Source organism: Gossypium hirsutum, chromosome D09 (assembly GCF_007990345.1).
Source record: "Gossypium hirsutum isolate 1008001.06 chromosome D09, Gossypium_hirsutum_v2.1, whole genome shotgun sequence".
Taxonomy (NCBI): domain Eukaryota; kingdom Viridiplantae; phylum Streptophyta; class Magnoliopsida; order Malvales; family Malvaceae; genus Gossypium; species Gossypium hirsutum.
Genome location: NC_053445.1, coordinates 14308379 through 14380467, shown reverse-complemented (window position 1 = coordinate 14380467; position 72089 = coordinate 14308379). Strand labels below are relative to the sequence as shown.

Sequence of the window (72089 nt, the reverse complement as noted above, 5' to 3'; positions counted from 1 at the left end):
CCACTAGTTGAACCACCAGTACTAACCACAATATTACTTTATTGCATAAAGTGGCTTGGTCGAGACCCACGTCTCGTAGCCGTACCAAAACTCTGATTATCACGCCCTCTCTTAGGCGGTCGACCAGATGCACTACCAAAATTCCTCTTACTAGAATCAGTAACCATATAGCAAGGTGGCTCAGCCAAAGTCTCGTCAACTGCTTTAGCTCTCTCAACTAACTCATCAAACATCTCCATGTTTTGAGCCTTCAAGTAAACACGAATATCACAATTAAGCCCAAATCAGAACCTCTTACAACAGTCCCTCTCAGAAAGAACCATCTCAAAAGCATATTTAATAAGTTGCAAAAACTCTGCCTCATAATCAACCATTAACAAATCACCTTGAACCCAATCTAGGAATTCACATTTACGAGCCTCCATGTCAAACGATCAGCAGTAGTACGTTTCTTAATCATATCCCACCAACGATGAGCCTCACCGTCGAGTAGGAAAAGAGTGCAAACCAACTTACCCTCTTTAGAACAGGACTTTACTCAAGGATCCTTTCAACTCCTTCCAACCAGTACCCAACTATCGTTGGATCAGTCCTTTCACACCAGAAAACTCTTTACCACCTAACGCTTGCAGATGTTCAAGCGGCAACCTTCGATTAACAGGCGTAGGATTGGCAGGTGCAGGAGCAGGGTTAGCACCAGCAATCTGCTGAAATGCTCCAATCATCACTTTCATCAGAGGTCTAACATCCTCATCAGGTATGTTCACTCTACATGGCGGCATAGGAGGTGTAGAGGATGTACCATCCTCTTGAGCACTAGCTTTCACATTAATACGCCTAGGAGGCATATTGAATATAACCTAATACATAAAAACAAACAAACGTGTGAGTGGCAGGGAAATGATCCAAGTTACATTCCTGCAAGAAAACTTTCCTGCAAGCAAAGTTTAGGATTAAGGCAATGTGTTCCCGTTCCTACCCCAAATACAAGTTAATCAGAGATATTTTCAACAATTTCAAGCAGTCAAAATAATTAAAACACTTGGGTTTCTGGATTCATGAGTTGCGAAACCCCAATCAACACATCAACAATCACCTAGGTTCGAGTGTTAGTGAACCTAGGCTTTGATACCACCGAATGTAACACCCCAAAGCCAGCCTAGTCACCGATCCCAAGTAACAGGATGCCACACCACCGTTACACATTATGTAAATTCAAATGGTTTCATTTTTAAACAAACATCATCCATCTTACCCTTTTGTAGCAATTATAGTCATACATATTCCAATCATCATTAAAACATGATAAACATTCATCAAGCGAACTCATAACAAGAATTAAACATACATTAGAACCACTTAGCAAAATTTCAAAAACAATCACGTAGGTATCGATACTAAAACTGAGGTATCGATAATTTTCTTACATGGTATCGATACTGCTTGAAAAATCGATACCAAATCAGTATTTTGTTTCTCGCCTAAAATCAAACCACAAGAAAATATCAATACATTTCAAAAAGTATCGATTATTTTACCCCTAGTATCGATACTCGTGATATGGTATCGAGACCAAATTACAATACTAACTTCCTACACATCAAAATATGATGGAGGTATCATTTTTAAAACATGAATATCAATACCTCTACTACAAACAAGAAAAATACAACATAACAAAGCAATTAGATCAACCTAACTTAATCCCATCCAACATGCAACTTTTACCATGTCAAATAAACGTCAAAATAACTATAATAACAATTTCAAATATTGAAAAGAAGTTCAAGCAATAATCAACATATCATGATTGAAACCCTTAAATACTAAGAACAAATAAGCTATGAAAACATTCAAAATGTAACAGCAATATTTATTCAACAATTCTACCGCGTTGCATTTATTTCCCCAAAACATAAATGAATAAATAACACCTACGAATTAATGCTAAGTTTTGCTTGGATCACTTTCTTAAAACCACACCGCTCACACTGGAACACAACTAAGCTACAACAGTTTAAAAAGGAGTGGGTGAGCCTTACAATCACAGTGAATGATCAGAATAACTACCACACAAACATGACATCATGCTTTATCGAATCAACCATGTAGCACAATTACAACATTTCAACCATAGTGTTATGTTACTTATTCATGCATTATCTATTGATTTCTTTACATAATAACCACATATCATTTAAGCATATATCACAATATTCATAAATATATTTATAGATAATTTGACACTTGAGCTATGACACATAAAAGTGGGCTCTATCACCACTCATCGTATACACAGATCTCCAACACACCAAATGACCTGTACAGTCGAACATAGCCCAAAAAGTGTAGCATCTAGCTAGCAGTCTCCAACACACCAAACATGTCTCGATGAATGAAGCTTAGCTCACATTCCGTTATCTCTCCAATCTGTCCCAGGCCTTAACACCCCCAAAACGCAACATATATGGGTGAGCACTCACAATCCTATGGCATGCCAACTATATATCCAATAGTCTCAAAGATCACAATGCCAAAATATCCAATTATTAAACACACATATTACTTACCGTCTTCTGCACTTTTTCACTACAAATTCACATTATAGGCACAACATAATTTCTTTCATTTGACATGCATAACATGTTCACATTTCCACTTTCACAATAAACATCACAAGCATATAACACATGTAATAGTATCACATCTTAGTTCTCATTTCCACATCACATAAGCACATATTTCACAATTTAAACATATGTATGAGAAAGCTTACACTTAGAATTTAGAGTAGGGGTTTAAGCTACTTCTAAATTCGCAATTAATGCAATAAATCGTGTCCAAAAGCAGCGATTCTAAACACTCACCAATTACTCTTTCGTCGAGACGCCAAAAGCTCAAAGTAGCCTTTCCTAACTAGTTAAAGGTCCTAACGAATTTGAAGCTTCAACATAATAAATCACACAACAATAAAATCAATAATCAGCTAAGAACTCACCTTAAGCACTCCAAAATATGAGTCTAAGCTAAGTTCTCAAGTAACCCAAACCTTTGACATAGCAAACTTAAATTCTAAATATCTTAGTTTATACTTAACCTTTTTTGCCTCAAATTGATTCTGTTAGTCTAATTATTCACCTATGACAGATTCTCAACCTTTAAACTATACAAAACTACTCAATTCAAGGTATAAAAATTTTCAACATGTTTATGGAAATTTTCAAAAAATTCATTAAGTCTTTAGATATCAGTGAAAAAAATTCAATGTAAGTTTAGAAACCTTCTAGTTACATCAAAACTAATTGAAAAACACTTTGAAATCACATTTTTACCCAAAATCCTAAAATCCATGATTAACGACCAAATTTTTGGGTTTTATTTAAAACAAGTGATTTAACGGCTAAAAATTAGTTTAAAAGATCAAATAACATTTAAAACTAGTTAGGAATCAAATCGTGACCCTAAGACAAAAATCGATCGTTTGATCAAAAACCCAAAAACCCAAAAATTCAACAATGGAGAAATCTATGGTGTTTTGGGATGTTTTTCTGGAAATATTATGAAGATTTATGGCTTGGGGAATGATAGAAATCAAAAGAATTAAGGTTTGTAAAACAAAATTAAATAGGGGAAGCTTGGGAGAGCAAGGGACAATAACAACAATAAAAGGGGAAGGGGTTTATGTGAGTTTTTTGTATGAGAAGATAAAATAGGTTGATTTTTAAAATATGGTTTTAACTGTTTCATAGACATATAGAATTTTCCCCATTTTACAAATCAATCCCCATTTGAAAATTGAAAGTCTTTTCAGTATTATATTCAAAAATTGATTTGATTTTCTAAAAGTCATAGTCAAAAACATTTTCGATTTACCAAGTTACAAAATTCCCGAGCACACTTGATGTGGAAACCCGGATCTAGACACAAGAGAAACACAAGTTAGAAATAAAACGAGAATAAATAAAATTAGTTAAATAAGAATAAAAAAAGAATAAAAAAGGATAGATTTTCCCTATGGAACCCTTGGTTAACTTGTAACCAAAAACACCAATGATTGAGCGGCTCCCTACGAAACCCCTAGAAGATGAACATCTAGAAACACTGATGAACGGGAAAGAAATTTGAATATTTGTAACTCCGAAATACCCTCGAAAGTAATAAAATCCAAACTAAATAGCAAGAGAAGAATCACTCTACTCTCAAAAATTTGCCTCACACAAATTTGGAAGAAAACAAATACTCTCTTTTTATTCGACCCTCCTCAATGTGTAGAAAGCAAGCCTATTTATAGGCAAAATACAAGAGTAATTGAACCCTAATAAAACTCTTTAAAATTATCTAAGAAAATAAATAAACAATAACCTAACCAATAAAATTACTTAAAACTCATAAGTGATGTGTCCCAACCAATTAGAATTAAGTAAATAATAATAAGATACATAAAAGATTAATCCACCAATTTATGGGCTTTCACTATTCCAAGATTGGTCCAGTGAATTGCATTCCCGTATTTGTCAACGTCACGAACAGGATGAACTAAATTTGTAGCAACAAAGTCTTGGACAAAAGCATTCATCTTTGATTTTAATTGTCGTGCCTTGCTTCGAGTGATTAGACCACTAGGAAAAATAACCCCTTGAGTTTCACCTCCTTGGCTCGTATCATTCTCCCCCTCTTCAAGAAGATTCGTCCTCAAATCTGAACCTACATCAAATTCAAAAGGAGAAAGATCAGAAACATTGAAAGTAGCACTAACACCTTACTCACCAGGAAGATCAATGCGATAAGCATTGTCATTTATTTTCTCGAGTACTTGGAATGGTCCATCTCCTCATGCATCAAGTTTATTCTTTCTCTTAGAAGAAAATCGTTCCTTCCTCATATGCACCCATACCCAATCTCCAGGTTCAAACAAGACTTGCTTTTGCCCTTTATTAGCTCGATGTGCATTGGACTCATTCTTTTTCTCAATGGCTTTACGAGCCTTCTCATGGATTTCTTTCACTAAATCAGCTTTCCTTTCACCATCTAAATTAGCAATCTCATTCAAAGGTAAAGGAACCAAATCTAAAATAGTAAGTGGATTAAAGCCATATACAATCTCAAAAGGAGTAAAACCTGTGGAAGGATGAACAGAACGATTATAAGCAAACTCAACATAGGGTATCCATTCTTCCCAAGATTTAACATTCTTACCTATTATGGCTCTAAGCAAAGATCCCAAAACTCGATTTACCACCTCGGTTTGACCATCAGTTTGAGGATGGCATGTAGTAGAGTAAAGTAGTTTAGTACCTAACTTACCCCATAAAAGATTAATCCACCAATTTATGGGCTTTCACTATTCCAAGATTGGTCCAGTGAATTGCATTCCCGTATTTGTCAATGTCACGAACATGATGAACTAAATTTGTAGCAACAAAGTCTTGGACAAAAGCATTCATCTTTGATTTTAATTGTCGTGCCTTTCTTCGAGTGATTAGACCACTAGGAAAAACAACCCCTTGAGTGTCACCTCCTTGGCTCGTATCAACACTAGAGCTAAAATCCCCACATTACCCTCAAAACTTCTAGGTCCTATTTTGGGATGTGACACAAGTTCATAAACTCAGCCTAATGTTTTAATGGGACTACATGCATTCATTGAAAACAAATGTGTTATTTTGGGAAAAACAAGCCATAGGGAATCTTGAAAATGATATTCTACAAAGAAAAATAGGTTCCAAACTTAGATGTTGGTTGCCATAGAAAAGCTATTGTTAAATTATAGGTAAACACTAGAGCTTTATTACTCTAGACATAGAACCAAAATATCATTGAAACTGTAATATAGGAAACTGAGAACTGACTAAAGGTAGCTAGTAACTATTTTTCTAAAATTTTAGATCAAACATAAGATCATAGGATACATGATGAGGAACCGTAGGACTGTAACAACCCGTTTTTTAGTTGTGATGAAACAATGGTTTTGAAACCAAAAATTTTTGTCGTGTCGGCCTATAAATATTATTTATAGAATATGTATAGAGTCATTAGAGTCGTATTAAAATTTGATTAAGAAAATTTAACGTTTAGATAACTAAATAAAGAAAAAGAACTAAATTGTAAAAGGTGCAAAACTTGTTAATTATTGCATTTAGATGATCAAATAGCTTAATTATTAAATGACATGAAGCAATTATACCTTGTTAAGAGTAGTGGACGGTAATAGAAACAAAAATAGTTAAGTTTAGCTTATAATTTATTGCAATTTTGTAAATTTTACAAAATCAAAGCAAATTAATTTGAAAAAATAAACACTTTCTTCTCCATTTCATCAACCCATTGTCGAAACACCATTGAAGGAAAGCTCCTAGATTTGGTTTTCATTTGTTGGGTGCATGTGATCTCAATTCTCACCTATTTCTTGTAATTTTTCTATTTTTTAGATCGATACAACTAGGTCCAGCTATCCCGTACCTTCATTTTTTAATCTGTTAAAAATTTTAAAAGTTTCCATTGATGAATCTTGGTTATTTTTTATCATAATTATTTGTTTGAAGCTTTGATTGTGGTATTTGGTTGTTTTATGAAGTAATTTTTATTAGTTTTTTATTATAGGATTAAATTGTTAAAATGTCAAAATTTTATGGTTTGATGGTTAATAAGAGGTATAATTAGGGTTTTTTAGAGGCCTTGAGTAATTGAGTAAAACTTTAATTTTAAAGAATGCTCAATTTGTTGATTTATGAGTTAGGGGACTAAATTGTATAAATTGTAAAAGTTAAGGGCAATTGTGTAATTTTTGAAAAAATAAAAGGTAAAATTTTCATAATCAATTAGCATTTAAAAAATGAGCTAAGAAAATGAAATTTTACATTTTAAGATTAAGACCCTGTTGATTTACGTGGAAAAGGGAAAATTATAGAATAGCCCCTAAACTTCTACAACTACTACAATTCAGTCCTAGTAAGTTTGTTCAGCTTGTAATTTAACATCTATATGAATTATATAATGATATGATATTGAAATGTGGATGTTAAACGTTATTTTCATAATGTAAAATTGTTCAGGAATTTTTATTAAATTACGATGTTTGGGCCGGATGAACGTATAATCGAGTACAGCTAAATGATAGAGTGTTATATAGGGTTGGAGAGGAGATTTATGTAGTGTGATTTATACATATTTCCCAATTATACCAAGGTTCAGCATTTGTTGTGAACCATTGCGTATTACTCCTTGATTTTAAAGCGTTATCGGAGGTGGATGTAAAGCCTTCGAGCTGGCACTTACTGTCGAGGTGTGTTTTAGAGGGATGTTGGCCTGCGAGCTAGGCACTTAGTGTCGGGATGTGTTATTGGTTGGATTAGCTCTTATGAGTGCTTGGTGTGTTTTGGTTGGACTACTTGTGTACTTATATCTGTAAGTCGTTCATCAGGTCGTAATTATTAGATTGATTACTTATTTAAAGACTTTGAACGACATATTTTTTACTTGATATCTTGAACTGATTTCATTGTGGGCTTGTATGCTTTCTGAAAATTGATATTTGAGAATTTAATTCAGCTATTTAATTCACTAGTTTGAAATTATAGATGACAGGAAACATTAGTTGTGGAATTCTATTTGATTAAATTGCTATGTTTATTTTGGTAAGATTCATTGTTTTTGTCCATCAAACTTAATAAGCTTCAATAAGCTTACTTGTGTGATTTGCATTTTCTTGTAGATATCTTTTCATGGGATAGAAGACCAAATCAGCACTCAAGTCACACTATCAATCTGATTTCGATAGATTTTCAATGTTTATTTGGGATTATATGGCATGTAATAGGTTTTATGTTAATGACCTCATTTGATATGTAAATATGTGAAGTATGTACCTAGTTAATCTTTGATTGATATTTATTGTAATGTGATGATAATTACATGGTTACTAGGTATGGTGATAAATGTAAGTGCAATTTGAGAAGTTGTGGTTATGTTTTTGGGTAATCTATTTAAGAACAACTTATGGTGCATGTTGTTCTCAATTTGGCTAGTACAAGGTTAGGTAATTAGCTTAAACTGACATGATTGTATGTTTGAATGGTTGATGATTTATTTCATTGTACATGTATGTATAATTATGGTACCAATTAGGGCACATTTGTTAGGCAGTTAAAATGATTGATTTCGCATGATTTGAGTAGGTTTAATGTTAATTTGAATAGTTATAATAACTAGTTAATGTGTTGCTTGGTGTCCAAGAAAGCTTGAAATGGTAAACTTTATGTTTAAGGCTCATTTTCATGCACACGACCTGGGACACGGGCTGCTACACGATCGTGTGCCATACATGGTCTCATTACACGAGCATGTTAAATTATAAATTTAAGTGCAGTACTCATATGGGCTGACACACGACCTGTGACACGACCATGTGACCCAAGTTAGTGAGTTACACTGCCCATATACACGGGCGTGTGAGATGATACATGAACATAGGGAATGACCACACAACTATATCTAGAGCCACACAGTTTGGGGTCTGTCACATGGCCCAGACACACGGGCGTGTGACCCCTACTTTGAAAATTTTTAATTTTCCCTAAACTTTCTAATTTGTTTCAACTTAGTCCCTAAGGGTTTTAAGATTGTTTCTATACTACCTAAAGCTCGATTTAAACATAGAAAAATGTATGTAACTACTGTATTTCAATTACTTTCTTTTATTTGAGGAATTATATTGAAATGATTATGATTTTACCTGTTCATTTTGGTTCACTTGCTGTAGCATTCCTGTAACCCTATTCTAGTGATGGATACGGGTTAAGGGTGTTACAGGGGTTCGGCATCGAGCTGCTCAGGTTGAGTCATTTGTTTCTTAGGGAATTGTGCCTAACCTTGAGGAAAATGACACCGTGATTGTGCCTACTTCTGAAGGTAGAAACTAAGAGGTTGGGGATGATGCAATGTTCCAAGCGATGTTGGGAGTCTTAGGAAAGGTTTTTGAGATTATGGTTGCGAGGATAAGATAGAGAAAGAGAGTAAAATGCTTGGAGTGCAAGGGAGAGGAAAAGAATAAAATTCAAAATAAGAGAGAGTCTGGTTACATTGATCCAAATCTGTGACCTTTAAAGTGGGCCAGAAAGGCCAGACCTCAATAGAATGTTGTAATAGTTATTACTGAAGGAACTGTTGGATCAACCAGTATTTTCATTTGTAGATAGAGTGATAAGTGCCATCTAGGTGAATGTTGGAAAAGGTTGAGTGCTGTCTGGGTTGTGGTTGGATGGAACACATGGTTAAGGATTGTCCTCACCAAGTAAATTAAATGCAAGCTTCGACACAGACTCAGGGGCAGGTCAAGGTATATAATTAGAGGGTTAATCAGTTTCCTCCGAGAGGTTCGATTAGAATTTAGGTTAAACAAATAGAACTATTTTATGCAATTGGACATCACAATGACCAATACATGACATCAATGTAGGAACATTTCTTAAATTTTACTTTGTATTGATTAATTCTGGCTTCACTTGTCTGTTCAGTGTTAGTGGAGTTCTATTATAATTGGAATTGGGGTGAGGAATCCGATAGTAAAATTTTTGCAATTAGATCCTTAAGAGATATCTGTTAGGATTGAAGAAAAGAATGTATGGAATTGTATTGGAAATCAAAGTTGCACAGGAAAAGCGTGAAGACTCAGTCTAAAGAGATGAGTATAGGATTTTATGATTAACAAAAGTTTTGAGGACGAAATTTTTTTAAGGAGGGGAAAATTGTCACATCCCAAAAACTAAGGGTTAGTAGAATCGGGTTTATGAATCGAGAGAGAGTGGTCATACCATAATTTTTTTTAGATTATCTATGTGTTTTTAAGAAATAAATGAGGTATTGGTCTCTTGGTTAAGTTTTAGTGAAACGTTCCTTGAAACCCAAGTTCAAATCCCTTCTCTCGCACCATTTTTATTATTTTGCATCAAACCCTAATATGTGACACACCTTTTTTTTAAAATAAATATTGCAAAATTATTTCAAGAATGAGAAAATAGCCTAGTGGTTAAAGAAAAATTAAGGAAGCATAGAAATTAGATTAAGGTCTCAAGTTCAATTCCCTTCCCTTGCAAAATAGTGTAATTTTTGCTAAATTTTCTCTTTCTCCTTATATTGTGTCGCCCAAGCCTTGAACCCTAGTTATAAATAAAACTTTCTCTTTTATTTTTCAGCATTTAAGTCAATTTTCCCTACCCTAGTCGTTCAACCTCTTCCTCTCCTCTTTTCTCTTCAATTTTCTTTATTTCTTCCATTGGGTGTTGCCGCCCAAACCACCATGATTCACCATCAATTTATCTTTTTTTGCAACGGGTTCTTACACCATTCTTTTCATCTTCTTGATTTCATTTTATCATAAAATTTCTATCCTTAAATATGATATTTTTAAATCAAAACTCCAATGATGCCCCAAAAGAACTCCATTGCTGCCCCTATCTTATTGCTTGAGTAGGTGCCATTTTCTTTCATTTTTCTTGATGGATCTTTCAATAAAATACCAAATTTTCAAGATCTATAATTTTTGTGATTTTTAAAGATTTAATGAGTATTTTTCCAGCCTTTCAAGCGATTTTCAATGTGGTTTTCAATCAACCCCAAATTCGCCACCGTTGGTGGTGGTGTGTGTGCCTAAAGGCTAGAAAGAGGGTTGTTGTTTCTTTAATTTGTTATAATCTATTTCCAGAAATATTATTTTCCCAATAACCCTTTCTAATCAGCCTTTAGTCATTTGTGCCTTAGGGAAATTCAATATTGACCATTCAACGATTCAGATATGACAATTCAGGAAGTATAAGTGTGGTAGTTTGTTAGCTACTGCATAGTTTCGACTTAATTGTTGGGGAAATTGATAATTGATTAGATTAAAGAAATTTATGATTGTATAGCTACTGGTTTTTAGTATTTAATTGTGTTAGGTGCCAACGTAAACTCCCCAAGTTGACAGTGAAGCCGTTTGATGTTCGCGCATACTTTTGCATCAAAATAGTGTAAGAAACCTAGTTAATTTGGATTTGAATATGCTGTTTGATTTAAACCCATAAGAGGGTGTTTTAGGGCTTATTAAAAGGGGTATTAATTTAATAAAATATTTATTTTAATTTCGTCTCGATTTAATAAAGTTTGTTACAATAGTGCAAAAATTAAGGCGTGGGTTCTAACGCGTTAACTTGAATGTTTTACTATTATTTTTAAATGATATAATTGATGACTAAGCTTGTTGGTTGGGCTTGGCTAAATGGAAAAATAATTAAATTGTAAGTGGTCAAAATTGTCTGATTGAGAATGACTGAATGATTGTCTAATTGAAATTATTGTTAATGATTAGTTGATATTATGAATGTTGGTTGTGTGTGTAGCATATTTCTAATTGAGAATGAGGCTTATTCATGATATATTTGTATGAATGATTTGTTATGAAATATGTGAAAGACTGTTATACATGCACTCGGAAAAGTATTGAAAATTTATATTGGATTGTGATATGTTGAACGACACCCTCTTACTGGTAAATTTAAAGTTGGATAAATGATCCTATTATTGAAAGTATTTGATAATATGAGGGCGTGTTGATCATGCTAAAGAAATGTGAAAGTAATAAATCCATGACTATATGTGAGATTGTATGACATCTTGCATGGGCATTGGGGTAGGATTATTATTGTGGATGACGAAGGAGTTCTGTGGAGATTCGACAGTATATTAAGTCCTTATTTATTTGTAGTCAATGCAGTGCACTAGAAATTTGAGGAGATTTGGTGATTTTATCGCATTTATTTGTTAAATGTCAGGTTTTCTGTAATTATGTTCATTCAGTGTCTTTACCACATCGAGCTTTGCTCACATTCGTTGGATTTTGGCAGACGAGTTCTGGGGAAGGTGATAGCGGATGGTTTTGTAGGAAATTTTGCATTGCATCATTTGTATCAACCCATGCTTAAACACTGTTTGACATCAATTTGATAATGGCTATGTAATGATATGAAATTCCAATGATGGTTCTGTGTTTTTCTATTAATGCTAATATCTTTCACCGTATTTGATATTTATGTTTGTTTAAATAATAGTTCAACTCACACTAAGTTTTCATAAGCTCACTCCCCCATAGTGTTTAACCTTTTAGCTAAACCTCGAAACTAAGACTGAACCTGGCATATGGAGAATCACCTTGGACCTTAGACTATTTTTAATAAGTATTATTAATAAGTCTCTATTGGTTTTGGTTTGTAATTTTTAATTATTTCTGGTCTTTGGCATGGTAACTTTTCATTTGGAAATTTCGTGCATGCATAGATTACTCAAGCTTAATAATCGAAAAATGCATGATATTTGGCTTAAGAAAAATTTGACATTGTTCCATAATTTCCATTCCATTGGAGAAAAACCATTTTTGAAAAACAAATCAATAAGGCAGCTAAATTTCCAAAATGACATGAATAATGGTCTTTTCGCTGCGTTGGTTAACCTCAAGTTTTTACAAAGTAAAGCGAAGAACAAACAATTTTTATAAAACAACATTGTCAATGATAAATGAATTTTAAGTACAGATACCAAATAAATGAATGTTTTTAAACTAACTCAAAGTACAACTACGACTTTTCTCTAAAATGAGTTTAATAAAGGTTTTCAAAAGTAACATAAGTTACCTTAGCCATTTCGGTGGCTAATGTAGCCTTCTCAATCTAGCCATAACGTCTAGGCTGGGTTAGAGAGGTTACAATTTTTTTTCCAGCCACATTGTTGGTTATTTAACCTCCTAAACCAACCCCTTTTTTGCTAAAAAAACTCACTGTAATACCCAATTTTAGTCCGGGCTCACAAAAAAAAAACCAAAGTAATATCATTTGGCCCGATCAGAATTACCCATTACTTGAAAAGGTTGAAGGTCCATCTACAAGCTTATGGAAACATAATCTTCAGGGATATGCAATCTTAGATATAATATATAATCTTAGATATGATATGCAATCTTAGATATGATATGCAATCTTAGATATAATATATAATATTAGATATGATATGCAATCTTAGATATGATATATAATCTTAGACATGATATGCAATCTTAGAAGATATGATTTTTGTAATATTAGCAGATCTTGCCTTCCTGCATTGACAGTGAAGTAGATCGAAGATGGCGGATTTTACCTCTCTGTGGTTATAGTGGAGTACATTGAAGCCAGTAATTCTACTTCCCTGGACAACTGTGGAATAGATTGAAGATTTCAGATCTTATCTCCCTAAGCAGTAGTGGAGCAGATCAAAGATGGCGGATTTTACCTCCCTGTGGTTATAGTGGAGTACATTGAAGCCAGTAATTCTACTTCCCTGGGCAACAGTGGAATAGATTGAAGATTTCAGATCTTATCTCCCTAAGCAGTAGTGGAGCAGATCGAAGATGGCGGATTTTACCTCCCTGTGGTTATAGTGGAGTACATTGAAGCCAGTAATTCTACTTCCCTGGACAACAGTGGAATAGATTGAAGATTTCTGGTCTTATCTCCCTAAGCAGTAGTGGAACAGATCGAAGATGGCGGATTTTACCTTTTTGTGGTTACAGTGGAGTACATTGAAGCCAGTAATTCTACTTCCCTGGACAACAGTGGAATAGATTGAAGATTTCAGGTCTTATCTCCCTAAGCAGTAGGGGAGCAGATCGAAGATGGCGGATTTTACCTCCCTGTGGTTACAGTGGAGTACATTGAAACCAGTAATTCTACTTCCCTGCACAACAGTGGAATAGATTGAAGATTTTAGATCTTATCTCCCTAAGCAGTAGTGGAGCAGATCGAAGATGGCGGATTTTACCTCCCTGTGGTTATAGTGGAGTACATTGAAGCCAGTAATTCTACTTCCCTGGACAACAGTGGAATAGATTGAAGATTTCAGATCTTATCTCCCTAAGCAGTAGTGGAGCAGATTGAATATGGCGGATTTTACCTCCCTGTGGTTACAGTGGAGTACATTGAAGCCAGTAATCATATCTCCCTGGTCAGCAGTGGAATAGGTTGAAGATTGTAAGTCCTATCTCCTTGATATTGTAGTGGAGTAGATTGAAGCACCAATTCTTATACATTTGAAGATGCAGTAGGATGGAATGTGGCCGCTTGAAGAAGAAGAGCACTAGGATCCAGCGTGACTGGGCAAAAATTGGCCATTTCTAAAGTCTTTGCTCCGTTCCTGTTACACGACAACGAGCAAAGAGGGGCAGCTATAATACCCAATTTTAGCCCGAGCTCACAAGAAAAAAAACCCAAAGTAATATCATTTGGCCCGGTCGGAATTGCCCATTACTTAAAAAGGTTGAAGGTCCATCTACAAGCTTATGGAAACATAATCTTCAGGGATATGCAATGTTAGATATAATATATAATCATAGATATGATATGCAATCTTAGATATGATATGCAATCTTAGATATAATATATAATCTTAGATATGATATGCAATCTTAGATATAATATATAATCTTAGATATGATATGTAATCTTAGAAGATATGATTTTGTAATATTAGAGATTTAATTTGTAGATACCCTTTAATCTCAGCCGTTGATGTAATTGATCTGTACCGTTGGATTTGGGGAGGCTCAACTATAAATAGAGGCCTCTCCTTTCATTGTAAAAAAAATAGAGGAAAAAATAGAACGATTGGCAGTTTTTTAAAGGTGGCTTACTATTTTTTTTCTTTTGATTATTTTTAACTTATTTACGAATTTAAAAAAAAAACGGAGAAGGTGATACCACTGCGAATTTTATTTATTTTATTTAGCCCCTCCGCCTTTTAATGTTTTTGTAATTAAGTTTTATTTATTTTTTTAATTTACCCTTTTATTTATTTTTATTTCAATTTGGTCAAATTTGAACGGCGTCGTTTAGAGGAGAAGGGAAAATTGCCCTTCCAGCCCCTCTATGTAATTCGAGAGTTCAATTAAGTCCTCCAGACTTTATTTATTTGCGAATTTACCCCGGATCTTTACTGGCGATCCAATTTAGTCCATTTTTATATTTTCTTTAAAAATCAATATTTTTGATAATGCAATTGTATTCTTTTAATTTTTATTTTATAATTCTCATATGCAATTATTATTATTTTTTTATATGTATATTTAAGCATGTATTTATGTTTTTTTATACTAAAATTTTCGCATAGTTATATTTTATATACACATGTTTAATTTATTTAATTAATTTTAATATTATATTAATTGTTTAAAACTTATGTATTTTTTTTATGTGTACAGGTATATTTTTTTAATCGCTTATTAATTTATGTTTGCATATTTTTATTATTATCTTGCCTATTTATTTGATATTTTGCACGACATTATTTTGTTTATTCATATTATTTCTATGAAATTTTTGTATTTATTATTGATATTTGTTTAAGGGGCATTCATTCACATATTCAACATAACATTACCCTATCTCTTATTTAATTTTAAAATAAAACCCTTCAAAATAGAGGTAATACTCGTATTTAGGATTTCTCAAGGAAATTGAGCCCTAGCGTATTGGGTTCCGATTTTTTTGAAAATCTAACAATCGAAATTGAATAGAAGGGTTATTAAATTGATTGAATCTATTCATTTAGATCAAGATAGACCTCGTATGACTTTAGATCGAGGTAAAGAGAAAGCTTCGGATTAACCGACTATTTCTACGTTTTATCATCGAGGTAAGTTCGTATGTTTAAATAGCATTCTAAATTATGTTATAAATGCTATTATTTATAATATCAAATTGTGTCTCGATGGAAAATCCAACGGCATATCGACGACCATCAAATTATGAAAAGGGATGGCTTCGGCAATCGAATTATGTAAAGGGATAACTTCGGCTATCAAATTATGATAGTGAAAAGGGATGGTGACGACCATCGATTTATGAAAATGGATGGTTTTGGCTATCGAATTATGAATAGGGATGGTGACGACCATCAACAATGAAAAGGGATGGTGACTACCATCAAAATATGAAAAGGGATAACTTCGACTACCAAACTATGAAAATGGGTGGTAACAACCATCGTGATTTTTCTTTGTGTGTGCTTCTGTAAGAGTTTTTGATACAATTTACCTTATTACTATGGAAGGTAGGAAATATGTGTTTTCATGACAATGAAAAGTATGAATTCATATGATTTAAGCTTATGAATCATTTATTCTTATGTTGGATTGATACATGTATTTTAAGATTATGCAATGCATTGACAAGCATAGATTATTTATTACGAACTTACTAAGCATAACATGCTTACCTTGTGTTCATTTTCTATGTTTTGTAGTTAATTGGAAGTTCGTTCAGATTGGAAAGTCATCGAAGAACTATCACACTATCCATCAGCTATATCGGTATATTTTGATGTTTTTAAGTCTTGGTTTTAATGGCATGTATAGGTATTTAGTTTTTGGATGAAATGGCCAAAAGATTTGGTTTGTAAATATTGTATTCTTGGTGAAAGGTTTTGTTGTTATGTTGGCAAGTATAAATGGTTTTATGATTGTTAACATTTTGGCACTTTGATACTTGGTTGGTGTGTGTTGAAATGGTCAATTGAATACATGTTATGAATAGCCTTTTTGGTATGTTTAAATATGGAAAATATAGAATGAAATGGTATGGAATTTAGGTTGTAAATATTAAGTTGATAATGACTAGATTATGCTTGTACTTGGATATGTTTAATGTCATGTAAATTGAGGTGCTTTAGGGCATATTGGTTGTATGAATTGGTATCATATTGTTTTAGCTTGATTATGCACATTTTAGGTGCATTTTGGAGGCTTGATTTTGGTCCATTTTAGTTGCATGAGTGTGCACAATTTTGGTCAAAGAAATGGTTTGAAAATGGCCTATTTCTTGTCCACGCAATCTAAGACACGGGCGTGTGTCTTAGCTCTGTGTGCCACACGGCCATGTGACACGACCGTGTGTCCTTTATAGCTTACAAAGGGTTGCAAGTCAAGCAGTTACACGGCCTAGCACACAGGCATGTGAGGCAATTTCAAAGGGTACATGGGCTGGCACACGGACGTGTGGCTTGGCTGTATGACCAAGTCAGAGAGTTAAACAGGCTAGGACACGACCCTGTGTCCCTACTTCGAATGCCCACATCACTTGAGACACGGGTGTGTGTCTCAGCCGTGTGACCCCTGCAGTATTAAATTTTTCAACTTTTTTCCCAAAAATTTTATATGTTTCTAATTCAGTCCCGATTCATTTCTAATGTGTTTTTATGACCTCGAGGGCTAGTTTAAGGGACAATATGTATGAGTTTTAGAAATATTTCTATGATTTATGATATGTTTTGAATCTTTTGAATTTTGAATGTTTTCTAATGTAAACTTCTGGTAATGTTCTGTAACCCTATTCTGGTGACAGATATAGGTTAGGGGTGTTAGAGGATTTGTCTTGTGTGTTTCAGGATTCTCCGTTGTAGTAGCAATAAACCTAGGGTAAGTGCAATCTATTCATGTAGTTGAGCATGTTTAATGTGGTGTCTGTCAGAGGTTGTAGTTGATTTCTATTTGTCTAATTCTTATTTGTGTTTTGTTAGTTGAAGCACAAGTGGCTCAAAACTCTCTTTCGGTAAGTTAACATTGTCGACGACTCTCTACTTTAGAATAAGGGACTGATTTCATTTATTTAGACCATATGCCCTAACACTTGTAGCTGAACACTCTAATTGAGTAAGGGTTGATTTCTGATTCATGTTTAATTGTTTGTGTTGAACGACTTATTTTGATGTTGTTTTTAGGTTTTGGAATTCTTGTTGTTGTGTAGGCATCACGAAACAATAAGGTGTGTAACGATATTCCTAAAAAATTAATGAATGGCGTAAAGCCAAAAACTCACTATCGACGCCACACGGTCGTGTGCCTGGCCATGTGCTAGGCCGTATGGGCCACACGAGCTAGGCTTGGTATGTTATGTGAGCCACACAAGCTTTTGGGCCCATTTTCAGGAAAATTTAGTTAGGGTCAAGTTGAAGTACATATCGAGGTTAGTTACTTTGTAGAGTATGTTATGTGTTATACATTATTCTGATATATGAAATATGGGGTACTGAAAGTGTATGTGCAACATATGTAAGCATGTTAGTAGTATAAATTCCACATCTGAACTTTAAATCTGAGAATTTTGTTATCATGTTTCTGATCTGTTAAAGCATGATTCATTTGTGTGCATCTGAGTATGTATTATGTTTCAGTACGTGCATTGGGTAAGGTAATTATGTAATAGATGAAGTGCTGGTAGTTTGATGATCTGCCCTATCTAGTGATTTAACCACATATCTGTTCTAGTGGCTTGACCACACTTATCTCATTTGGGTGAATTACTGCATTATTTCTGGCAGCCTTAACTGCACATTTCTGTACAGTGATATATGTTCACTTATCTAGTGTGTGGAGTTCGATGGATATTTTTTCCCTAATTAGTGTGAAGGGATGGACAGAGATGGTGTGTAGCAGATGGTGGTAGGATTTTTGCATCTGATATCTAAAATATGTTGCATCGCATGTTTTGCCATGCCATTTGTATCTGATCTACTTAAAATGTTGCATAGCATGAAATTGCCATGCTATCTGTGTCTGTTCAATTATCAAATCTGTGTGATTGTCTGATATATATTATATGCATGAGGGCTCAGTTACACACTGAGCTTTGCTAGCTCACCCTATATTTTTTTTATCTTCTCAAGTAATCAGGAAAATTAGGACTTGGAGGCGTGCGGGAGCTTAGATTGGATTCTCAGTTAATAAACTGAGATGGTTTATGCTTTTAAATTTAACTTTTGACTGTTTAAATATTTTGGACTTTATTGTCAGTGTTTATTGGGTTTTCTACTTGATTATGTTTTTGATAAATTACAAAATATTCATTTTCACATTTTGAAATCGCGCTTTTCAAGTTCACAACTCTGAAACTTTCATAGTGAAACTAAGTAACAAATTAACTGCTTTTTTTCTATTAAGTAAATAAGACCTGCATGTATTTTCCTGAAAAATTGCAAGAGATTTATCAAAGTTAACATTGTTTTGAAACAACACAGTTTTCTAGATCAAAATCTGGAAGTTAAAACAAGTTTATGTATTTTCTCAATATTCAGACTCAACATTTAGGCCAGGTTTGGAGTGTTACATTTGGTGGTATCAAGGTCAGGTTTAAAACTCAGACTATGGTTTGTGGGATTAAAATCTCATGAAAAACAATTTTAAAAATATACATATATTCACATGTTGACTAATTTTTATGTTTGAGTCTGTACAAAGAGAATCTGAGACTTCGGTGTCGATGCAGCAAGTTACTTCTACTTTATTTATACTAGACAAACTAGTAAAACTGTAATGTTAAGATTACTTTGTTTTAACTAAAGACTGAGATAAATTTGATAAAACTCTAGACTTAGGGTTTTTAATAACCTAAGCTAATCCATAAAATTTATGAAACTATAGATAATTAAAAATAAGTACACGAGGTGCGCGAGTTCATAGTACTCGAGGGCGTGGCGGAGGCCGTTGAGGGGCTCGAGCTGAGCCTCCTTCTCTGGGCAACATGCCCAATTTAGAGACTCATGAGAAAGTATAGACGCCTAGAACAAAGACTGATACTCAAAATATAGGGAATGAATCATTGTCTCAGGCTATGTTGAGAGTTTTGCAAAGGGTCTAGGACCCAATCTGGATCCGAGAGCTGAGGGTCGATAACTAAATGAATTCGGCCTAATAGGGCTGAGTTATTTTGGGGTGTCGCTGGGATTACCCGAAATCTGGTCGAGTATTGGTTATAGGCCACTTAAAGAATTATGGATGATCTGGACTGCACCCCAGGGTAGAAACTAAAGGGTGTAGTATCTCTGCTTCATGATAAGGCTTATTAGTGGCGACAGTCAGTGGTCCACATGTGACCTGGGCATTTTCCAGAGTGCCTTCCAAAAGAAATATGTGGAGGCGAGGTACATTAAAGCCCATAGACTAGAGTTTATTGGGCTTAACCATGGAAAGATGATTGTGGCCGAGTATGAGGCCAAGTTTTTTAGGCTGAGCCGGTACACTCAGAGTCTGGTTCCGACTGAATACGATAAGAGTGTCCATTTTGAAGATAGGCTTCGATATGATTTGAAGGTTTTGGTAGGTCTGAAGTAAGAGCGGGTCTTCGAAACATTAATGGAGAAGGCTAAGATTACTAAAGTGATTAAGCGCGTGAAGCATGAGGAAGGAGAAGGAAAAGAATCAGAATAAGGATAAGAGAGATTCAAGTCCTTCTAGTTCAGCTCCGCAGCTTAAGAAACGGGTCAGGTTTGATAGGCCTCAGTAGGTTGAGGCAATAGTTAATACTGGTGGGGTTTTTTTGTTGATTATGGTAGACACCTTCCGGGCGAGTGTTAGAGGAAGGTAAGAGCATTTCTGCAGTGTGTGTCTATGAAACACTACATTAAGCATTGTCCACATCGGATTGAGTAGATGCAAGCTCTGGTTCAGGATCTGATTCAGCCTTAGACGGTAGTTCAGCAACCTCTGAGGGATCATGGTCAGGTTAGGGGTGGTAATGATCTAGGCCGTGGACAGAGGGCACCAGGCAAAGCTACTAATCAGACTGAGGCGAGATGTCCTACTTTGGTTTATAGGGCGAGGCATCGTGAGGACAGAGATACGGATGACGTGATAGTAGGTATGCTTACTATTCATTCACATTCATACTTTGCATTAATAGATATTAGTTCCACACATTTATACAATGTTAGCTCTATTTCTAGTAATTTGAGGATTCCTGTTTAGTATACTTGTAGTAGGTTTTCAATAATTAGTCCAATGAGTCAGTCAGTTCAAGTCAGTAAGATTTATAGGAGGCGTCCGTTAGAGATTCAAGAGGTTCTGTTCTTAGCCGATCTGATAAAGTTATCGCTTAGGGAATTTGATCTGATTTTGGGCATGGACTGGCTTATGGAGCTTCAAGTGAGTTTGGATTCTGCTTCGAAGAGGGTAACTCTAAAAACTGCGCATAGTGAGGATGTTGTTATGGTAGGTGAGCGTCAAGATTATCTCTCTAATGTGATTTTTTCTATGGTAGCCAAGATATTGGTCCAAAAAGGGTGTGAGGCGTATTTGGCCTATATGCACGACACGAGTGTTTTGGGTTCTTCTGTGGAGAGAATTCACATGGTTAAAGACTTTCTAGATGTCTTTCTTTAGGAATTTCCATGGTTACCGTTGGATAGGGAAGTGGAATTCAGAATTGAGGTTCTGCCAGGGACAGCACCGATGTCCATTGCTCATTATCGTATAGTACTAAAAGAGTTGAAGGAACTAAAAGTGCAGTTTCAGAAACTTCTTGATACAGAGTTCATTAGCTTTGTCAAGAAGAAAGATGGTTCTATGAGGATGTGTGTATATGATTAGCAACTAAACAAGTTAGTGGTAAAGAATAAATATCCACTACCGAGGAGCATCTGTGTTCTCCAAGATTAATTTGCGATCTTGGTACCATCAATTGAAGGTAAAAGACTCCGATGTGTATAAGATCGCCTTTAGGACTCGTTATGGTCTTTACTAGTTCCTAGTTATGCCTGTTGGTCTGACTAATGCTTTGTTTGCATTCAAGGATCTCATGAATACGGTGTTTCAGCCATATTTGGATCATTTCATAGTAGTGTTTATCAACAATATTCTAGTATACTTTAAGATCGAGGCTGAGCATGATGAGCATCTAAGAGTGGTTCTATAGATTTCACGAGAGAAGAAGCTCTTTGCTAAGTTGAGCAAATTTGAATTCTGGTTGAGAGAAGTTAAGTTTCTAGGACATGTAGTTTCTGTCGAGGGTATCCGTGTGGACCCAAAAAAGATAGAGGCTATTCTTGAGTGGAAACAAATTAAGAGTGTCTCAAAGATTCAGAGTTTTCTTGGACTGACGGGGTATTATCTGAGATTTGTGGAAAGGTTTTCCCTAATTTCAGCTTCTTCGACTAAATTTTTGCATAAGAATGTGCATTTTGTATGGACTGATAATCAATAATTGAGCTTTGAGAAGCTTAAGTCAGTCTTGACTCAGGCACCCATTCCGATACAACCTGAATCTCGAAAAGAGTTTATTGTGTATAGTGATTCATCTCACAATGATTTGGGTTTTGTTTTGATGCAAAAGGGTAAAGTGGTGGCTTACGCTTCTAGACAGATCAAGTCGCATGAAGGCAACTATCCAACACATGACCTTGAGTTAGCTGTGGTTGTCTTCATTCTAAAAATCTGGAGGCATTATCTGTATGGTGAGAGGTGTATTATCTACACTGATCACAAAAACTCGAAGTATCTCCTCACTTAGAAGAAGATGAATCTTAGGCAACATAGATAGATTGAGTTGCTTAAGGAATACGATTGCACTATAGAGTACCATCCTGGTAAGGCTAGTGTGATGGCTAATGCTCATAGTCGAAGGTCGATGTCCTAGTTGAGGGTGATGTTTGCTCTCCTAAGTTTATTTGAGGATGGTGGGTTATTGGTCAGGTTGCAAGATAAACTGACTTGCGTTGATGAGATCCAAGATAAGAAGCTTCTGAATGAGTCTCTAGTTAGTCGAGTTCAGCAAATCGAATAGGGTAAGACTTCGGATTTTAGGTTTAACAATGAGGGTATTTTGTGCTTCTAAGGTCGGGTTTCTGTACCGAATGATGTTGATTTGAGGCATACTATTCTACGGGAAGTACATAGTAACCATTATGCTATGCATCTTGGTGGGAACAAGGTGTATCGTGATCTTTGAAAGTGGTATTGGTGGCCCAGTTTGAAAGGAGAGGTGACTAAATTTGTATCTTGATGTTTAACGTGCTAGCAGGTTAAGGCTGAGCACCAACTTTCTTCTGGTTTTCTTCCCATTAAGATTCCACAGTGCAAATGGGAATGAGTAACCACGGACTTTGTTAGTGGGTTGCCCTTAACACCCACTAAAAAGGATTCTATATGGGTTATCGTGGATCGATTAACCAAGTCTCCTCACTTCCTTCCAGTTTGGGCTGACTACTTATTGCAAAAGTTAGCTAAGTTGTACATTTCTAAGATAGTTAGACTTCATGGGGTTCCTGTATTAATTATCTCAGATTGAGACCCCCATTTCACATATCAATTTTGGGAGAAACTGTATGAGGCTTTGGGTACTCAGTTGGAATTCAGAACAACATTCCAATCGCAAGCTGATGGACAGTCCACGAGGGTAATTCAAATTCTGAAGGTTATGTTTCAGGGTTGCATGATAAAGTTCCTATTGGCATGTTGGTTCGCCCTGTGGCGCAACGGAAAAATTATTCTGGTGATCGTCAACCAATGATCCATGTACGAAAAACGAATCGAGTTGAAACAAGGGTCGAAAATATACCTTTTAAAAAACTAAAAAGCGATGAATGATGTTGTTGATGGATCCCTTTCGGAAATCTCGATACCAAGCCGCAACAACAAGGTCTCGGCCTCTACATAATCCACCCACTCAAAGAACGAACAACAAAATTCTCTTCAACTTTTTCAGAGAGAGATTTCAAGAACGGCTGCTAGACCTCTTTATTTTTTTCTTGGTAACCCTAACACATTAAGTGATTCATTTCCTTTTATTTAATTTGATATCATATCTCAAAAAATAAAAATGGGATTATTCCCTTATTATGAGTGAAACAAATGAAAAGTTAGGAAAAAGATTATATTTTTTCCAAAAGAATATCAATTTCCATGTCCGTTTATATTTTGACCAAAATTATTATAACCATTCATATTAATAATTTCGGTAAAATATAAATAATTAATATTTTATATAAATCGAACTCATATATTAATTTTATCTATGTTCTCTATTTGTGTCCAACAAGTTTGTACATATAATGTGTTTTATATTTAACTATCAAATTAAATTAATTCCATAATTAATTAATTTAATTAATTTAATTCATGTGATAGCTAAATTACAATAACAAATGTATTTGAATTCTATTCGCTTCAACTATAGGGTGTGACCCTGTAGGCTCTTGTAATGTTAGTAGTAATACTAGAACGTTTCTAACATTACAAGCAATGAGTGGCATCTAGCAATGCATCATTGCTACTCAAGTTACAAGAAGTCATGATTCGACACAAGTCATGTATTACATCCTTTTATCCTTAATATCTAGATTGGACAGAAGTCATGGAATAGTCACACTTTTATAGTCCAATCTCATATTTCTTGATGTTTCTAAGTAGACTACAATAAACAAATAAATGTGATAACTCATATCAACTTATTCAAGCATTGCCATGTATTTCTAGTCTAACTCCATATGAAGGCCTAAGATATTGTTCTTATTATGTAGGAGGGATAAATCATATCTTAATCAATCATATCTCACTACATCGATTGTGGTATATCCAACAACAATCTTTATAGTACAGCTTGCTATGGTATACGTTTGACTGTATCAACATATACAACTCACAATGTTGAGACAATGATTATCTCAGATCTGAGGATCATATATACACTTATCACTATGAGTAATATTTGTGACTATTACATAATAATCCAAGAAACATACTCATTACAAGTTAGTCCAGTATGTTGTTTTCTAACACATACTCGTATATTGATTTTTACATCCCTATGTCAATGAAAACACTTTGTCATCAACAACTACACATTAGTCTAAATGTATTATTGTTGTCTAAGCCCACAATAATACTTGACTATGGACCTTTTAAGAATAATCATATCTTTCTTAAGACTTCATTACAATTCAATTTATTCAAAAATAGAAAAAGAAACTGAAATAATAATAGCAACGCCTTATATAATAAACAAGGTAAAACATGTATGTAATTACAATCATCTCATGATTGGTCTATGGGCACACTATAACGATCTCCCACTAACACTAAGACCAATCACTCATATATCTAGTACCAAGTGACTTAATGTGATGATCATGCTTCTACTGTGTCAGAGACTTCGTCAGTGGATCAGCAATGTTATCATTTGTTAGTACTTTGCATATTTCTATATCTCCTAGATCAATGATTTCTCAAATAAGATGGAAGCGCCTAAGTATATGTTTAGATTGCTGGTGAGATCTGGGTTCTTTTTCTTTTGCAATGGCTTCGTTGTTGTCACAACGAAGTTCTATAGCATCTGATATGCTAGGTACAACCCCTAGTTTAATATGAACTTCTTGATCCAAACAGACTCATTTGCAACCTCACTAGTTGTAATGTACTCGGCCTCAGTTGTAAAATCAACTATTGTATCTTGCTTTGAACTTTTCCAGCTCACAGGGCCACCATTAAGGCAAAATACAAAACTCAATTGCGATCATGAATCATCCTTGTCAGTTTGGAAGCTAGCATCAATATAACCTTTTACACTAAACTATGTATCCTTAGTTCTTCTCAAGTGCTTAAGAATATTTTTAATTACGACCCAATAAATTTCACCGGGATCAACTTGGTACCGACTCATCATGCTTACAGCATATGTTACATTTAGGCGAGTACATAACATGACATATATGATAGATCCAATAGTCGAAGCATATGGAATCTTACTCATACGTTCTCTCTCTTATGAAGTTGAAGGACACATTTCCTTCGAGATTGAAATACCATGTCTCATACGTAGAAATCTTCTCTTAGATTCTTTCATACTGAACATTTTCAGTACTTTATCTATGTATGTATTTTGGCTTAGACCTAGGAGTCGTCTTGATCTATCTCTATAGATTTTGACTCATAATATGTATGTAGTCTCACTGAAGTCCTTCATAGAAAACAACTTCCTAACTTAACAAACTGTAGGGTAGGTATGTCATTTCCTATGATAAGTATGTTATCTACATACAGTACCAATAATACAATAGTGCTCCCACTAATTTTCTTGTAAACACAAGGCTCATCTTTGTTTTTGATAAAACCAAACTCTTTGGTTGCATCATTATAACAAAGATTTCAACTTTGATAAGCTCTATTCAATCCATAAATGGATCTTTGTAGCTTGTATATCTTTCTATCATCTTTCGAATCGACAACACCTTCAGGTTGTGTCATCTACACATCCTCTTCCAATTTCCCATTAAGGAAAGTTGTTTTGATGTCCATCAGCTAGATTTCATAATCATAAAATGCAACTATTGCAAGTAAGATCCAGATGGATTTAAACATAGCAACAGGAGAAAAGGTTTCGTCATGGCCTACACCATGAACTTGTTAGAAACCTTTAACAACTAATTTCCCTTTGTATGTTTGTACATTACCTTCCATGTTGATTTTCTTTTTGAAAACCCACTTGCACACTATGGGTTTAACCCCTTCAGGTGGATCAACCAAGATCCATACTTGGTTTTCTAACATGGAATCCATCTCATACCTCAAGGCCTTAAGTTATTTCTTAGAATCTGGGCTCGCCATTGCTTCTTGATAAATCCTAGGCTCATCTTCATCCATAAGTAGAATATCACCATGTGTTCTAATGAGAAATCCATATCTCTCAGGTAGATGGAGTTCTCCTAAAGATCTACGCAGTAGTTATGTTTCCAAAATAGTTGATTGTTCTGCAACAACTTGTGGAACCTATTATTGTTCAATCTCTGGTTCAATGATCTATTGTTGTTTTCGAATTTCTCTGAGTTCTATTATTCTACCACTTCCTTTTCTAAAGACAAACTCTCTTTCAAAGAAGACTCTTGTCTGAGCAACAAACACTTTGTCCTCAGTAGGATTAAAGAAATAATATCCTTTATTTTCCTTAGGATATCCCACAAATATGCAGTTTTGACATTTGAGTTTGAGCTTAGTAGAAGTTTGGTGTTTAACACAAGCTTCACTACCCCAAATCTTCATGAAAGACATACTAGGACACTTCCCAATCCACATCTCATATGGCGTCATTTGAACTAATTTAGAATGAACATGATTTAGTGTGACAGCCCTAAATTGACCCTAGTCGGGAAGTGGTTTCGGGACCACAAAACCGAGTTAAGAAAATAATTAATTGTTATATTCTATGCTTATTATGTGTGTACATGCATATGTGGAAATTTCATTCCCTAATTTTGCCAATTGTATGAGGAATTATTAATTAGGGATCAACATGAGACATGGTGAAATATGATAGGCTAATTTTAAAGGGCTTATTAGTGCATGTCAACACAAAGGTGGACTTGCATGTCAAATTTGCCCAATTCCCTTATAGTGGCCGGCCAAGATGGATTGATGATGGGCAATTTATTTGTTGAATTAGATTTTATAATAGGAAATTGGGGTATTGGAGACATAAGGAATAATAGAAAGAATGGGAAGAAAACAAAGTCTTAACTTTGTTCTTCTTAGCCGAACCAAGAGGGAGAGAAGGGGGAGCAAACATTCGGCCATTGAAACCTAAGGAAGGTTAGTGAATCAAGTTAGATTTTTTTTGAAATTCTAGTTTGTTTTAGGTTACTCATCATGCTACTTACTTAGCCCATGCCAAAACTTTGAATTTGGATGGTTGAATTGAACATTCGGTTATGGTAGATAAGGAAGGAATTTGATTTTTATCTTTAAGTTTTGATGAAGAAATTGTTGATGAAAGAAGTTGATCTTGTTAAAAACTATAATTTCTAATACTCATGTGTGTAATAGCCGAACCTAGACCTTGCTTAATGCCTTGAGCAAATGCCGATTTGGTGTTTTGAAATGGATGAATTAGGTGCTTGATTTCCTAAAGGTTCGGCATAGTACATGATATTTTGTTAGTATGCTTTCGAAGAATTTGAGTAGTGTTATGTATAAGTAAGATTATTACGTACGGTCTTGGAGGTATATATGTACAATTGATCAATAGGCATTAAAAGGCTAAATGTGTGAATTTAAGGTATAAGAACCTATAGGTAATTACATAGATAATGTTGGAAATTAATGTAGTGTATTCGGCCATGTAGAGTATATCCTAGAGATATTATGTTTAATTCTCTATAATCGGCTAAATGAGTGATAATGGGTTATAATGTTGAATGGAATTATATGTATAAGTGGTTAGTAAAGTGATTAAACTACCGAATTTAATTAGTAAATGTGTTCTAAGCTTGATGAATTTTGAGATGCGATTGGGAGTAAATTTGTCATGAGCATACTTTGTTAATAATAAATATGATAAATGTATATATATATAGCTGAATGTGATATGTGTGAATTATATGTTAAATCAAGGCTTGGTAAGCTAGCTATTAAGGTGAAATGCTAATGTTAGTATTTGATTTGGTAATAATCTGTTTGGGGACAGCAGCAGTAAGGTGATTTTGGAAAATCGCCATAAATTGTAGGAGTTGAATTAGAAGCTGAGTGAATTATGTCATTAAAGCTTGAAGAGTCTATTTTCTTACAAAAGAAACTATAAAAACAAAAGAGTTACCGATCTTGAGATATTTGAAGTATTGTGGGGCTGAGTCAAAATGACTGCTGGATTCCCTGTTCTGTTTTTAGAAAATCATTATAAATTGTACAAAAATGATTATAAGATAAAATTTATATGCTTAGACTCCTTAATGAGTCTAGTTTCAAATGAGATCAAATACAACACATTTGGAATTCTGTAAAGTGAGAAATTGGATTCGTAGTGAAGAGTGGTCAGAATAGTCAAACAGTGAAATAGGGGAAACTTTAAGAAAAATCTGGTATTGATTGGCCAAGCCTAAAATTCTGAAAATTTTATGGATGGAAGATATACGAGTCTATATTCAGGGAAAATTAACGGCAAGTGATTTGGAGTTTAGTAGCTCCAGTTATAAGTAATTTAGTAACTACTGCTCAGGAAAACAGCTCGTAGTGAATATGTGATTTTGTTGTAAACATTAATGAAAGTTTGCCGATGAATTATTTATTGATTAATATAAAGCTTGCTATAATCTATGTGTGTGAAAGTCGGATCAATATATATAATATTATTCTGAAAGTAATACTTGAATAGTCGATTAATGACTATTTTAAATTTTGTTGAACTTAAGCTCAAGAGTAAGGGGGAACTAGATCCGATAAAGGGAAGGAAAAAGTAATTGAATAGCCGTTGAAGTCGTTCGACGACATTTGAGGTAAGTCTTCGAGTAATGACCCTATTTGAATTATATTGAAATGAATAGTCATACTATGACGGATAGTCGAATGTGCTTAGAGACTATGTTATAAAGCCAATTGAAATTATACTCTTTGTGTGCGGCTACTGAGCCGAAATTTGAAAGGTTTAATAAATGTTTTGTGTTTGAGCCTTAGTAACGAAGAAATGAAATGGATGTGTTATGATTATTGATATATGTGTGCATGAGCATTGGAATATATCCGGGCTAAGACCCGAAGGCAATTATGCGAGTTGATATATCCGGGCTAAGACCCGAAGGCAATTATGCGAGTTAATATATCCGGGCTAAGACCCGAAGGCAATTATGCGAGTTGATATATCCGGGCTAAGACCCGAAGGCAATTATGCGAGTTAATATGTCCGGGCTATGACCCGAAGGCAATTATGCGAGATGATATATCCGGGCTAAGACCCGAAGGCAATTATGCAAGTTGATATGTCCGGGTTAAGACCCGAAGGCAAATGTGTTTGCGGTTGTATTCGGTTAAATACCGAAGAAACTTGGGTTTGAATGTGAGCGTTTTGTGCTGTAACTAATTCAATAAATATGCTCGACCAACCCGAACGATAAGGTATGTTGCATGTGCATTGGAAAAGTCGATTCGTTTTAAATAGTATTCGTGCGATCGGCTAACGAATTTTCGGCTTTTAGAAAGGTTGATACTTTGTGTATATATGTTGATGGAGTGTGAAGTAAGTATGATTATGAGAATGTGTGTTAATAAAGTGACTTAGTTAGTTATGTGAATGTAATACTGTAGTCAAAGCCGATTTCATTACTTGAGACTTACTAAGCTTAAAATGCTTACCCGGTTGCTTTGGCTCTCTGTTTTATAGATTTTGTTCGTTAGCTATCGGATTCGGGATCAGCGAAGTCGAAGTCATCTACACTATCAAGCTCTTTTGGTACTCTTTTAGTTGAACTCTGGATATGGCATGTATAGGATTACCCCCTGTTGTTTAAGTTCTTTTGTGATGTATGTGTGTAAAGCCATGCGAAAATGGCTTGTAGATGTGGAGTATGGCATTAGACCATTTGTGTTTATGTATGTATATATATATGGTTTCACGATGTGACTATGGATTGAAATGGAAGTGTTGGGCTAATGATCAGCCATTGGAATGGCTAAATATGATCACATGTGGACCTATGTATGGTAAAACCCTAGTTGGTCCATGGTAACCACAAAATAGGTAAAGTTTATCTTGAAAACAGATTTTGACAGCAACAGTGGTGTAGAATTGAAAAATCACATAAATTCGTAGGAGTGGAATTAAATAGTGAATAAATTATGTAATCGAACCTTGATGAATCTACTTTCATATGGAAGTAACGAAACAATTATAGGAACAGTACAGAAAGAGATATTCGGGTTCTTGTGGAACAGGGCCAGAACAGTTTCTGGATTCACTGATCCGCCTTTGGAAATTCACTATAAATTGACCAGAGATAATTAGGGGTCATACTATATATGTATGGATTCTTCTCTGAGTCTAGTTTCCATAGAAACAAACGGCATTAGTATTGAAGCCCTGTGCAGAGAGATATCCCAGTCGTAATGGGAAAAGGTCAGTGTAGTCGACCCCTGTAACATGAGAGACTTTGACTAATAAACTGTACTAATGGGCCCGACCAAAAATTCTAGAAAAAAATATATAGGTGGGGACATGAGTCTAGTTTCAGGGAAAAATCACAAAACTGATTTTCGAGTTGTGAAACTCAAGATATGATTTTTGAAGCGACTAGTACTCAGACTGGGCAGTGTCTGGAAAAAAAAATTTTAAAAGTCTGTCAACACCTCGTATTCGACTCCGGTGACGGTCTCGGGTTCGGGGTGTTACAATTTAGTGGTATCAGAGCCAGGTTTAGTCGATTCTAGGACTACCGTAATGTGTTGGGGTCTAGCTATACATGCCATTTTATGTGATTAATTGATAGTGTGGTGATTTCTGACATTTGCAAATGTGTTTATTTATAGTAATGGATCCCGATCCCAACCGAGCGGTAGCTGATGATCTTGAGAGTGTAGCGCCTGCTCCCGCACAAGGGACAGCGCCGGTGGACTCTCAACCTAATGCGAGTAACCCGAACGATGAAGCTAGACAAGCTTTCTATAGCATGATGAATGATTGGTTCAACCAATACATTCGAACTAATACGGCTGTTCCACAACCTCCATTCCCGACAAACACCACCCCCGCACCTACAATACCTCCGGTAACTGACCAAATAAGGTCAAATAAGCCCCCAGTTGACCGAATCCGAAAACATGGGGCTACTGAATTTAAAGCTACGGATAGCGACGATGCCGAGCAAGCTGAATTTTGGTTGGACAACACTATCCGGGTACTCGATGAGCTATCTTGTACACCCGATGAATGTCTAAAGTGTGCTATCTCCTTGCTACGTGATTCTGCCTACTATTGGTGGAGTACTCTGACTTCTGTCGTGCCCCGGGAGCAAGTAACTTGGGAGTTTTTCCAAACTGAGTTTCGGAAAAAGTATATCAGTCAGAGATTTGTTGATCAAAAACGGAAGGAATTTCTTGAGCTTAAGCAAGGTTCTATGTCAGTTACTGATTACGAGCGAAAATTTGTTAGACTTAGTAGATACGCTCGGGAATGTGTTTCGTCCGAGGCTGTTATGTGTAAACGCTTCGAAGATGGGCTGAATGAAGATATAAAAATGTTCGTTGGCATTCTTGAGATACGAGAGTTCGTAGTACTTGTCGAGTGAGCTTGTAAAGCCGAAGAGCTTAGAAAGGAAAAACAAAAAGTTGATGTGGGAACCGGGGAGTTTCGTAAAAGATTCTCGGGAAAGTCTCATCAACAGGCATCGAAGAAATTTCGAGATGATGTGGGCCGGTCTAAAAGCACTTCGGGCCTTTTTAGACGAGATCGTGATCGACCCCCTGTGGGTACACGAGGCACTTCAGTCGCCAGTGTTGGGAATGAACGTCGAGGCCGAACGGAATGTCGACATTGCGGTAAATGGCATTTGGGGAGTTGTAGATTCCATGGCCACTCCTGTTACAAGTGCGGATCAGTGGACCACTTCATTAAAGATTGCCCGAGGCTGTCCGAACAGAATGTAAATCAGAGTGGGAAACCGGGTGCTACCACTGCTCGAGGTAGACCATCTAGAAATATGGGCAATGCTAGTGGTGGTCAGAGAGGATCTAGAGATGCTACGACCAGATCCGAGGCTAGTGCACCTGCTAGAGCATATGCTATACGTGCCCGCGAGGATGCTTCTTCGCCTGATGTTATTACCGGTACTTTTACTCTCTTTGATACTAATGTAATTGCTTTGATTGACCCCGGTTCTACTCATTCGTACATATGTGAAACCTTAGCATCCAGTAAGACTTTACCTATTGAGTCTACTGAGTTTGTAATTCGGGTGTCAAATCCCTTGGGTCGTTACGTGCTTGTCGACAAAGTGTGTAAGAAATGTCCCCTAGCAATTCGAGGTTCCTGTTTTCCAGCGGACTTGATGCTTTTGCCGTTTGATGAATTTGATGTTATCCTTGGGTTGGATTGGTTGACCGTGCATGATGCGGTTGTGAATTGCAAAAGCAAGACTATTGATTTGAGGTGTGCAAATAACGAAGTAATCCGAGTTGAGTCTACGGATTTGGATGGGTTGCCCGCTGTAATATCCTCAATGTTGGCCCAGAAATATGTGAGAAAAGGGTGCGAAGCATACCTTGCGTATGTACTGGATGACCAAGAACTAGAAAAGAAACCTGAATCTGTGCCGGTGGTTTGTGAATACCCGGATGTTTTTCCTGAAGAATTGCCGGGTTTACCACCTGTTCGGGAGATAGAGTTTGGTATTGAGCTTGTACCTGGGACTACGCCGATTTCGATAGCTCCGTATCGTATGGCACCAACTGAGTTAAAAGAGTTGAAAGCTCAGCTGCAAGAATTGACGGATAGAGGTTTCGCTCGGCCAAGTTTCTCACCTTGGGGTGCACCAGTATTGTTCGTGAAAAAGAAGGACGGAACCATGAGGTTGTGCATTGACTATCGTCAACTGAATAAAGTGACGATAAAGAATAAATATCCACTACCGCGTATCGATGATTTGTTTGATCAACTAAAGGGGGCCTCAGTGTTCTCAAAAATAGATTTGAGATCGGGTTATTATCAGTTGCGGATTCGAGATTCAGACGTACCCAAAACTGCTTTCAGAATGAGGTACGGTCACTACGAATTCTTAGTGATGCCGTTTGGGCTCACTAATGCCCCGGCAGTATTTATGGATTTGATGAATCGGATCTTCAGACCATATTTGGATCGGTTCGTAGTTGTGTTCATTGATGACATCTTGGTCTATTCAAGAGATGAGACCGAACATGCTGAGCACCTGAGACTAGTGTTGCAAATTTTACGGGATAAGCAGTTATATGCTAAGTTCAGTAAGTGTGAGTTCTGGTTAAGAGAGGTTAGCTTCTTGGGTCATGTGGTATCCGCGTCGGGTATTCGAGTTGACCCGAACAAAATTTCAGCCATACTTGACTGGAAACCTCCGAGAAATGTTACTGAAGTTCGGAGCTTTTTGGGGCTCGCCGGTTATTACCGATGATTTGTGAAAGGTTTCTCGGTGATAGCCACACCAATGACGAAGCTACTTCAAAAGGATGTTAAGTTCGAGTGGACGGAGAAATGTCAGAAAAGTTTCGACCAACTGAAAACTCATTTGACTGAAGCTCCAATTTTGGTGCAACCCGAATCGGGTAAAGAGTTTGTCATCTATAGTGACGCATCCCTACTTGGGTTGGGTTGCGTATTTATGCAAGAAGGTCGAGTCGTGGCCTATGCGTCGAGACAATTGAAGCCACACGAGAGGAATTATCCGACCCATGATCTCGAACTAGCTGCCATCGTATTTGCTTTAAAAATATGGCGACATTATCTGTTTGGTGAGAAGTGCCATGTATTTTCGGACCACAAAAGTCTCAAATATTTGATGACTCAAAGAGACTTGAATCTGCGACAAAGACGTTGGCTTGAGTTGTTGAAAGATTACGAGCTTGTCATTGATTACCACCCGGGAAAGGCTAACGTGGTTGCGGACGCCTTAAGTCGGAAGTCATTGTTTGCTTTGCGAGCGATGAACGTGCATTTGTCTGTTCTACCAGACAATGTGTTAGTAGCTGAATTAAAAGCTAAACCATTATTGACTCACCAAATTCGTGAAGCTCAGAAAGTTGATGATGAATTGGTTGCAAAACGGGCTGAGTGTTTTCCGAACGAGGAATCGGAGTTTCAAATTGATGATGATGATTGTTTGAGGTACAGAAATCGTTTGTGTGTTCCAAGGAATTCGGAACTCATTTCGATGATTCTGAACGAAGCCCATTGTAGTCGAATGTCAGTTCACCCGGGGAGTACGAAAATGTACAACGATTTGAAACGTCAATTTTGGTGGCATGGTATGAAACGGGACATCTCTGACTTTGTTTCGAGATGTTTAATATGTCAACAAGTGAAAGCGGAACATCAAGTGCCTTCAGGATTACTCCAGCCGATCATGATACCCGAGTGGAAATGGGATCGAGTCACAATGGACTTTGTGTCCGGACTGCCTTTGTCAGCAAGTAAGAAGGATGCGATATGGGTTATTGTTGATAGACTGACTAAGTCGGCTCATTTCATCCCCGTACGTACGGATTTTTCATTGGAGAAACTAGCTGAATTGTACGTTTATCAAATTGTGAGATTACATGGGGTACCTGTTTCTATCGTGTCGGATAGAGATCCGAGATTCACCTCACGATTTTGGAAGAAATTGCAAGAAGCTCTGGGTACCAAGCTGCATTTTAGCACTGCTTTTCACCCCCAAACCGATGGTCAATCCGAGCGGATAATTCAGATACTTGAGGATATGTTGAGATGTTGCATCCTCGAGTTCAGTAGTTCATGGGAACGGTATTTACCTTTGATTGAATTCGCTTACAACAATAGTTTTCAATCAAGTATTAAGATGGCACCTTACGAGGCTTTGTACGGTCGTAAATGCCGTACACCATTGTTTTGGACCGAGCTCGGTGAAAGCAAAATTTTCGGAGTTGATTTGATTAGAGATGCGGAACAGAAAGTAAAGGTAATCCGTGAAACTCTGAAGATAGCCACGGATCGTCAGAAATCGTACGCAGATTTGAAACGAAAAGACATCGAGTATCAGGTGGGAGACAAAGTGTTCCTTAAGGTTTCACCTTGGAAAAAGATACTCAGGTTCGGCCGTAAGGGCAAGTTGAGCCCAAGATTCATTGGGCCGTACGAAATCTCCGAACGAGTTGGCCCGGTTGCGTATAGATTGATTTTGCCCCCGGAGCTTGAAAAGATTCATGACGTCTTTCATGTTTCGATGCTTCGACGCTATCGATCTGATCCATCGCATATAATTAGCCCATCAGAGGTTGAAATTCAAGTCGATATGAGCTATGAAGAAGAACCGATGCGTATCCTAGCTCGTGAGGTGAAAGAGTTGCGAAACAAAAGAGTTCCGCTAGTAAAGGTGTTATGGCTCAAACACGGGATCGAGGAAGCTACTTGGGAGACCGAGAGCTCGATGAAAGAACGATACCCAAACCTATTTACCGGTAAGTTTTTCGGGGACGAAAATTTCTTAAGTGGGGGAGAGTTGTGACAGCCCTAAATTGACCCTAGTCGGGAAGTGGTTTCGGGACCACAAAACCGAGTTAAGAAAATAATTAATTGTTATATTCTATGCTTATTATGTGTGTACATGCATATGTGGAAATTTCATTCCCTAATTTTGCCAATTGTATGAGGAATTATTAATTAGGGATCAACATGAGACATGGTGAAATATGATAGGCTAATTTTAAAGGGCTTATTAGTGCATGTCAACACAAAGGTGGACTTGCATGTCAAATTTGCCCAATTCCCTTATAGTGGCCGGCCAAGATGGATTGATGATGGGCAATTTATTTGTTGAATTAGATTTTATAATAGGAAATTGGGGTATTGGAGACATAAGGAATAATAGAAAGAATGGGAAGAAAACAAAGTCTTAACTTTGTTCTTCTTAGCCGAACCAAGAGGGAGAGAAGGGGGAGCAAACATTCGGCCATTGAAACCTAAGGAAGGTTAGTGAATCAAGTTAGATTTTTTTTGAAATTCTAGTTTGTTTTAGGTTACTCATCATGCTACTTACTTAGCCCATGCCAAAACTTTGAATTTGGATGGTTGAATTGAACATTCGGTTATGGTAGATAAGGAAGGAATTTGATTTTTATCTTTAAGTTTTGATGAAGAAATTGTTGATGAAAGAAGTTGATCTTGTTAAAAACTATAATTTCTAATACTCATGTGTGTAATAGCCGAACCTAGACCTTGCTTAATGCCTTGAGCAAATGCCGATTTGGTGTTTTGAAATGGATGAATTAGGTGCTTGATTTCCTAAAGGTTCGGCATAGTACATGATATTTTGTTAGTATGCTTTCGAAGAATTTGAGTAGTGTTATGTATAAGTAAGATTATTACGTACGGTCTTGGAGGTATATATGTACAATTGATCAATAGGCATTAAAAGGCTAAATGTGTGAATTTAAGGTATAAGAACCTATAGGTAATTACATAGATAATGTTGGAAATTAATGTAGTGTATTCGGCCATGTAGAGTATATCCTAGAGATATTATGTTTAATTCTCTATAATCGGCTAAATGAGTGATAATGGGTTATAATGTTGAATGGAATTATATGTATAAGTGGTTAGTAAAGTGATTAAACTACCGAATTTAATTAGTAAATGTGTTCTAAGCTTGATGAATTTTGAGATGCGATTGGGAGTAAATTTGTCATGAGCATACTTTGTTAATAATAAATATGATAAATGTATATATATATAGCTGAATGTGATATGTGTGAATTATATGTTAAATCAAGGCTTGGTAAGCTAGCTATTAAGGTGAAATGCTAATGTTAGTATTTGATTTGGTAATAATCTGTTTGGGGACAGCAGCAGTAAGGTGATTTTGGAAAATCGCCATAAATTGTAGGAGTTGAATTAGAAGCTGAGTGAATTATGTCATTAAAGCTTGAAGAGTCTATTTTCTTACAAAAGAAACTATAAAAACAAAAGAGTTACCGATCTTGAGATATTTGAAGTATTGTGGGGCTGAGTCAAAATGACTGCTGGATTCCCTGTTCTGTTTTTAGAAAATCATTATAAATTGTACAAAAATGATTATAAGATAAAATTTATATGCTTAGACTCCTTAATGAGTCTAGTTTCAAATGAGATCAAATACAACACATTTGGAATTCTGTAAAGTGAGAAATTGGATTCGTAGTGAAGAGTGGTCAGAATAGTCAAACAGTGAAATAGGGGAAACTTTAAGAAAAATCTGGTATTGATTGGCCAAGCCTAAAATTCTGAAAATTTTATGGATGGAAGATATACGAGTCTATATTCAGGGAAAATTAACGGCAAGTGATTTGGAGTTTAGTAGCTCCAGTTATAAGTAATTTAGTAACTACTGCTCAGGAAAACAGCTCGTAGTGAATATGTGATTTTGTTGTAAACATTAATGAAAGTTTGCCGATGAATTATTTATTGATTAATATAAAGCTTGCTATAATCTATGTGTGTGAAAGTCGGATCAATATATATAATATTATTCTGAAAGTAATACTTGAATAGTCGATTAATGACTATTTTAAATTTGTTGAACTTAAGCTCAAGAGCAAGGGGGAACTAGATCCGATAAAGGGAAGGAAAAAGTAATTGAATAGCCGTTGAAGTCGTTCGACGACATTTGAGGTAAGTCTTCGAGTAATGACCCTATTTGAATTATATTGAAATGAATAGTCATACTATGACGGATAGTCGAATGTGCTTAGAGACTATGTTATAAAGCCAATTGAAATTATACTCTTTGTGTGCGGCTACTGAGCCGAAATTTGAAAGGTTTAATAAATGTTTTGTGTTTGAGCCTTAGTAACGAAGAAATGAAATGGATGTGTTATGATTATTGATATATGTGTGCATGAGCATTGGAATATATCCGGGCTAAGACCCGAAGGCAATTATGCGAGTTGATATATCCGGGCTAAGACCCGAAGGCAATTATGCGAGTTAATATATCCGGGCTAAGACCCGAAGGCAATTATGCGAGTTGATATATCCGGGCTAAGACCCGAAGGCAATTATGCGAGTTAATATGTCCGGGCTATGACCCGAAGGCAATTATGCGAGATGATATATCCGGGCTAAGACCCGAAGGCAATTATGCAAGTTGATATGTCCGGGTTAAGACCCGAAGGCAAATGTGTTTGCGGTTGTATTCGGTTAAATACCGAAGAAACTTGGGTTTGAATGTGAGCGTTTTGTGCTGTAACTAATTCAATAAATATGCTCGACCAACCCGAACGATAAGGTATGTTGCATGTGCATTGGAAAAGTCGATTCGTTTTAAATAGTATTCGTGCGATCGGCTAACGAATTTTCGGCTTTTAGAAAGGTTGATACTTTGTGTATATATGTTGATGGAGTGTGAAGTAAGTATGATTATGAGAATGTGTGTTAATAAAGTGACTTAGTTAGTTATGTGAATGTAATACTGTAGTCAAAGCCGATTTCATTACTTGAGACTTACTAAGCTTAAAATGCTTACCCGGTTGCTTTGGCTCTCTGTTTTATAGATTTTGTTCGTTAGCTATCGGATTCGGGATCAGCGAAGTCGAAGTCATCTACACTATCAAGCTCTTTTGGTACTCTTTTAGTTGAACTCTGGATATGGCATGTATAGGATTACCCCCTGTTGTTTAAGTTCTTTTGTGATGTATGTGTGTAAAGCCATGCGAAAATGGCTTGTAGATGTGGAGTATGGCATTAGACCATTTGTGTTTATGTATGTATATATATATGGTTTCACGATGTGACTATGGATTGAAATGGAAGTGTTGGGCTAATGATCAGCCATTGGAATGGCTAAATATGATCACATGTGGACCTATGTATGGTAAAACCCTAGTTGGTCCATGGTAACCACAAAATAGGTAAAGTTTATCTTGAAAACAGATTTTGACAGCAACAGTGGTGTAGAATTGAAAAATCACATAAATTCGTAGGAGTGGAATTAAATAGTGAATAAATTATGTAATCGAACCTTGATGAATCTACTTTCATATGGAAGTAACGAAACAATTATAGGAACAGTACAGAAAGAGATATTCGGGTTCTTGTGGAACAGGGCCAGAACAGTTTCTGGATTCACTGATCCGCCTTTGGAAATTCACTATAAATTGACCAGAGATAATTAGGGGTCATACCATATATGTATGGATTCCTCTCTGAGTCTAGTTTCCATAGAAACAAACGGCATTAGTATTGAAGCCCTGTGCAGAGAGATATCCCAGTCGTAATGGGAAAAGGTCAGTGTAGTCGACCCCTGTAACATGAGAGACTTTGACTAATAAACTGTACTAATGGGCCCGACCAAAAATTCTAGAAAAAAATATATAGGTGGGGACATGAGTCTAGTTTCAGGGAAAAATCACAAAACTGATTTTCGAGTTGTGAAACTCAAGATATGATTTTTGAAGCGACTAGTACTCAGACTGGGCAGTGTCTGGAAAAAAAAAATTTTTAAAAGTCTGTCAACACCTCGTATTCGACTCCGGTGACGGTCTCGGGTTCGGGGTGTTACAATTAGTGTGAAAGCAGTTGCTTCAAGTGCATGTCCCTAAAAGGAAGTAGGAAGATCAACATGACTCATCATTGATCAAACCATGTATATATTCAATTTCTTCTTTCAAAAACTCCATTCCATTGTGGATTACTAGAAGGTTTAAGTTGTGAGACAATCTCACATTCCTTCAAAATTCATCAAACTCTAAGCTTATGTATTCTCCTCCTTGATCTGATCGAAGTGCCTTAATACTTTTACCTAGTTGGTTTTGTACTTCATTTTTAAATTCCTTGAACTTTTCACAGGCTTCAGATTTATGATGCATAAGATAAATATATCCATATCAACTGAGGTCATTAGTGAAAGTAATAAAGTATTGAAAACCTCGTTCAGCTTGTGTGTTCATTGGTCTACATACATCACTACGTATGAAGCCCAATAAATCACTAGCTCACTCACTTTTACTATTAAAAGGATTTTTGGTCATTTTAAGCAACAAGTAAGACTAACATATATCCAATTGTTCAAAAAACAAAAGAGTCCAAAATTTCAGCTTTTCGGAGCTTTGATATGTGTTTCTCACTTATATGGCCCAATCGACAATGCAAAAGATATTTTTGATTAGAGTCATATTTTTTTTATTTTTTAGTATTTATGTTATAAATGAGTCTATCTTGATCTAAAATGTAGAGGCCATTTACTAATTGTGCTGAACCATAGAAAACATTATCGCGATAAAATGAACAACAATTATTCTTAATAATGATCTCAAAACTATTTTTGTCTAAACAAGAAATTGAAATAATGTTTCTAGTCAAACTTGGTACAAAATAACAATCCTCCAAAGTTACATCAAGTCCACTAGGCAATGATAAAATATGTTTTCTTATAGCTAATGCAGCAACTCTTGCTCCATTTCAAACTCGTAAGTCCACATGTCCTCTAGCCAAATTCCTACTTCTTTGTAATCCATATACAAAGGTACTAATATGAGAACCACATCCGATATCCAAAACCCTTGAAGTAGATGTTCATAAATTAATATCAATAACATAAATACCTAAACTGGACACTCTATTTTTTTTTACCTTCTTGACCTCTTCAAGATAGGCAGGGCAGTTCCTCTTCCAATGTCCAATCTTACCACAATGGAAACATTTTCCTTCTTTAGCAATTCCTCATTTAGGTTTCAATGCAGCTTTTCTTCTGTTGGGTTTGTCGTTGCCATTGTCCTTGGGCTTTGGCTTAACCTTTCCTTTACCATTGTTCTTGCGGACCATCAAAATGGGTTTAGGCCCGACCCTTTTCATGTTACTTTCAGCAGTTCGTAACATGTTGAGTAACTGTGGAAAAGTCTTATTAATCTTATTCATGTTGAAATTAAGGAAAAATTAGCTAAAACTATCCGGCAACAATTGTAGGATGACATCGGTGGCCAACTCCACACCTAAAAGGAATCCTAGTTTTTCAAGGCTTTCAATATAGCCTATCATCTTTAGAACATGAGTTCCCACAGGAGATCCCTCCACCATTTTGCATTGAAATAGAGCTGTAAAGGTCTCGTACCTTTCTTGACGTGCTTTCCCTTTATATAATTCCTTGAAATGTTGGATCATATCATAGGCAATCATATCCTCATGTTGCTTTTGAAGCTTAGGAGTCGTGGTGGCAAGCATTAGACATCCTATGTCTAACATGTTATCAAGATGCTTCTTATAAGCATCCATGTTAGCTTTAGAGGCATTAGTGACTGGTTCAAAAGGAACGAGTTCTTTAATGACATATAATTTTCGTTCTTGTTTAAAGACAATCCTCAAGTTACGGAACCAGTCAAGGAAGTTCAAGTCATTCAACTTGTCTTTCTCAAGGACAGATCGAAATGATAAAAAGTTTGTGTTGTTTGCCATAATAAATCTACAATAATAATAAAATATGCTCATTAGTACATTTACCAAGTTTAATAAAATCATTGAAAAGGACTTTATTAAATGATGATTCCACTATTTTATTCAAAATTAATAACTCTCATATTTTAATTTTAGAAAGACTTTCTCTAAAGTTTTCTAGTGGGTAAGGATTCATATTTCACCTCTTATTAAGTAAGCTTTGGCTTTACTCTCAAGATTATGGTTATTTAGGTAAGTAACACTTGTTAATTACATCACATGTAACTCCTCTATTTTGTGAACAACTCTTGTTCCAATCATCTCATGATTATCCAAAACTCTTGCCTCTAGGTATCTAATCCTATGAGAGTAACCTAGTTAAGTTATTAACCAATATTATAACCAGCGAATATCACTTGTTTATTCTTCGCGTTTGACCAAGATAGATACATGTACTTCACTTTAGCAAAACCCACATTGTATCGATCGAGGCTTTAACGAGGGTAAATATTGGGAGGCAATCTTAAATTAATATTTTATTGAGGCGTTTTAAATTAAATTAATCTCACCATTAGCATTAAAAATTTGTTCATCTTAATCCTTTAATTGATCTTATCAATGTCCTATAACATGCATGCTAATATATCATCCATTGTATCATATACAACAAAAATATAAAGCAGTAAATAAATGCAATGATTATAGCCCATAAAACTAAGGTGGTTCTTCCCAAGCCAATGGCAGAACCGAAAGGAATCCTAAAGGTGTATGTCACTTCTCAAGCTTCTTTTCCACTTTAGGTAGCCCAACATTCTTTTCCTCTCATCCACAGTAGCTTGTACAATTTACAATTATAAAAACTCATTTTACATTCGAGGTAGTAAGATGAGAAGAGAAATACAAAAGAAATATAGAAAGGCACGACATGCAGGCCGTATTTATAAAATTACAGCCTTTGCAATTAACAAATTAAATTGATTATCGAGATATAAACATGTATTTCCAAAAACTATGCATATCAAATATAGTATATAATATATCATACGTTTTATTTAGTGGCTTGTTAATGTGAATTACCAAATTTTCCCTTCAATTAATTTTGCCTACGCATAGAGGTCAAGGGGCGGATCCCCCTTCGGGGGTCCCACTATAACACCCCTAACTCATATCCAATTATAGTAAAAATAGATTATAGTATTACAAAGCATTATAGTAAAAACGTAACTTTAAAACGTACATTTAAATTCTCAACATAAACATACCAATCATCATTCATATACATGCATAATGTCCTTTAATCGAGCCCTCAAGGCAAAAACACTTTAGAAACGATTCAGGACTAAAACGAGAACATTATGAGCATTTAAGAAAAAGTTGGAAAAATTGAACTGTTGTGACTCACACGGCTAAGACACACGCCCATGTCTCAGGCCATGTAACAATCGAAATAGGGACACACAGTCGTGTCCTAGCCTGTGTCCATACCCGTGTAACTCTCTGAGTTAGATTACATGGTCAAGCCAAACACCCACGTATCAGGCCGTGTAGCACTCGAAATGGCCTCACACACCTGTGTGCCAAGTCATGTACTAGTCCGTGTAACTGCCTAACTTGAATGCCTTTAAAACCTACAGAGGACACACGGCTGTGGCGTATAGCCATGTGCCACACACAGCTGAGGCACACGCTCGTATCTCAGGCTGTGTGGACATTAAATTGGCCAAATTTAAGTCATTTCCATCACCAACCCAAACATGTACCTACAAGCATTTTGTTCCCAAATTCAAGGCATCAAAGCATACCAATTCATGCATGAAACAACCAATTCAATAAACCATAAATCCATCCAACCAATATGCCAACAAGGCACCTCAAATGCATTCAACCATATCTTACCTAAACATGTCAAAAACCTATCACAAATCAAGCATTATATCACATTACTTACTAAGCTACTACACATAGCATAATTGAAGCATTCATACAACAACACTTTGCACCAAAAATCTTTGTACATCTACTACTTTCAAAAAAGCTTACCTAGTTATGCACACAAGTTCAAATACCATTCACTATCAAATTTTAATATTTATATATTCACCAAAATATCGTATTACTAAGGACCTTTCCTAATACATGCCACTTTAATCAACTACAACAATGATGATGATAATAGATTCATTTGTTATCAACTACAAATTTTCAAAGCAACAATTCCAAGAGTCTTACAAAATCAAATCAAACTAATAAGGACAAGAGAGCTTAGTAAGTTCGATAATAGATTCATTTGTTATCAACTACAAATTTTCAAATGGATGTTAACTTTTAATACACCAGCACAAAGCCTGAATAACACTGACACAAAGCCTACTAGGCACAGAGCCTAAATAACACCGGCATAAAGCCTGCTAGGCACAACGCCTAAATAACACCGGCACAAAGCCTGAATAACATCACCATAAGCCTGCTAGGCAGAAAGCATGAATAACATTATACTTCTATTTCTTTAAACATATTTCTTAATGGAATTCAAGGATTATTCACTAATTAGGTATTCAATTCAACTAAAAGTAAGCATATAACGAACTTACAGGACTAGATTGTAGTAATTGCAAAACATAGGAACTACTCTGAAATCTTTCCATTTCTACGATCGTCAACCCGTTCGTGATCTAAAACAATAGTTTCATTCAATTGATTACTTCTATATATCAATTTAATCCATAATTCATTTTATGAAAAATTACTATTTTACCCCTAGCATTTTAACTTTTCACAATTTACTCCTTAAGCTCATAAATTAAAATAAAAAACATTTAAATCCCCATTCAAGCTAAACAAATTTATTAGGGACTTATATCAACCCAAATAAACCCTTATCTCATAAATTTAACATAAATTTTACCATATTTACTAATCAATCCCTAAATATAAAATCAGCAAAATTCACTTAACAAAACTTGTTTATTCAACGAAAATGATTCATTATCTAGCATTAAACATAAAAAACCATTCAAGAACATTCATGGCATCGCCCTCAACTTTTAACAATTTTACAAATTAATCCTCGAGATAGAGATTAAACTAAAATGACTTCAAAAATATAAAAATTATTAAAAACGGGTCAAAATTACATACCATACACACGAGGATTGCTTGGCCGAATACCCCCTTCCTCCAATGGTGTTTTTAGGTTTTCTAATTAGCAAAAGATAAAGATGACAATGATTTCTTATCTTTTTTTATTTAATATTCTTTTTAATTATTAAATAACTAATTTAACCTTTTTAAAACCATTAAAATTTCAATAAAACCATGTCATGTATATCCACTTACTACTTAAATGGTCTAATTGCCATTTAAATATTTTAATTTAAGTTTCCATAGCTATTTGACTCCTTTAGCTATTAGAACTCAATTTTTACACTTTTTACGCTTTAATCCTCTTTACCTAATTAATCATGCAAACATCGAAATTTCATACTGAATTTTTAATACTACCTTACTAGCATCCCATAGACATTAAAATAATAATAAAATACTAATTTACTCATTGGATTTGCGGTCCCAAAACCACAATTCCATTTTCACTAAAAATGGGCTATTACACCCACACACCAGTTATGTGAGCGACAATGCTACTGACCGGTCAGTGGCAGACCTTGGCGAAATTTTAAAGCTACACTCAAATCTCTCTGAAAAATCATTACTTTTTGATAACTTTTATCAAAACAGAATAATATTTTTTTAAAAAATTGATCTGAGCTGCTTCTTATTAGAACAGTTTTTGTTCCTTTTTCGAATATAATGAACAAGTTAACAACTAACTTCAAATGAAAAAAACCCCACTGCCCCAAAATAGATTCATTAACACTTAACAAACCATATGCAAGATCCAATAGGCTTTAAAATCAATGATTAACACTTAATCATCGATTGAGAGGAACAAATACTCACAAAGGTTTAACAAATTAAACATGCACGTTTTTAACAACAGATAACAAATATCAAATGTTCATAAAAATATATTGATTAAACATATCAAATAACAAGTATGTTATACAATTGCATCAACCAATAAATTTAATCTCGAATCTGTATCGTACAAGTGGCTTTAATACCACTGTTGGATCCCTAGTACGCCCCATGGCGTAGCGAAAATATTATTTTGGTGATCGTCAACAAGGATCCATGTACGAGGAACAAATCAAGTTGAAACAAGAGTTGAAAATATACCTTTCAAAACACTGAAAAGCGATGGATGATGTTGTTGATGAGATCCCTTTCGGAAATGTCGATTCCAAGTCATAACAATAATGTCTCAACCTCCACGTAACCCACCCAATCAAAGAACGAACAAAAAAAATTCTCTTCAACTTTTTCAAAGAGAGATTTCAAGAATGTATCCTAGACCTCTTTATTTTGTTTTTTTTTTTTTGTAACTCTAAAACACCAAGGGATCCATTTCCTTTTATTTAATTTGATATCATATATCAGAAAATAAAAACGGGATTATTCCCTTATTATTAATGAAATAAATAGAAAGTTAGGAAAAAGATTATATTCTTTCCAAAAGAATATAATTTTCCATGTCCTTTTATATTTTTACAGAAATTATTATAATTGTTTATATTAATAATTTCGGTAAAATATATAATTAATATTTTGTACTAATCAAATTCATATATTAATTTTATTTGTTTTCTCTTTTTTTGTACAAGTTTGTACATATAATGTGTTTTATATTTAACTATCGAATTAAATTAATTTAAATTCATCTGACAACTAAATTGCAATACCAGATGTATTTGGATTCTATTTGCTTTAACTATAGGGTGTGACCCTATAGGCTCTTGTAATGTTGGTAGTAATACTAGAACGTTTCTAACATTACAAGCAATGGGTGGCATATAGCAGTATATCATTGTTATCCAAGTTACTTGAAATCATGATTCGACATAACCTTTCGGTGATAATCTTGTCATGTATTATATTCTTCTATCCTTAAAATCTAGATTGGACATAAGTCATGGAATAGTCACACTTGTATAGTCCAATCTCATATTTCTTGATTTTTTTTTAGTAGACTACAATAAACAAATAAGTGTGAAATCTCATATCAACTTATTCAAGCATGACCATGCATTTCTAGTCTCACTCCATCAAAAGGCCTTCGATATTGCTCCCATTATGTAGGAGGGATAAATCATATCTTGATCAACCATATCACACTAATAGGTTGTGGTATATCCAACATTAGTCTTTATAGTACAACCTGTTACGATATACGTTTGATTGTATCAAAATATACGACTCACAATGTTGAGACAATGATAATCTCAAGTCTGAGGATCGCTATATAGTCACATAATTATAATAAAATGACATAAAAAAATAATTACAAACTAACATTATAAACTCAAACTTGATTTCTGAAATGAAAAACAATTATTCTTGATTTTCAATCTTAATTTCTAATAACTAAAGGGATCCAAGCTTGAGACTTTTGCAACTGTTTAGAACTTAAGATTTCTTCCAGATAACTTTAACAACACAATTTTTTTCTCTCTTGGTTTGTTTCAAAAAAAAAAAAGAAAAAAACCAACCAAAGATTTTTTTAGGCGGGGAAGCAGATGTTAAAATGCTAATCGGTGTTGCCTTCGTAGTTGGCGATACCATTCAATTTTTCTTTGTTTGTTACAGGCACGCATGCAGGTGGCAAAAAGTGATGTCGCAACCCTATATGGCGATTCTGGCATTTTTATACTAGAATATACAGTAAGCTAAAAGGGAAAATTGAGAGGGAAATTAAAAAAATTTGTATCGCCAATTAAGGTAATAACACCAATTAAAAAAATTAGTTAGTTGGAATAATTGATGAATAATGGTTATACTTTTGGGAGTGCTGTTGCCGGACAAGGCGATAAAAAAATTTACTATTCAAAACAATCAATTCTCGTAGATTATATGTAAAGTACCTTATTTTCATAATTATTTTTTATATTATTACTGTAAAAAATTTAATCAAATTATGTTAATAATTAAAGCATAATAAAAAATAAAAATAAAACTTACTCATTTCTCTCATGTTAAAAAGGAAAACATCACGCATCCACTTGTTAATAGAAAAAAAATATTATTGCCAAATTTGAATCATTTAAGGCATTCATACCTAAACTTTCATCTCATTTAAGGCATTCATAAAAAGGTATAAAACTTATCTACTAAAATCTTTTCTCACTCTTTTGGGCAAAGAAAACAAAATCTTTTCACATTTTATACTCAAACAATGCAATCATGCATTCATATGGAGACACTTGGAAGGCTATAAATATCTGCAACATTTTTATGTTTATACTGATTCATATGAAGTTATAAACCCGTTAATTATCCAATTATTATTTTTAAAGAATAAGTTTTTTAATCAATATCATCTTAACTGGGGTCAAAACTTAACACGGTTTTATTTGTAACATCGATTTAATTAAAAGAAAAAAGAAAAAGGGTTGATTTGGAACAAACTTAATAAGGAAGCGATCCAGGAGTCATGATTGGGAAAATTTCAACTATTCCCTGTTTCCTTTTCCGCCATTTTCTCTCTCTCTCTCTCTCTCTCGCTCTCTTTGCTTTTCCACTTCTTTCTTTCTTCTTTTTTCTTTCTAATACTCTACTTTTCCCTTTTAATTATTGCAATTGACCACTATTTTCTTTTCCAGTTTTACTCCACCATTAAAAAAGTAATTAAAATACAATACAATATACAATAATTTAAACATAATATAAACATTTCCAATTAAATAATACAACTTATTTATATATTAAATTTTGAATTGACTTTTTCAATGGACTTCACACACAACTGGTTCATTACTCCATCGGCTACCCCACTACAAAACATGTAAATAAATACAAATTAAAGCATCCATTTGTCTTGTAGGTGGTAGTCTTTATATAAAAAAAGATTATGAAAATAAAAGACCAATGAGAAAAGATCAAAGATCAATGAAGGAAGAGAGCCAAAAAATGCAATCCCCTTGCCTAGAAGAGGTTTCACAAGGATGCCTCCATGGCTGCTGTCCCTCTCCTTTCCTCAACCAACATGAGCCTCAAACCAAAGCTTCGAAACCCCGAAACTCTTCGGCAGCTTGCCGCCGTGACCTTGCGTCTAAAACTACTTCTTCTATTTTCCCCAACACCCAATTCACCAACCATGAATCTCTTCCATCTATGCAAGACTCATTTGCCGAATTCACCAAGGCTTACCCTCAGTATTCGGATACCTATCGAGTTGACCAAATACGATCACGAGAGTATTACCATCTCTCCTTCTCCGACCATACTTGCCTTGATTATCTTGGCATTGGTCTCTTCTCCTATTCACAGTTACAAAAACAGGAGTGCCCAAAATATCGAATTGCCTCATCTTCCTTCCCTGTGCCCCCAGAATCGCCTCCTCCGGTTTTGGATATTCCCTTCTTTGGGGTGTCTTACAAACCAGGAAATCTCAAGACACAATTACTTCATGGTGGAGTGGCATCAGAGTTCGAATCTGTTATCAGGAAGAGGATAATGAGTTTTCTTAATGTTTCAGAAAATGATTACTCCATGGTTTTCACAGCAAACAAGACATCAGCTTTCAAGCTAGTTGCAGAGTCTTATCCTTTCCAGTCTAATAGGAAGCTTTTAACAGTCTATGATTATGAGAGTGAAGCAATTGAAGCGATGTCCAATAGTTCTGAGAAAAATGGGGCCAAAGTTATGTCTGCAGAATTCTCATGGCCTAGGCTGAGACTTCAGTCATCAAAGCTGAGAAACATGTTAGTAAGCAAGGAGAAGAAAAAAAAGAAGAAAAGAAGAGGTCTTTTTGTGTTCCCACTTCATTCCAGGATGACTGGAGCTAGATATCCTTATCTCTGGATGAGCATCGCGGAGGAAAACGGATGGCATGTGTTAATAGATTCATGTGCGTTGGGACCAAAAGACATGGACAGCTTTGGCCTTTCACTTTTTCGTCCAGATTTCCTTATCAGCTCTTTCTACAAGGTTTTTGGAGAAAACCCTTCAGGATTTGCTTGTCTCTTCGCCAAGAAATCAACCATTCCAGTTCTGGAAACTTCATCAACTTCAGGGATTATAGGCCTCATCCCTTCTCAGAAGCTATTCCGAGCAGTGACTGAATCTCCAGGAACCGACACTGAAGTTGAATACTTAGCTTCACAGTCTGGAAGAATTGAAAAAGGGAAAACAACTTACGAGATTCAACATGAAGAAATTGTAGAAAAACTAAAAGGGATTGAAATGAGTGAAGTGTCAGAATCAGACAAGGGTATTGAGATGGAGTGTAGGGGCTTAGATGAAGTGGATTCATTAGGATTGGTAACAATTAGCAATAGAGCAAGGTGCCTCATCAATTGGCTTGTGAGTGCTCTATTGAAACTCCAGCATCCCAACACAAATGGGACTCCCCTGGTTAGAATATATGGCCCAAAAGTAAAATTTGATCGAGGACCAGCAATCGCATTCAATGTATTCGATTGGAAAGGAGAAAAAATCGAGCCGGTCCTTGTACAGAAGCTAGCGGATCGGAGCAATATTTCCCTCAGCTATGGGTTCCTGCACCACATATGGTTTGCAGACAAGTATCAAGAAGAGAAGGAAAAAGTGATTGAGAGGAGAAATAATGAAGCCGATGGAAATAAAGGAAAAGACAAAAGTGATATGGGAATAGCTGTTGTTACTGCTGCATTGGGGTTCTTAGCTAATTTTCAAGACATTTATAAGCTTTGGGCATTCATTGCCCAGTTTCTTGATGCAGATTTTGTGGAAAAGGAACGGTGGAGGTACACTTCTCTAAATCAAAAAACTATTGAAGTTCTCTAAATTCAATTTTTCTTTGATAGCCAAAGGAATCTGTATTGCCACAAAAATGATATTACATAAAACATGTAGTTCCATTTCATTATTTTATTTTTGTATGCACAAGAATACCATTACATAGTATGATAATTAACATACTGGATTATAGTTTCTCTGTCTGTGTCCCAAAATACGTCCTCTGTCTTTCTGTTTTTATATATTTATACTCTCCTTCTTTAGGTCGTAACTAGTAGTCTATTCTTTAACAAGGATCAGTACATATTGTGAGGATCAAGGACACTAGCTTCCTATTTATCAGGAACTTGCTTCCTCACCCAGGTTGACCAATTGCTTTTGAAGATTTTGTGATATTACACACACACACACACACAAAAAAAACACCTATTACGTATCTTGTAACACGAATTACAAATAACAGTCAAAATACGACAAATTTAGTAGGATGAAAGTAGCATTCGTTTTGAAAAATAAAAGAGATAGGAGCGTTCAAAGATCAAACTTAAAAATGGTGTTAACTAAAAATTTAGAATATAAATCTTTTATCATTTTATTCATCACAAAGCTTATCTTATTTATTATAAACTAGTATAGTCCATACACACTTCGCGTTGAATTGATCATCTGTTTGTGTCAAATTATAGAGAAAAATTTAAAGTTTAAAATATATTTAAGTTATGTACATACTTTGTATATTTGAAATTTAGTTTCAGTACTTTTATTTTCAAGAATTTAATTTATCTATTTGTTGGATTTAAAAATTCACTCTCAAATTATTTATAACCATATTAAATTTTAATAAAAAAGATAACGATATTAACAATTTGAGTTAATTAATAGCACACTATAAATATAAAGACCAAATTATTAAAAATTAAGGAGAAGAATTAAATATTAAATTTAAGCATAATAAAAAAACTAAAGTTTAATAAATTTATATAATGTAAAATAAAATTATGCATCCACTTGTCAATAAAAAATTATGGGTAAATCACCTTAGTTGATCACTCAATTTTTAGTACACTTTCATTTCGATCATCCAAAATGAAATCCTTACAATTTGGTCACCCAACTTTTAGTTCACTTTCATTGTGGCCACCCAAAAAATATTTTTTTAAGTATTGATTGGCGTAAAATAAATCAAGGATTAGAGTGAAAATGTAACACCCCTAACCCGTCTCCGTCGCCAGATTAGGGTCACGGAGTATTACGATAACATTTCAAACATTTAACATTTCATACAATTAAATATGCAACCATAATTACCATTAAGCAATCACATACCATTCATAAGTTAGTATACATATACGAACCTTAAAACAAGTCTACGAGGCCTTAAAAATAGATTGAAAATATTCTAGGGTCAATTCAAAAACAATTGAAAAAGTTGGGAAAATTTGAAAAAAAGTTTAGGTAACAGAGGACACACGGCCATGTGGCCCGGCAATGTGCCACAACTCAGGCCGTGTGGACATTCGAAGTCTAGACACACGACCGTGTCCCAACCTGTGTGTCTACCCGTGTAAGAATTGATGTTGGGTCACACGACCATGTCACTGGCTGTGTCTAAGATCGTGTAACTAACTGTTTTTAAGACACACGGTCGTGTCGCAGGCCGTGTGAAACCTAAAAACCTAAGGACAGTAAGACATGCAGCCGTGTGGATAGACCATGCGTGCCATACGGTCGTGTGGCAGCCCGTGTGTACCACAAATTACTTCAAAAACAAGGTAAATTTTTCACCTAACTTGTTAACCAAACCATGTCTAAAACCATACCAAATTCATGACCAAAAACACTTTCACACAAGTCCAAACATACGAAATACCTACAATTTAAGTGCCTAACCAATGTACCCTTATTGACACCACAATTCAATAATCATTCAATTAGTACAAATCTTACTCTTTTATGCATCTAATCCATACAATTCATGAACCAAATTTCAACTCAATAAGTTATGCCATACATTTCTCAAAAGCCCATTTCATTGAAACATATAGCGTTCAACATATACACAAGCAATTTCAATCATTGCAAAAACATGATCCAAACACATATCCATCATATCTATATATGTATGCTTACCAATAATCACATGTTTAAAAGATTCAACTTCTAGGACATATTACAGTCATTCATAACTATACACTAAAAGTCTAAGACCCCAAAATAACATCCTAGGTACATGCCAAAATGTAAAGCGAGCATCACCGATATTGAGTCCGAGATTTGATCGTTGGATGCTGAGTCATCAATCACAAAAATAGTACCTAACCTGCATATAAGGAAACAATCTATATTAAGTAATCTAATCATCCGAAAAGCCTCAAATAAATTTGGTGTTCCATAGTTTCATCATCCATAGCATATTTAGTTCTATTTATAAAATTTACCGCTCAATTCAACTAGGTATTTTATACATCTTCCATAATAGCTTTCCTACACCAACCTTCTATAGTGAAGTAATTTTACTTTGTCGATTTAAGTCATTCAAAGAATGACACCCCGTGCCTTAATGGTTAAACCGTAACTAACTTTACGCCTAGAGCTAGTCAGATGAATAGACAAATATAAAGAGTGTGCCCAACACTAGTCAGATAAATTGAGAGAAGTTGCACTCAGCACTAGTCGGATAACCGACGATGGTTCTACTCAGCACTAGTAAGGTGAACTAACAGATGTTGCACCCAGCACTAGTCAGATAACCGACAATGGTTGTGCCCAGCACTGGTCAAATGAACTGACAAAAGTTGAGCCTAGCGCTAGTCGAATAACTAACGATAGTTGTGCCTAGCACTAGTTAGATAAACTGACAGAAGTTGCATTGGTTGTGCCCAGCACTGTGCAGATAAATTGATAGAAGTTGCACCAAGCGCTAGTCGGATAACCGACGATGGTTGTGCCCAACACCAGTCAGAGGAACTGACAGAAGTTGCGCCCAACGCTAGTCGAATAACCGACGATGGTTGTGCCCAGCACTAGTTAGATGAACTAACAGAAGTTGCGCCCAGCGTTAGTCGGGTGAACCGACAATATCAATTACTCATTCGCAAGTCCATAAAATCACATTTCACAACCCAATATCACATTTCATAACTCAATATCACATTCACTTCAATTATCTAATAAGCATTCATTAATTTATTCCATAATGCAACATTCTATCTATTTATGATTTTATCAATATTCGTTCAATAAAGCTTAACCATACACCAATAAAAACATAGTTAAATAAAAATTAACAATTAACTAATTAAATTAAGTAAATAACGTTCGAGTTCCAAGACTACGAACTTACCTAGCATGCAAACACAAGATTTTATTTAACTCCATACATTAATCAACATTATTTAACTTCAATCTCATCAATTTGGCAATACATCTCCATATATAACATTTCCATACTAGAAATTTAAGGCTAATTATTCATTTATTCATTTTATCAACCATTCATTGGATTAAATATACATTTTATCATATCTCCAAATAGCTAATAAATGTATACATGTATCATATGTATATATATATCAAAGTTCACAAGTAAATATTTAAATAGTTCAAGTTAAAGAATTGCAAACTTACTTAACATTAAAGAAAATATTTAATTACTTCACAAGGATGTTGATAATTTACATGTACTGGACTATTCAAACAACTTAATTGAGTCATTGAGGCCGCTTCCATAAAAGCAATAATTTAATATGTATAAATATTAATTAGGAATCACTTAAATAAAGGTTGTTTCGAACAGCCATGAATAAGACACAGCTCTAAATTTGTTAAGCTAATATCACATTCCATCAATTCATAATAATCTTCCGCATTAATCAATTATGCTATATCCCATGGTCAAATTTCATAACACTCGATATAATTCCATAATATTTCATTCAAGCAATTTAAATTCTAATCACTTATTGCTTCATTTCATAATTTAATAATTTGTGCATATATATATATATAATTAAGATATCAAAGTAATAATTAAGTATTTAAATTAAATAAATAGAGTTTGAGTTCAAATACCATGAACCTACAGAATTTACAATAGTTTTCGATGATCGAAGTTGATTAATCAATAGCGTTTTCCTTCCCTGGTTAACGACGGTTCAAAGCATAGAACTAAATGGTCGAAGGCTCCTCCCCTTTCCTTCTCAAATTCGGCATGCAAGGGTTAAAGGAAAATAAAGAATGATTTTCCTTCTCTTTCTGTCCACTATACTACTTATTTTTATTTATTATTATTTAATCCTTACTTTTAATTAAACAAAATCTATTAACTTAAAATTTAATATATATTAAACTTAAACATAAATCATGACCGGTCACTTACTACCCACTTATATATATTGGTCTATTTATTATACAAGTCCCTAAAACAATTCCCATATTATAATTTATTATAAATCACTACTTTTATCACTTATGCAATTTAGTCTTTACACCTAAATTAAACAGTAATTTAATGGAATTACTTACCTGAAATTCAATTCGTTACTAATATGACACCGTAAATATTTAATAAAAATATTTGTAGGTCCCGTTTACGGAAACAAGGTCTCGATACCTGAATTTTCAAAACCACTATCTTTAGAACCAATACACTTGTACCTTATCTAACTTTCCAATTAACCAAAATTATTAAACCAAGCTTCAGTTTATGACTGTAATAAACTTGTAGATATTAATAAATAATTCTTTTTATTTACTTACTTTATAATCAGAAAATAGAATTCTAAAATCACCATTTTTGACACAACTGACTTTCAGGTCATTACAGAAAAAAGATAGGAACTAAAATAATACACAAAAATTGTCAAATTGTACTTGTTTACCTCATTGCCGAAATTCTAAATTTCTTTTTTTCTTTTTATTGAAATTTTAAATTTCAAAACATCAAAATAAATTACTGAAACTTTTTTATCCATTGATAATCTCAACCAATTTGTTACTATAATGTTAAAATTAATTAATTTCATATTTTTTAAAATTTAAAATTTTATTTTATGTTACTATATTATCTTTAACGAAATCAACTCAAATAATTCATATTTAATAATTGTCTGCAAAACTTAAATTTCCTTTGAATATTTAAAGGAAAAAAATATTTGTAATTAATTGAATTAATCGTTTATTCTTCGTTTGGGTAAAGAAGTGATGAAAAAATTATGAGTTTTGTTTAGAATGGAAGATAAAATTAATTAATTTAATTAATTGCAATAATTTTTATTTGGTTTAAGTTTATCATGAAAGATTCAAGATCATGTAATCAAACAAAATTTGGGTTTCGTAGACAACTATTAAAGATAATAATTTTTATTTATGATTGTTGAAAATAATTTCAAAACATCAAAATAAATTAAATAAATTTTTGAAAATTTGTTATTCATTCGTAATGTCAACCGATTTACTATTATAATTTTGAATCTTAATATTCAAAATTTTTATTTCAAATTCAAAATATAATTTTTTTGGCAATGGGATAAATAAGTAATTTTTAACAATTTTTGTTTATTATTTTAGTTTCTATCGCTTTTTAACTTTTAATTCTTGATTTTTTTTCCCAATCAATAATTAAAAATATACTTTTTGGGTGGCCAAAATAAAAGCGACTTAAAAGTTGGGTGACTGAAAGTGCAAACATGATGTGATATGTACAGTTAACTGCCATTAGAGATTTAACACTTAAATGACTAAAACGAAAATGATCTAAAAATTGAGTGACCAACTAGATAAATTACCCAAAAAATATTATTTTCAAATTTGAATTATTTACACCATTTGTGGTGTCACATCCCAAAAATTGAGTTAGAAGAAATTGGGTTAGTGAAACTAAGAGTGATCACATTCTGAATTCTTAGATAAGATTGTGAAAATTTTGTCAAATGAGTAAATATGGTTCAATGGTTAAGTGTTGGGGTGGTGTGTGTGAGGTGGTGGATTTGATTCCTTCCCTTGGAATTTTGTTAATTTTGACCCAATCTCTACCTTTGGTTGTTTGGCTTAAATATAATTTTCACGGTACTAATAATAGAATGAGCTTGTTGGATTAGTCGTAAAGTGTTAACTTACCCTAAGGTCATGTGTTTGAATCAATGCGAGAGCAAAATGACAATATTTTTACTATTTCTGCTTGAGCCACCCAGGTGGTGGAGCTTGGATGGGTTTCGAATTCTGTGGGAAATCTGATAGAAGTGAGTACCTAATATGGTGGAGTTAGTAGGGGAAATGGTTAGTGGTTTTTTTTTAAAAAAAAGAAAATTTAATTATTTTTTTGAAATCCCCAAAAATTCTCTTTTATTTTCTAACGTCTAACGTTTTCTTCCTCCATTCTTAACCTTTGCTTTACAATTATTTCTTCTTCACACCATCTTATATGTTTCTTTCTTTTTGTTCCTTTCCATTTTGCTTTTACTTTTGTTTCCATTCCCATCTTCTACACAGTCAATTGTCGTACCTTGTTGGTAAGTGGTTGTGGTGTTTGTGTCAATGGTGGAATTATTTCCTTGTTGGTATAGAGAATTATTATGTTCAGGTTGGTTGTAATTGTGGCGTAAGGTTGTTTGATTGCATTCTTTTCTGTTATTAGGAGAAGATCGTGAAGCATTCGACAACCCACAAGCAAATTAAATGTGGGTGGTGACTGTTCGTTTGGGTAAGTGATCGAACACCCAAAAGGGGCTGAATTTCGGTTTAGTAAGGTGTATGTTAATGTTTTTAATCATAAGTGTTAATTGGAATTAGTAAATTGTTGCTAATTTGGAGGATTAATTAATGTTTTTAGGTTCTAGAAGCCTCATGGATGGATTCGCATAAAAAAAAGCCAAGGTGTGTAACAAAAACTAGAAAAATTGAGAACGGCTAAAAGCCGAAAAATTGGACTGTTGACGCCACCTCCTTGAGCTGCCCAGGTGGTGAAGTTTGGATAGGTTTCGAATTCTATGGGAAATCTGATAGAAGTGGGCACCTAATTTGGTGGATTTAGTGGGGGAAATGGTTAATGGTTTTCTTTAAAAAGAAAATTTAGTAATTATTTTTTTGAAATCCTTAAAATTTCTGTTCTTGTTTTACGTCTAACGTTTTCTTTCCCCATTCTTCATCTTTGCTTTTCAATTTTTTTCTTCTTCACACCATATTATTTGTTTCTTTCTTTTTGTTTTTTTCCCTTTTGCTTTTGTTTCAGTTCTTCTACATAGTCGATTGTCGTACCTTGTTGGTAAGTGGTTGTGGTGTTTGTTGTCAGTGGTGGAATTATTTCCTTATTGGTATGGAGAATTATTATGTTCAGGTTGGTTGTAATTATGGTGTAAGGTTGTTTGATTCGGTTTTTTCTGTTACTAGGAGAAGACCGTGAAGTTTTTAGTGACCCACTAGCAAATTAAGTATGGGTGGTGGTTGTTCATTTGGGCAAGTGATCGAACACCCAAAAAAAGGTAGAATTTTGGTTAAGTAAGGTGTATGTTAGCATTTTTAATCATAAGTGTTAATTGGAATTAGTAAATCATTGCTAATTTGGAGGATTAATTGACGTTTTTAGGTTCTGGAAGCCTCGTGAGTGGATTCGGATAAAGAAAGCCAAGGTGTGTAACGAAAACTAGAAAAATCACGAATGGCTAAAAGCCAAAAAATTGGATTGTCGACACCACCTGCTTGAGCCACCTAGGTGGTAGAGTTTGCATGGGTTTCGAATTCTATGGGAAATCTAATAGAAGTGGGTACCTAATTTGGTGAAGTTAGTAGGGGAAATGGTTAGTGGTTTTTTTAGAAAAGTAATTTTAATTATTTTTTTTGAAATCCCCAAAAATTCACTTTTCTTTTCTGACGTCTAATGTTTTCTTCCCCCATTCTTCATCTTTACTTTTCAATTATTCCTTCTTCACACCATATTATATTTTTTTCTTTTTGTTCCTTTCCCTTTTTCTTTTGCTTCTGTTTCAGTTCCCATCTTCTACACAGTCGATTGTCGTAGCTTGTTAGTAAGTGGTTTTGGTGTTTTTGTCAGTGGTGGAATTATTTCCTTGTTGGTATGGAGAATTATTATGTTCAGGTTGGTTGTAATTGTGACGTAAGATTGTTTGATTGGGTTCTTTTCTGTTATTAGGAGAAAACCATGAAGCTTTCAGTGACCTACCAGCAAATTAAGTGTGGGTAGTGGCTGTTCGTTTGGGTAAGTGATCGAACACCCAAAAAGGGGTAAAATTTTTGTTTAGTAAGGTGTATGTTAGCATTTTTAATCATAAGTATTACTTGGAATTAATAAATCATTGCTAATTTAGATGGTTAATTGATGTTTTTAGGTTTTGGAAGCCTCGTGGGTGGATTCGCATAAAAAAAACCAAGGTGTGTAATGAAAACTAGAAAAATCACAAACGGCTGAAAGTTGAAAAACTGGACTGTCGACACCACACGACTGTGTGCCAAGCTGTGTGCCAGATCATATGAGCCACACGATCGTGCGGACCACATAGTTTGGCCAATTGGGCAGTGTGGGTTACACAAGTGTGTGGATCCAGTTTCTAAAAATTCCTATTTAGGCCCGTTTTGAACCGTAATACATATTTAGACTCTTCGTAGGGTCCATACTGCGTAAAAAGGGTGGCGAAACATGATATTTTATAATATGCTACCATAAGTGATATGATTAAGGTATGTGAATTAAGTACGCATGATATTATTACTATTAATTCTAATGGCATATGTCTATTCTTCTATGTTTGTTGGTGAGCATATGATGTCTGAATATGTTATTTTGTATTTATCTGATTCTACTATATGACTGTGCATGTAACGATATGGTGAAACTAATTTGGTTCTGTAAGGTTTGTTATATATCTGTCTACAAAGCATGTAATTGAATGCTTACTGGTGTCTGTTAAAGATATGAATACATGTTTAACATGCTTATCATTCTATTTCTATATTTGCATGTCGTGTCACATTGCATGGGGTTCGGATGATGTTGAAAGGAGGAAGATTTTGGCAATTTAATGATCTGTGCATTTTGGTGGTTTGTCCACATTTCTGTTCTGGCAGCTTTGTTGCAATATAATGGCTTGATCACATATATATGATTTGGCAATTTTAACTGCAATTCCTGGTGGCATTGCCCACAATTATTTGTTGGTGTGATTTTTGTTGGACAAGTTCTGGGAACTTTATTTTGGTGTGTAGCGGAGTCGGGTTGTAACACCCTTAACCCGTATTTGTCACCGGAATAGGGTTACGGAGCATTACTGGACTTTTAAAATCATACGAACATATATTTATAAACATTTCATATCATATCATTAAACATATTAAAACCAAGTCAAAACATACATATTGTCCTTTACACGAGCCCTCGAGGCCCTAAATACATGTTAGAAACAAATCAGGACTAAATAAAAAACTTAGAGAATTTTTCCGAAAACATTGAAAATTTTCAACACTGTAGGGGTCTCACGGCCAAGAGACACACCCGTGTGGGCATTCGAAGTAGGGGCACATGGCTGTGTCCCAGCCCGTGTCCATGCCCGTGTAACTCACTGACTTAGGTCACACGGCCAAGCCACACGCACGTGTGCTAGGCCGTGTACCCTTCGAAATAACCTCACACGTCTGTGTGCAAGGTCGCGTGTTAGGTCATGTAACAGCCTGACTTACAACCCTTTAAAAGCTACAGAGGACACATGGCCGTGTCACCTGTCCGTGTGTTACACATGGCTGAGACACACGCCCGTGTCTCTACCCGTGTAGATGAAAATAGGCCATTTTACAAGGCATTTTCTCACCCAACTTGGCATATACCTACAACCAAAATTGCACATATTCACAAGCCATAACAAGGCATTAAAATCATGCATAAATAAGTCATATTCATATGGTATAATATCATACAACTAATATGCCCTTAGGCACCTCAAATGACAATATGCAAACATGTCTAACTATGTACTCATTTTGGTCAAAACATGTCCAACTAGATTTGCATCAATTCATATCGTTGAATTCACTTACCAAAACATACCAAATGATACTAAATATACCATTCAACTGCTAACATCAATATTCATATATGTCATTCATAACCAAGTACCAATTCACCACGTTCCCAACAAGTCACATGACATATATAATATGCATATTCACTACTATCATTTCATCATCCATTATTCAAAGATATCAAACCAAACACCAACCATATCAAGGCTAATATTTACATACCAAAACTAAATTCATTTGAACACCAAAATACCATAACTCAAGCCAAACCAAATGGCCATTTCATCAATTAAAAACATGGCCAACATTAGCCAAAAATACCTATACATGCCATTATAACCAAAATTAAACAACCGAAAGTACCAAAAAAGTCAATGGATAGTGTGCTATAGCTCCAACAAGCTTCCAACCCAAACGAGCTTTCGGTTCACTATAAAACACAAAAAATAACACTGAGTAAGCATTTAAGCTCAGTAAGTTCATATAACTTAAAACATAACTTATCATTTAATAACAAAATAGGTAAGATAAACATAACATATCCCAACATAATTTGGCCAAATGCCTAAGCACATATACGCTAACCATGTTAGTCATGTAAATACATCTACAAACCAATAATCATGGATGAGCACAACAATTAATTAAGTTTCATATACATGTATCATCCAATTAAATTCTCCATATATAATTCATATGTATCCCTATAATAGTCCGTAATAAACCCTTACCATTTCGAAACAGAATAATGCCCGTTGAACCGTTAGAATATCGTTAGATACCTGGGATAGCTCGCACATAGTGTGCTAACTCATATAACTATAATTCATCAAATCTTGTACATGTATGCTCACACAAGCTGTGAATCGGTATGCTCACACGAGCTATGAAAATGGGTCTGCTCACACAAGTTGTGGGTCAAAACGTAGCTACACAATGCTACTCAGACGAACTGTGGAGTATCCGTAACACATGCCGAATCTCAGCCATCGGCAGGATGTTCAGGACCAACACTTGAATCATGTAAACTCTAATGACATGTCATTTGTATCCTACAAATTCCTAAGGTTCAAACGGGGCTCAGTAATAGTTGTATGGCGTTGGATATGTAATCGGTATATACGTATAACACTTCACAACACAAGTATATTTCAATCAAAAACATATATATATAATTTAATTACACGAACTTACCTCGACGAGTATACATAGATACAGAGGCGATTAATTCGAGACTTTCTCTTTGCCCCGATCTAAAGCCATGCAAGGTCTTTCTTGATCTATACGAATAAATTGAATTCAATTGAATAAGCATTTTATTCAATTTAACCCAAAATCACATTTTGGACAAATTATCATTTTTCCTTATACTTTTAATTTCTTTACAATTTAGTCCTTAACCCACAAAGTTGGAAATTCATGAAATTCCACCCCAACCCACTATAGTCGAATATCAATTAGGTCTTTAACAAGCCCTATATTTCATTTATTTCACAATTTCACCACATAAAATTTTCTATTTTTTAATTTAATCCCTATTTAACATTTTTATCTAAAATTTATTTACAAAAGTTGTTTATCTAACAACAACTAATAATTTTCTTCCATAACTCAACAAAACTCATGCATATTCAACAATGGAAAAACCTAATATTTTAATAGTTTCTCAAATTAGTCCCTAGGCTAGCTAGATTAAGCTACAAAGATCCCGAAAACATAGAAATCATTAAAAAGGGGACAAAAATCACTTACAAATAGATAAAATATAGTTGGTCGAACCTAGCTTCTTCAATGGCTATCTTTCTTTATGGCATAATTTAGTTAATTATTTTTTACTTTTTATATATTATTTTTCTTTGGTTTGCATATATGTTCACCCATTGGTAGCAGCAGTATCTAATCCTCCTCAACAACTATGAAGCATGTGATGTGGTCTTTTTTAGTTCCATACTTTGATTTTTTTTTAGATGTTTCTGTTGTTTTTTCTTAATGTATTGTGGTGTTTTTATTTTTTTTAGTAAATAAGCTTGTAACTTAGATTGAAAAGCATAATATAATACATCAAAATAACTAATTAGTCATTCTTTTTAGCTTCACATTGTGTGCTTTGAAGATATATGCATCACATTCTATTTTAAGATTAATTTATATTGTGATTTGAAGTTATCTAATACTTTAATATCTTGCAGTAATGGCACGTTTGCCTTTAATAGTACAAAGTGAGGCGAAAAAAACTGATTTTGCATTGACAATATGGTTGCAAATGTGTATATACTTATAGATCAAGGATTACATCATATATTTTAGATTTTTATTGACAATGATATTATGTGAAAAGATTTGTACATGCTAGTGATGAGACATGTATTGAACAAGGTAGGAAGAATATAATTTCTTTTTCTTTTAAAACTATGTAAGATGTTACAAATTTTAGGAGGATTGAAGTCGTCAAGGAACATGCTTGTTGATGAGCAAGTGACAGTGTTCTTACATATCATTTCTCATCACCTTAAAAGTCGAGTTATCAAGCATCACTTTAATAGGTCCGGGAAAACCGTTAGTAGATCATTTAACAATGTTTTAAATGTTGTCATACGCTTACAAGATATGTTATTTAAAAAGGCAGAGCCAATTACAGCTAATTCTATAGACCCAAGGTGGAAATGGTTCTAGGTATTATAGTGAGTTCCATATATAGCTTGTACATAATTCAGTTGATTTAGATTTAAATATAGTATTCTATCCCGAGGTTTTATACACGTGATGTAGAATTCTTTCGATGCTTTAGATGGAACCCACATTAAGATTAGAGTTCCAAAAGTTGATAAACCTAGATATCAAACGCAAAAAGGTGACATAGCAACAAATACATTAGGTGTTTATACACCTAATATGCATTTTGTTTATGTTCTTCTTGGTTGGGAAGGTTTTGTTACTGATGGACGAGTTCTTCGAGATGCCATTACTAAGAGACATGGACTAAAAGTTCCTTATGGTAAAGTGCAAAATTGGAGGAATTTGAATTAATTTTTAAGATCATACTTTTTTGGGAAAGTTAACCGTGACAAATAGCTTTTTGCTTTTTTATAGGTTGTTATTATATAGTTGATACTGGTTACAAAAATTGTGAGTGATTTCTTGCGCCTTTTAGAGGACAAAGATATCATTTGAATGAGTGATGTCAAGGTTACCAGCCAAGTACTCCAAACATTCTTCGGCACACAATGTTATTGAAAGATGCTTTGGGTTGTTAAAGCCTAGATGGGGAATACTTAGGAGTCCATCATTCTATCCTATAAGGGTGCACAATAGAATCATTATTGCATGTTGTTTGCTCTATAATTTTATTTGAACCTATATGAGGCTTGATCCTATTGAAACGGATTTGGTAGAAGGATTACCTAGTAATGTGATTTATGGCAATGAACCGAATATCGTAAATATTCATCTATCAGATGCATGGGCTACTTGGAGGGTGGAACTAGCCAATCAAATGTTTTATAAATGGCAAGCATCTAGAAATTAGTTAGGTATATTAAAACATAGTAGAAGGTTAATTTGTTTATGTTATTTCATGTATCTAGTTTACAAAACTTTGGTTTTGCTTGAATTGCTTTTATGTATTGTGTTGGACTTGTTGAATTACAACTTTAATTTATTTTCTTTTGACTCGTCATGTGTTATAATTTTATAAACTGTCGACCTTCTAATTCATAATATCGAACCTAATTTTAATTTGCAGTTTTTTCTTCAGATAGCTATGTTAGGCTTTTCACAATTAAATGTTTCTTTCCAAAATTCTCGAGGAATAAAAAGGAAACGGGTTCCAGAAAAAAATGTTGTGTTGGTTGCCTATATGGTCAACTTGCACAATGTTGGAACCTTTAATGCCGCCGGAAAGAATGTTAGAAAAAGTTTTACCTCATGCTATGTTGAAGGCTAAACCTAATCTGAATCGAGGATTAGGACATTGAAAAGGGATTGGGCAATCGTTTACGACATGCTTATTGGAAAAGACAATAGTGGCTTTGGTTGGGACCAGCGTAGACAGAGGATTGTTGTTGAAGATGCTGTGTGGAACTCATATATAAGTGTAAGAATTATTTCCTATCTTTATTATCTTGTTTTGATCAAATTTATATCTAATGTGGATTTTTTTATAGAGTCATAAACTAGCCAGTTAATTTAAACATCGTAGTTTCCCTCATTATGACCAATTTACTTCCATATATACAAAAGATCGAGCCACTGAGAAAGATTGTAACGCCCCAAAATTTTAATTTTGGGTATTGTGAATGTGTGACACAAAATATCTGTCTGCTTTAGTGATTATGTGTTCTAGGTGTGTTTGGGAGGTCCCAAGTTCAAGCCAGGACTTGGGCCCTATCTTTGGTCAGTAGGCTTTTAAGTAAAATTTGGCAAATAATTAAAAGAATGGGATTGCTAGTCTGGTGGATAAGTGAAGTGTTGGTGTGAAGGAGGTCCTGTGTTCGAATCTTAGTGTGGGCATTATTTTTGGTCGTGCGTCTAGGAGAGTTTGAGATGGACTAAAAATCTGAGTAGTGGATTTAGTGAGGAGTTTGATAGAGAAAAATAAGGGATTGGGGTGGTTATCAAATATTCTGTTAATTTTTTTCCTTTTTTACTTTTCCCAAAATCCCTCCACCCTCTTACCGTTTTTCTTTTCATTGCTGCCAAATTTCTACTGTTTTTAACCCTTCATCTTCTTAATTTTTCTTTTCCCACTCTACCTCATTCCGCTCCACGTTTGTCTGCGATAGTTCGATAAGTTTTAGATGAGTGATTTGTCTCTATTTGTTAACTTTCTTCTGAAATGTTTTGTTTATGCCAATTAGGAGAGGATTCAAGGGCTCGTAATCACCAATCAGAGTCTTAGTTTTTGTGGGAATTACTGTTCATCGGTTGAAGGTAAAGTTTAGTCGCTTATGGGTTAAAACCTCGATACGAGTTCGATTTGAGATCACGTTATGTGAGATTAAATTAGTGTTATTTGTTCAATTATAGGTTTTGGAGTGCTCGGGGACTATTTTAGCATCAAACGAAACCAGGTGTGTACCCAAAATATAGAAAATGAGATTCGACGAAAAGCCAAAATTGCTTACTGTTTGGATTGCAGTAATAGGCTAACTTTGAAAAATCACCATAAATTGTGGAAATCAAATTAGAGGATGAACAAAATATGGAATTAAAGCTTATTGAGTCTAGTTTCTCATAGAAGAAACGGTGTAAGTAATGAAATTGTCATACAGCAGAACAAGGGTAAGATTGAAGATTTTACTGTTCTGATTAGCTAAACCAAAAATTCTAAAAATTTTATGGTAGAAAGGTATTTGATTCTAGTTTCAAAGACATCAAGCGGACCTTAATTTGGAATTTTGTAGCTCAAGATATAAACAATTTAGTGACAGTGACTCAAGTAGATAGCTTTGAAGGAACATATAAGTAAATAGTGAAAACATATATGAATATTTAGCTAGCACGGGTTACATTAAAAATGGACCAAGCGGCCAAGGCCAATTTGGGCCGAGTGGGCCACACGGGCGTGTGGGCCCACATAGGCGTGTGAGTCCATTTTCACTTAATTGATTGCTAAGGTTGCACGGGTCGCCCAAGTCGATTGTGAACCTACTGTAGGGTCGGTAAGTATCACTTAGACCCCTAATTGTACGAACTAACTGTTTGGTTTACATATGTGTTGAGCATAATGATAGTATGCTTGTATACGGAATTAGTTATATGTACTGATGTCCTGAGATAGCATGTCATAACTTGTTTGTTGCATTGCATGAGGTTTGGTTAATTATATTTGGAGGAAGTGTACTGAAAGGCTCTTAAGCCTAACATACTGGCAGTTCAGCTGCAAATTACTATTTTGTGCCGCATTCGGTACTACTTGGAGTGTAAGGATGGGTGGGTTGATTTGATCCCCACATGGAGTGTAAGGTTGGACGGAGATGGTGTGTAGATGCTGGTTGGGTAGGACTTTGTTACTGAATATTGCATGACTGCTATTGATAAGGTGATGGGCTAAAGCCCTACTGCATATTTGATATTGTACTGAGATGGGCTAAGGCCGAAACTGTTACTGATACTGAAAAAGGGCTTAGGCCTAGGACTGCTTTAACTGTGCACTGTGATTTGCTATTGTTTGTTTTCTGTGGGATTACACATTGAGTTTTTGTAAACTCACTCTTTTTGTTTAAATGTGCACAGGTAATCCCCAGATCTAGACGGATTGGTGCGGCGGAGGACTCGGCGGTGATCACGGTTTTGGACTTTCATGGTTTTTAACCCATATTTACGATAATTGGTTTTATTTCTATTCTATTTTTACTGGCTAATTTTTTTTGTTGTAATTGGACTTTTGGACTTTGGTTTTGGGTTTTAATTATCTTTACCTTATGGATTACAGCTACTAGTAGTAGGAAACTTTGGTTTTCAAAAGAAACAAATGTTTTTTTCCTAAACACACGATTATTTAATCTGTTTTTAAAGCTTCTGTAAACAAATAACGTTTTGAAACTATCGATTAAGTGAGCAAAGAAAATTTGTAACTAATAAGATATTAAGATAAGGAATTCAATAGAAATGGTTTTAACATGACGACACGGTTTTCAAACACCCTATCATCTGACATCGCTAGATCCAGCCATAACGTTTGGCCAAGTTTGGGGTGTTACAAAGATGCTCGAACAATTGCAGATATTGATGGAGAAATAGATGCTAAGGATGTAGCTACTATAAAGAATCTTGAAGAAAGAAACAATTACCATGGATGCGAAGATGATATTTCCTTGGATAAGATGGATGTCTCGACTAAACAATCGTAAACATCGAAGCCAAACCAAGATGGTTCCACATTTTCAAAGAATAAATAAAAAGATTTATTATTTAAGTGAAAAATTTATACTTCATTTACTAATATTGCCACGTTATTAGGGGAAAACGTACGAACTGTTGGCTTTAAATTAAGTAGGAGCATTGCCTTCGAAATGCTAATTCAAGGGAAGTCAGAAATGGTCATTCAAGAAAGTGCCCAAAAATTATATTTGGCCTTATGTGAAATAGAAGGATTAACTGAGGATGAGCACTATCGTGCGTTAAGCAAAATTCTAGGCTATCCAACGTAAATGCTTGTTTTCTTTAGTTTACGTTCTTCTGTGTGATTGGAATGGGTGAGAAAATTTATTTATGGCCATTAAAAACCATGATTGTGTTGGTGGTGTTTCGGTAACTTTTTGTATATGTAATATTTGGTTGGTATAATGACATGATAGGATGTCACACACTGTTGTAACTTTTTGATGTTGTAAAATTTAACATATAGATTATGACATATAAGTTAATGACATCATGTATTTGTTAACTGTATGAACATTATGTTTGGATGTAAAATATAATTCTTGAGTTATTTATTATTTCTAATCGTTTGCTTTTTAGTTTAGAAGATAATTAAATTATTTTTTTCACTAAGGATATTTTAGCATATTAAATATGCATTGCAGTTTAAAAGTAATAATGTAGGTTATATATTATTTTTCTAATATTATATATTATGATTTTTATTAATTCATATTTTAATAATAATTATATTAAGAATGTTATTAAATTATATATTATTTTATTAAATTATATTTAATAATAAACTTATTAAAATTTAATAACAATAACAATAATCTACCTAAAAAAAATTATGCTAAGGGTACTTTGATCATTTAAGTTTTTTTCTTTATGCTATTACAATATTTATTCCATTCAACCAAATACAAGAATACTATTATAGCTCTATTTCATTCCATAAAACCAAATAATTAAATTACTGATTATAACACTCCATTCCATTCACTCGCGCTCTAATCCATTCACCCAACCCAACGTGGTGTTACGGTATTCATAGCTAAACTTAATCATTTAAGGGGATATAATATTAAATCTACTAACATCTTTTCCCATTTTATATTCAAACTATGCATGAAACACTTGGAAGGCTATAAATATCTACTATTTCTTTATATTTAAGCTGATTCATCTAAAGTTATAAACCAGTTAATTATCCAATTATTATTTAATATATTGTTTTTTAATCAATATAATCTTAAGTGGGCTCACCCCTTAAACATATAGTAACAGAAAAACTTAACACGGTTCTATTTTTAACATTGATTTAATTGAAAGAAAGAAAGATAAAAGGGAATAGATCCAGGAGTGATGATTAGGAAAATTTCAACTACTTCCTTTATCCTGTTTTCCTTAAACGTCATTTAGGCTCCTCTCTTTACTTTTCCTTTATTTATTTATTAACACATTACTTCTCCCTTTTAATGATTGCCATTGACCACTATTTTCTTTTCCACTTTTCCTCGAGGACCTCCACCATACATTATATCATCACATACTATAAATATTTCCAATTAAATAATATTATATATTTAATTTTATATAAATTTCTCAATTAAATATTAATCCAATCAATATAGTTCTTATAGAAACTTAAATATCATGAAAATATAAACATTTTATTTTATTTTAAATTTTTAATTTATTGTGCTTTGATTTGATTTAATTGGATTTATCTCAACTTTTGAAAATAAGTTAACTTTTTAATCTAATTTTAGAATTAAAATAAATCTCAAATGAATTTTAGAATGAGATTTAAAAGGTTAATTTTAAATCAGAGATTGAGATTGAATTTTGAATTTTGGAATTAACTTCATACTTAATCGAATTGAGCATTTGTATTTTATTTTAAAATAAATTAATTTTGAAGTTAATTAATAAAATAATTTCATTCTAATTGGACCTTTGAAAATTGCTTTTGAGGAATAGAAAAACAAAATTAATTTTTTTTGGAATTGAAATTATATTGTTTTCAATTATTTGATCCAAAAGGTCCAAAGTCCAAATTTCTGTCGAGCCTAGGTCCAAATTCAAATTTTGGGAAAAAGTTATTTAATACCTAATAAATAATAAAGTAGACTCATATCCTTGAGCAAAAATTTAGGGCACGTTTGGTTTGCTGTATTGGATTAGAGGTGTATTGGATTAGGGGTGTAATGGAATAGAGGTGTAATGGAATAGATGTGTAATAGCAAATCAACTGTTTGGTTGAATGTAATGGAATAGAGGCGTACTAGTAATCTTGTGTTTGGTTGAATGGAATAGAGGTGTAATAGCATAATGAAAAAAATTAAAATGACTAGAATACCCTTAGCATAAATTTGTTTTGGTAAATGATTATTGTTATTGTTATTTAAATTTTAATAATATTATTATTATCAATAATAAATAATTTAATCATATTTAAACATAATTATTATTAAATATATTTTAATTAAAATATATAATTTAATAAAATTCTTAATAATCAATATTCTTATATGAATTTACTCAAATCATAATATATGATACTATAAAATATAAATTAACATAATTATTATTAAATATATTATAATTAAAATATATAATTTAATAAAATTCTTAATAATTAATATTCTTATATGAATTTACTCAAATCATAATATATGATACTATAAAAGATAATTTGAAATAATTAATATTAAATATATTTTAATTAAAATATATGATTTAATAAAATTTAAAATAATTATAACTAATAAATTATCTTATATTAATTTGTATAATTTAAAATAATTATTATTACATATAATTTAATAATAATATATAATTTCATAAAATTCTTGATAATAAATTTTCTTATATGAATTTATACAATTTAAAATAATTAATATTAAATATAATTTAATAATGATATATAATTTCATAAAATTCTTAATAATAAAATGTTCTTATATGAATTTACTAAAATCAAAATATAACTTGAGAATTATATTCTGCATAAACACTCAATCCGAGTTCCAAACATACGTGCCAAGGAAGACGATTATTAAACGTGTCATTGTATTATTTTGGCTTGTTTCATGTTTAAGTTGATAAGAGAATTCTTGGACCGCCAAGATTTACATAAATTAAGTAAAATTTAGTTTCAACTGTATCGGTTCAAAACAAGTAAGATTTGCCAGTCCATGCTTTGCTGGCTTTTAAGTTTAAAACAGATGGCATATAGCTGACAATTTTCATCGAGGAAAACAAGTAGTCTGTTCTACCCAAAATATCTCAAGAGTTTTAAACAAAAGGAAGTTAGTTAGATGTAAACACGCTTTTTCTGAAACCTACAAATGTCAATGGCTAGTTCTTAATTACAAGCAGATCATCCTCCTCGCATATGGGCACCTAGTTCACCAAACTGATCATCAGCTTCCACAGTATCCTCAGACAGGCGAACTGCATCCAGCTTCTGTTTCAGGATTTCTATAGCATTAAGAACCAACTGAAAAGCTTTGATCGCACCAGTAGATTCAACTGTAAATATGAAACTGTCTTCTTTGGCATATATCTCCACAAGACATGGCTTGCCCATAGCTTCAGCTTTCTTTAGCACCTCATCGTCATAGGTATACGCCTCTAGATCAACCACCACAACCTGTTTTCAAGATAAAAATAGAATTCATAGTTAGCAGCGCCAATAGCAGCAGCAGTGAAATAGCATAACCTCCAATTTTTGGCTCACAATATAGGGACTGAAACAATGCAGTCAACATACATGAAACATATGATGCTCAAGCAAGTCAGAACAGCTATCTACACAAAATATGAGGCAAAAAAAAAAGCACTAATCAAACGAACTAATTTTGAAATGCTCCAACACTCACTGCAATAATAGTCAGTAACAACATTACGGTATCATTGGAGACTTCCTATAGAAACAAGGTTTTCAACACAGTAATGGTAGCAGTAGCAAGCAGGCACCATTTAAATGAAAGCAGAAAGAAATATAGTTTGACACCTCGTATCTTTAGCTTTGAGATAAACACAGGGTGGTATTAACAGCCCTAATACAAGGAGAAACACTCCAATCCAGAAACCTAAACTGAAGCTCAAGTTCCATCAATATCCTCATGATTCACAAAAGTAAAAGGCACATAAGAGGAACTTTTGTAAGAAACATATAAAGACAAAATGCTACTAAAACACATCCACATTTTAAGCTCAAGCAAACTAGAAACTCTAAAAGGAAAGACCTTGATGACGTGCAAAGCAATTCAATCCTCCTATTGGACAGACCATAGATGTAATTAATCAAAACCAGCAATTGCTTTAACAATCCAGAAGCTCTAGTGATAGCCAACACAACCCAAAGCTTAATCCCAAACAATTTCTTTGTTAGAATAGATGTAATGATGTAGAAAGTAAAGGCATAGCATACCTGTTGGGTATTTGGGTCAATGTCAAAGAATAAGATCATTGCTCTGCATTTTATGAAGTATTGATTAGACTTGGCAATTAATTATAACGGCACTGACCTTATAGAACTCGGAAAGATTGTGAAACTTGTAAACCTCGTTAACAGCCTGAATTTGCTTAGTTATCTGCGAGTTAATTGCAACAAAGTAAATGCCATTTATTTGGAACTAAAAGAACAGTGGAATATAGAGGGAAAGGAAAAAGAAC

General features: G+C 34.3%; 1 protein-coding gene across 1 annotated transcript; it reads left to right on the top strand.

Annotated features, from left to right (window-relative positions):
* Positions 1–48563: 48563 nt before the first annotated feature.
* Positions 48564–50708, top strand: LOC107957160 (molybdenum cofactor sulfurase). The gene has a single exon (XM_016892605.2). The coding sequence runs from the start codon at positions 48663–48665 to the stop codon at positions 50559–50561; it is 1899 nt and encodes a 632-aa protein (XP_016748094.1). The 5' UTR covers positions 48564–48662; the 3' UTR covers positions 50562–50708.
* Positions 50709–72089: the final 21381 nt, after the last annotated feature.

Excerpts from the sequence above, each read along its gene's own strand:
- LOC107957160 (XM_016892605.2), top strand. The coding sequence starts at position 48,663 with ATGAGAAAAGATCAAAGATCAATGAAGGAAGAGAGCCAAAAAATGCAA.